At 37.6% G+C, this 72,089-nt stretch overlaps 1 protein-coding gene, 1 long non-coding RNA gene and 1 pseudogene across 2 annotated transcripts; 1 reads left to right on the top strand and 2 right to left on the bottom strand.

Moving 5' to 3' along the window:
- Nucleotides 1-6,036: 6,036 nt before the first annotated feature.
- LOC126627978 (uncharacterized) lies at nt 6,037-6,963 on the bottom strand. The gene is made up of 2 exons (XR_007625200.1): nt 6,239-6,963; nt 6,037-6,103 (listed from the first exon to the last, which is right to left on the bottom strand). It is a non-coding gene; the product is annotated as an uncharacterized LOC126627978 (long non-coding RNA).
- Nucleotides 6,964-16,564: 9,601 nt separating this feature from the next.
- On the top strand, nt 16,565-17,964 carry LOC126627973 (uncharacterized; annotated as a pseudogene).
- An 8,255-nt stretch (nt 17,965-26,219) lies between these two features.
- Nucleotides 26,220-27,763, bottom strand: LOC126627977 (desiccation protectant protein Lea14 homolog). The gene is made up of 2 exons (XM_050297558.1): nt 27,344-27,763; nt 26,220-26,566 (listed from the first exon to the last, which is right to left on the bottom strand). The coding sequence occupies exons 1-2, from the start codon at nt 27,553-27,555 to the stop codon at nt 26,326-26,328; spliced, it is 453 nt and encodes a 150-aa protein (XP_050153515.1). The 5' UTR covers nt 27,556-27,763; the 3' UTR covers nt 26,220-26,325.
- Nucleotides 27,764-72,089: the final 44,326 nt, after the last annotated feature.

Below are 72,089 nucleotides of genomic sequence, written 5' to 3' on the forward strand. Positions count from 1 at the left end.
AAAAACAAAAGGAAATCCAGTCCGTCCCTCCCCCCCCCCCCCCCCCCGTGGCCACCCACCTAGATCTTGTCACACCCCTCAAAAATATCATCACCACACTAACCCCCCACCCCCACCCCCACTCCCAAAACCCCGATCCTTCCCACACTTGCAACTCAATTCTGGACCTATAACTGAGTTTTTCCTTTCCTTAATTTCCATCTCTTACTCGAATCCCAAAGAGTGAATATTGATTGGAATGTGAGAGTTTGTGATTTTATTGCTAATTACAGTTGGAACAAGACCTTATTAATGAGTATGTTGGACATTGGTATTGTAAGAAAGATATATTTAGTATTCATCTTCCTTTGCATGAAAGGCAAGATGAGTTTATTTGGGGCCCTTCTACTAATGGTGAATTCACTGTTAAGTCCACAACTTGGTTGCAAGTTGAGCACCAAAGAGTACACCCTTCAGCTGTTTTGTTGAATAAAATGTGGAAATTGTTAATTCCTCAAAAGATAAAAATGTTTTGTTGGCTTCTCTTTCGTGGGAGACTCCAAACTCAAGTGAGATTGCATAGGTTCTTTCCTAATACTAATCTTGTTTGTCCTTTTTGTAATAATGATTAAGAAAATCAACAACATCTTTTTGTTAGATGTATCTATACTCAAGAAGTTTGTGAATTTTCTCTGGCCCTAACCCTGTTGGTGTCGAGTTGGATTTAATTGATTGGCTATCTCAATTGAGTGCTAATGATGAGGCATAATTGTCTGATCTTAGTAAGGCTCTCATTTGTTGGCAAATATGGAATGATAGAAACAATTTGATTTTTCATAATTGTAAGGTCCATCCTGCTAGAGTTCCAATAGTGGCTACTACAGTTGGTAGTGAGTACTACAACACTAATAAAAGCTCAATATCAATTCGTAATTTCGATGTTGTTCATGGATGTTCTTAGATTATTAAGTGGAAAGCCCATTGTGCGTCTTGGCTCAAAATTATTTTTGACGGTTCAGTGGTGGGATCTCAAGCGGCTGTATGTTTTGTCACCAGAGATCATAATGAGTTTCCTATTGTTGCTGGGACTCGCAATCTTGGAGAGAATACAATATCGGTTGCTGAAGCTCTTGCCTTACGTGATGCGTTGAAGTTTGTAAAAGTCAAAGGTTTTAAGGATATCTGTGTTGAAGGTGATTCCAAGCTTGTCATCGATTCTATTTTAAAAAAGTGCAGAATGCCTTGGTGATTGAAGACTATTATTGAGGACATCAGCTTGCTTGCACGATCATTTTCTTTTATATTTTGGGCTCATGTCTTCCGGGAGGCGAATTTTCTTGTTGATGCCATTACTAGCGTAGGGCACTCTATTCATGATACTTTTATTTGGGATAGGACTTTACCCACTATTGCTAAAAATGCTTTTCTCTTCGATTGTACTGGTAGCGGTTGTATTCGTGGTTTCTCTCTTTGAATATGTTGATGCACAAAATCAGTGAGGACTTTGGTACAACAGAAAGTGTTAAAGTTTGTGACATTCGCTAGATTGCTTCGGTCACTAGTGTGAATAAGTATGTATATGGATAAGGACAGGGAAGTAAACACAAGATGTACGTGGTTCACCCAGATTGGCTACGTCCACAGAGTAGAGGAGTTCTCATTAATTGTGAAAGGTTTACACAAGTACATAGGTTCAAGCTCTCCTTTAGCGAGTACTAGTGAATGATTTAGTACAAATGACATTAGGAAATATTGTGAGAGAATGATCTCTATTTACAGAAGAGAGTTTCTAGTTTCATTCTGACATTGACACGTGTCTTGTTGTGATTGGCTTATGATGTTGACATGTGTTGCGCTATGATTGGCTTCTGATGTCGACACGTGTCGCGCTGTGATTGGCCTCCTGGTTGGAGGGAAACTCTTCTGGGTCCTTGACGGTATAACGTTGACCGGTGCTCAGTAGTTTCGGGATTGGTCAAGTATGGTACAAACAGTGTTCCCTGAAGTTCCCGAGTAAGGGAAGCTCCTCAGTTGGGGACTTGCAAGATCCAAGCCATTGAGTAATCATGAAACTTCTAAGTACCGAAGTGTGGTATCATTTTCACTTGACTTATCTGTCTCATACGTAGATGTGGCATCTTATCTGGAAGTACTTTTCCTCCATCTAGGGGTGGTATCTTTAACCGATGAAGATGCACAAGGTAATGTATCAATTTCACTTGAAGCTTACTTGTAGTTTCGGGCTTAGTCAAGTGCGATACAAAACCTATAGTAGGAGTCCCCCAAGTCGCCGAGCTAGGAGATTTGCCGAATGAGGTAACAGACAAGGTAAGCAATCAGACTTCCAAGCAAGCAACCTGGATCGGAGGTTCGACTTCGGCTTCCGGTTGATTGTTCTTCTTCTTCTTGTGTCGTAAATAGCAACAAGGATAAGGAGAAGCAAATGGAGAAGAGATGATATGAGATACTTTTGCTTTTGAAGAAGTAACTTTCTACATGCTTATTCTTGAACTGGGCTGGAGGGTTTTCTGGTTTCCTCCAGAGTATAAGGCTGACTCAAGAATTTGAGGGTCAAAACAAGTCCATCAAATCAAGAGTGCGTTCGACCTTGATGATATGGGATACTTTTTCTGTAGACGAAGTAGTGGATGAATCGGCATGTGTTCTGTTGCACTTGTTTCCACATGCTTCCTTGTATCCTTCTCACTTGCCCTATCTGTTCCTCAGGCAGATGTGGTATCTTTTTTGGAAGCATAAGATGTTGAAGATGAGTACTCGAGAGCAATGCCAAGTAGTAGTCAGGCAAGGGATTCCAGGCAGTCAGTTCCTAACTGGAAGCTTAATTCCAAGTGCTGACTGATTGTTCTCTTTCTCTTTGTCTTACAGGTAAGAATAAGGGTAAAGGAAAAGATAGGGAAAAAACATGATATGGGATACTCTTGCTTTTGACCCTGATGATATGAGATACTCTTGCTCTAGTGTGGCTAGTTTGCATAGGTATTATTAGGGGGGAAGAAAACTGAGTATTTCGAGAGGCTTCGTTGGGAGTGCCCTCTCAGATATGAGGAAATGTTGAGCATTTTTGCAGGTTTGCTTGTCCGTGGAGGATGGAGGTCGACGTATATAGGACTCTCCCTAACAACAAGTAGTAATGATATTCCTTTACCCTTCTTGGTCGTAGCAATGTAGTGGGAGCTGTAAGCTTCACGTGTTTTAACTTTGTCAGAGTTTGAAAAAGTGGTATGCGGTATCTGGAAAGCTGATGTTGCGTGTGAAGATTGCAGACAAGCTTTATCCAAGGAAATCTGATTCTCGAAGTTCGGAGAGCGATGCCTCTTTGGTTTTCGAAGAAGCAATCCTGTCGAGGATTTGGCTCTCGAGATTCGGAGAACGATGCCTCTTCGATTTTTGAGAAAGCAATCCTGTTGGGAGTCTGGCTCTTGAGATTCGAAAAGCGATGCCTCTTCGATTTTTGAGAAAGTAATCTTGTTGGGAGTCTGGCTATTGAGATTCAGAGGGTGGTGCCTCTTCGATTTTTGAGCAAGTAATAATGCTATTCCTTTACCCTTCTTGGTCATAGCAATGTTGTGGGAGCTGTAAGCTTCACATGTTTTAACTTTGTTAGAGCGCTTTGAAAAAGTGGTATGCGGTATCTGGAAAGCTGATATTGCGTGTGAAGATTGCAGACAAGCTTTATCCAAGGAAATCTGATTCTCGAAGTTCGAATAGCGATGCCTATTTAGTTTTCAAAAAAGCAATCCTATCGGGGATCTGGCTCTCAAGATTCGGAGAACGGTGCCTCTTCGATTTTTGAGAAAGCAATCCTGTTGGGAGTTTGGCTCTTGAGATTCGAAGAGCGGTGCCTCTTCGATTTTTGAGAAAGTAATCCTGTTGGGAGTCTGGCTCTCGAGATTTGAAGAATGGTGCCTCTTCGATTTTTGAGCAAGTAATAATGCTGGGAGTGTTTTCTCGAATGTGAGTAAAGGTTGGGCATTTTTGCCAGTCTGCCTTGCCACGGAGCACGGAGGTTGCCACACATTGGGACTTTCTAGTTATCAAATAGTGGTGCTGTTCCTTTACCCTTGTGGGTAATAGTAGGGTAGCTGGACCTTCAAAATTTATGTGTCTAAACTTTGTCAGAGATCTTTGGCAAAGTTATTTGTGGTACGTGATGAGCTATTTTGCATGTGGAAAGTGGTGTCTCTTCGAAATCCGGAGAGTGGTGCCTGTTCGATTCTTGAACCAACGGCCCTGTTGCTCTTTCTTTTATAAGGGCACCAATTGTGTGCAAGAAGTACATTAAGAGAGTTATTGCTTGTAGGAATTTTCCCTTTACTTTAGAGATTTATTGCACCTCATTTCTCCTTCATCATTTTTTTAGAATGTCTGGCCCATCCGACCGTCGTTTTAACTTGAACTTTGGTGAAGAGGCAGTTATGCCTTCTTAAGACAACATATGGCACCCATCCTTCTTATCCCTGATGTGAAAAATAAGTTAACACACAAAATTAAACCCTCTTTTTGACAATTGTAGTATAGATGTAAGTAGGGTATCGTTCTAGGCCGGGGATTAGGAGGGATTGCTAATCTATTAAATTAACTTAAAAATATTAAATAAGACTCAAGGACACAAAACTAGGCTAAAAACTCTAATAACTCGAAACACACTTAAAATGACTCAAAATAATGAAAACAATTAAATTAAACACTAGGAACTGAAATGGACGGAAATTAAATTAAAAGACTAACAATAAAGAAAACTAAATAAATAATATAATTTAATAATGGATGGGTGTTTGGTTTTGATGAAAAGTAAATTAAACTTAATTAAATTACAGAATTGACAAAAACATGAAATTAAGGTGAAAGGATAAATGACGGACTAGCTAGAGGGTTCTTCTCCACACATGACACATATGCAACCTAAATTGATTTTCAGTTGTTCTTTCAATAAATTGTGAATCTCAATACTCCAGATTAACCGTGAACAGCACTTTTTTAATCTTCAAGTTTTCCTTAAGTTATTGAATTGGACGGAAAAACGCATACAACAATTCAAAACATTCTTCAAAAGTCCCCTACGTGAAAAGCACAATAGCGATACAATCAAAGATCATTAAACTTTGTGAAAACTATAAGCATTGACGAGACATTCGTAACTATGAAAAGCATGATACTCTTGCCAAGAATTTACTTAACGTGATTGTGACTAGCAACCTTTACTACTTGTGAAAATAAGTTCATAACGATTAGGTGAAATTCACTTATATTCTAGCATCAAATTCATGCATGTAAATTAAGCGTGCACTCTCAACCAACATACACAAATCAGTTTTTATACGAACGGATAAGTAAATTGAAATCACAACTTATGAAATCACAACCGAAGGTAATCAATTCATATTACAAATATATTTATGGTTTCGAATTAACCTCTAGCCAAAATAAAATTAATTACACATTATTAAAACAAAAATAAAATAGGAGTTTGGAAAGATTAAACCGAAAGAAAAACATAAGTTGGAAAGATTTAACCGAGAGGAGAGAACTGTCTGTTCGTCCGTGCGCTGCCATTTTCTGAGCTCCAGGCTGCAAGGGCAGCCTCTGGTTGTTCACGTTCTCCCCCCCCCCCCCCGTGCTGACCAGTCCTTTATTTTGAGTGCTGACCTGCCCAAAGGCAGCCTTCTCTCCAGCTACCCCTTTCTCTCTCTCTTATATTTCTGCGCTGCCAAGGGCAGCCTTGGGTTCTGGTCAGTCAAGGCTCAAACTGCCAAATGGCAGCCTCTGCTCTCCTCTTTCCGCTTCTGTCGTGTCTGCGAGCTGCCCAAAGGGCAGCCCCTCTGTCCACCCCGCTCCAAGACCCCCCAAGACCGCCCCTTATTTCTTTTTTTTTTCTATTTTCTGTCAGTGCCCTCTCCACGCTGTCTATCCTCTCCCCGCGTGCTGCTGTCTTTCTTTTTATTTTATTTCTTTCTTAGCTGTCTCCTGCTTTCTGCTGCAAAGACAGCTTCTCCAATTCCTCCAGCTGGACTCTCCCCTTTATTCTTCTTTCATCTATTTTTTTATTCCTTTTCTTTTTTTATTCCTTTATTTTCTTCTTCTCCATCCGTTCATTTCTTTTCTTCTACAAAACAAAACCATCATGATGATGTTTCAAACATCATCATGACTTATCATTATTATATATATTTTTTTTTAATTTGATTTAAAAGCTGATCTACAAAGACAGTTTTGACGAATTTATTACATAAAATTTCACTTGTTCTATTTTTATTTTCTTTGCATAACAAATCCTATAAACACAAAAATAACGTAAATAGCTCAAAAATATAAGGAACTAACTAAGAAAAGACGAGTGAATTTGAAGTAAAAATATATATAAATATGATCCGATCAAATACCCCCATACTTAGCTTTTGCTAGTCCTCGAGCAAAACAAAGAAAACATGAGAAAAAACTAACATGAAAAACATTAGTTTCCCCCTATGTGACCTTCATAGAATTTCATTCGAGAAAACAAATCATCAAGAACCATAGCTAACACCAACAAACTAATCCAAGTTCATCTTCCTTATTCAAATATTAGCAGTAATCTTTGAATCATCCTTGAAGTGTAGTGTGTGAGATAGCCATGCTAATGCAATTTCAAGTTTTTATTTTTAAAATCATCATATGCAAACTAGCGACCTTCTCACTGAATATTCACTCAATCACACATGTGTTTAGTTTTAATGTGTTTCGCTCAAAGAATCAAATGTGAAATTTCTACCATAAGCTTGCATAAAGATCTCATCTCCACAATCATAATTGCAAAACTTAAATCAAGAGGACTTTTATTGGATGTAATGAGGTTTAGGGATAGGGTTATTGAAACGAAAGAATAGGAAAACACAAGTTCCAATCTACATTGAAAGCGATTCTTTTCTTTAGATTTATAAGAACTCAAGCTCTCCAGCAATTCTTCTAGCACCTCCAATCACACCCTTAAACTGAAACTTTAAAAAATTTTTATTTTCTTTTTATAAAATCTTTCACTTTTCTTTTTATTTTCTTTTTTTTTTTTTTTTTTTTTTTTTTTTTTCACAAACATGAAATACCCCCACACTTATTCTTTTGCCAAACACCTTTAAAGTACTTCACAAACATTTCTCATAAGACAATCTCGCATTGCTCGCTTGGAAAGGGTAAGGAAAAATATTTCAGGTATAAGGGTAGACATATCTGGTGATAAGAAATAAAAGGCTCAACAAACACGGCTCAAATTGGCAATCTAATGATATCATTTTTCTGTTGGGAAACATGGTTATTTGGGCCATGGTGGTAAACCTAATGCCTCTATCATTTCCAAGTTCATGTAATCAATGACAAACATTTCGAAAGATCGTTACGCAAGTTCTAGAGATGCATCTCACATAAGTTCAGCACACATGAAAGAATAGGAGTGTATGAAAAATGCACACACTTTCAATAGGCTCAAAAACTCACATAGGATGTATATGGTCACTAAATTCACATATGAAGCTTTACGTTATGCTTTAGTTTCACATCAACAAGGCTATGTGCATTTGGTTTTTCAAAGATGATCAAACATGTACAAAACTAACAAAAGAATTAGGAATTTCACAAAACACATGTTAACTAAGTTCTTGATGATCATGGTTCAAATTTTATTCAATTATATCATTGGGTCGGGAAACTAACAAAAATCTAATTCAAAACAATAAGGAAAACAAGACAATATTTTTGGATTTTTAAATTTTCCGATTTTTTTTTTTTTTTTTTTTTTTTTTTTTTTTTTAAAGAAAACAAAAAGCAACAACACAGAAACACAACACAGAAACAAATGAAATTCTAGAGATTTCTACCCCCACACTTAAACTTGACATTGTCCCCAATGTCAGAAAACACTATAATGCAAATGAAAAAATAAAATAAAATAAATAAATAATAAGAAACAAAATAACGCAATTGGACTGAAAACTTCCCTAATTTGCAGTAAAATCAAGCGATGACCCCCAAGCTAAAATTCTGCAATCAACTTCAAGGGTGGAAATAACCAAAAGTTCCTGCAAAGAAAAGAAATAATTCAGTTAAGTAACGCAAGAAAATTAATTAAAAAAAAATTGCAAACGAAAAATTGAAAATTACGATAAAAGATAATGAATAAAACTAATAAGTAATCATTGGTCGTGCTTGTTGACTTTCCACAGCTTTCCTCTTGAACAGGGTGACACTTAGCTTTTCACTTGCAAGTGATGATTTTATGATATTGTACGGCGAAGCTTTGCTCTTTGGTTATGTTGCAGTTCCTTATTTGTTCTCCAAGCAGATGTGGCAGCTTCTCTAGTTCCTCAGTTCGGACTCCTTCCGCTGGGATGATTGTGCAAGCTGCATTCTTCTCTGCTTGTTTCTTCTGCACAACGGGCAGGCACGAGGGAAAGGTGTTGGTCCTTATTTCTTTCTTCAATCTTTCCAAGTGCCCACCTCTTGCTTTCTTTCTCCTTGTCCCTAGCTGAATTGTCTCCACATGCTTCGAGGTATCATTTTCACTTCCCTTACTGTCCCCCAGGCAGATGTGGTAGACGAAGAGAAAGCATAAAATGATGAAGATGAGTACTCGAGAGCAAGGCTAGGTAAGCAATCAGGAAGGGGTTCCAGGCAGTTGGCTCCAGATCGGAAGATTGATACCAAATGCTGGCTGATTGCTCTCTTTCTCCTTGTCGGAAAACAAAGACAAGGAGAAGGACATGGAGAAAGCATGATATGAGATACTCTTGCTTTCAACCTTTATGATATGAAATACTTTTGCTTTGAATGGGTTGTTCGCAGGAGTATCCCAAGGAATGAGGAACACAGAGTGACTCGAGAGGATTCTTTGGGAATGCATTTTCGGAGATGAAGAGGTGTTGAGAGGGTGTGCTGAGAGAGTGTGCTTTTGCTGTGGAAGGCGAAGGTAGAAACTTATAGGACTTGTCTTCACAACCGGAACTGTTCTCTCACTTAGTGTCGGCAGCCGGTGGATGGGTGAAGAATACAAATTACGCGCTTTCTGACAAAGCTGCCCGTAATTTCCGCAAAGCTGATTCCTCATTGATATCTGTAATCGGCGCTTCGAGCTCTGAGCATCGTCGATTGTAGAGGTAGCATGTGACACGTGCGGATAAATCTGGAAAAGAAGATTTTCCCGTGGGTTGAAGCCCAGCTTTTGAGAAAGCTAGCGTGTCTTTGACTGTTGAATTTCCCTCTTCGATTTCTGAATTGGTGCTTCGACAAATTGCCCGAGATTTCCGCAAAGCAATTTGCGTGTGACAAGTGACGACACGTCTGGACAAATTGATCTTTTGAAATCCGGGGTTCGGCTCGTGGTTTCTGAGCAAGCCCAGCCTTTAAGAAATGAAACGCCTCTTTTGAGAAAAGAATCCGGCTTTTGAGAAAGGAGCCCCGACTCTTCGATTTACGAGAGGACGCTTCTCTGAGGAGCGCCTCTTTGATTTCTTCTTTTTATAGAGGCGTTAATTTTGTTCCACAACACACTTGAGTACCCTCCTGTAAACACTCCCTTCTTGCACTTGTTTAATCTTGATCATTCCGACTCTCTTCTTTCTTTACCACCTCTGAAAAATGTCTGGCCCTTCTGATCGTCGTTTTGACTTGAACATTGGTGAAGAGGCAGCTCCGCCTTCACCAGACAACATATGGCGGCCATCCTTCATATCCCCTACCGGTCCCCTTACCGTGGGGGATTCGATGATGAAAAATGACATGACCGCTGCGGTGGTGGCCCGAAACCTTGTCACTCCCAGAGATAACAGACTGCTCGCAAGGCGGTCTGATGAATTGGCGGTCAAGGAGTCTCTGGCTCTCAGTGTGCAGTGTGCGGGTTCCGTATCCAACATGGCCCAACGCCTATATGCCCGAACCCGTCACGTTGAATCCTTGGTGGCTGAAATACAGAGTCTCAAGCAAGAGATTAAAGGGCTCAAGCATGAGAATAAGGAATTGCACAAGCTCGCACACAGCTATGCCACCAGCATGAAGAGGAAGATTGACCAGATGCAGGACACCGATGGTCAAATTTTACTTGATCATCGGAGGTTTGTGGGTTTGTTCCAACAACATCTGCCTTCGTCTTCTGGAGCGGCACCGCGTAGTGAAGCTCCAACTGATCAACCTCTGCTGCCTCCTACTTCTGTGGCCCCGCCGACTGCTAAAGCCCCGCCTACTACTGAAGCACCACCCGACCAATGAATACTATTAGTTTACATCATTGTAAAATTTTAATTTTAATTTTTTTTTTTTTTTTTAATTTTATGTTTTTTTTTTTTTTTGATTTTTTAATTGTTTTTTTTTTTTTTTATCATTAATTTTAAATTTTATCTTTTTTTTTATTATTTTTTTTTATTTTTTATAAATGTAAATTAATGTAAAGAGACTTTGGTTAACCTTCCCCCACACTTAAACTAAATAACACAAACTCATAGAAATCAACCAAATAACACAACTAACTAAACAAAACAAAATGAAAGCAATAAAGATAAGGGTGGAAGAATGCAAAGCTGATTGGGTTAGTGATTCCAAAGTCTCCCTTCGTTGAATGCTTGGGTTGCCTCCCAAGAAGCGCTTGATTTAACGTCTTTAGCCGGACGCATCTTTCCTTTAAATTTCCCTCGGCTCCATTTGAACCTAAAATCAAAGAAAGAAAAATAAATCAAATATCAAAAGTAAAATACACAAACACCAATATAAACATAAACAAAAACAAAAATAAAAGGATTAGCAAAGTTGCTAATCCCCGGCAACGGCGCCAAAATTTGATGTGAAAAATAAGTTAACACACAAAATTAAACCCTCTTTTTGACAATTGTAGTATAGATGTAAGTAGGGTATCGTTCTAGGCCGGGGATTAGGAGGGATTGCTAATCTATTAAATTAACTTAAAAATATTAAATAAGACTCAAGGACACAAAACTAGGCTAAAAACTCTAATAACTCGAAACACACTTAAAATGACTCAAAATAATGAAAACAATTAAATTAAACACTAGGAACTGAAATGGACGGAAATTAAATTAAAAGACTAACAATAAAGAAAACTAAATAAATAATATAATTTAATAATGGATGGGTGTTTGGTTTTGATGAAAAGTAAATTAAACTTAATTAAATTACAGAATTGACAAAAACATGAAATTAAGGTGAAAGGATAAATGACGGACTAGCTAGAGGGTTCTTCTCCACACATGACACATATGCAACCTAAATTGATTTTCAGTTGTTCTTTCAATAAATTGTGAATCTCAATACTCCAGATTAACCGTGAACAGCACTTTTTTAATCTTCAAGTTTTCCTTAAGTTATTGAATTGGACGGAAAAACGCATACAACAATTCAAAACATTCTTCAAAAGTCCCCTACGTGAAAAGCACAATAGCGATACAATCAAAGATCATTAAACTTTGTGAAAACTATAAGCATTGACGAGACATTCGTAACTATGAAAAGCATGATACTCTTGCCAAGAATTTACTTAACGTGATTGTGACTAGCAACCTTTACTACTTGTGAAAATAAGTTCATAACGATTAGGTGAAATTCACTTATATTCTAGCATCAAATTCATGCATGTAAATTAAGCGTGCACTCTCAACCAACATACACAAATCAGTTTTTATACGAACGGATAAGTAAATTGAAATCACAACTTATGAAATCACAACCGAAGGTAATCAATTCATATTACAAATATATTTATGGTTTCGAATTAACCTCTAGCCAAAATAAAATTAATTACACATTATTAAAACAAAAATAAAATAGGAGTTTGGAAAGATTAAACCGAAAGAAAAACATAAGTTGGAAAGATTTAACCGAGAGGAGAGAACTGTCTGTTCGTCCGTGCGCTGCCATTTTCTGAGCTCCAGGCTGCAAGGGCAGCCTCTGGTTGTTCACGTTCTCCCCCCCCCCCCCGTGCTGACCAGTCCTTTATTTTGAGTGCTGACCTGCCCAAAGGCAGCCTTCTCTCCAGCTACCCCTTTCTCTCTCTCTTATATTTCTGCGCTGCCAAGGGCAGCCTTGGGTTCTGGTCAGTCAAGGCTCAAACTGCCAAATGGCAGCCTCTGCTCTCCTCTTTCCGCTTCTGTCGTGTCTGCGAGCTGCCCAAAGGGCAGCCCCTCTGTCCACCCCGCTCCAAGACCCCCCAAGACCGCCCCTTATTTCTTTTTTTTTTCTATTTTCTGTCAGTGCCCTCTCCACGCTGTCTATCCTCTCCCCGCGTGCTACTGTCTTTCTTTTTATTTTATTTCTTTCTTAGCTGTCTCCTGCTTTCTGCTGCAAAGACAGCTTCTCCAATTCCTCCAGCTGGACTCTCCCCTTTATTCTTCTTTCATCTATTTTTTTATTCCTTTTCTTTTTTTATTCCTTTATTTTCTTCTTCTCCATCCGTTCATTTCTTTTCTTCTACAAAACAAAACCATCATGATGATGTTTCAAACATCATCATGACTTATCATTATTATATATATTTTTTTTTAATTTGATTTAAAAGCTGATCTACAAAGACAGTTTTGACGAATTTATTACATAAAATTTCACTTGTTCTATTTTTATTTTCTTTGCATAACAAATCCTATAAACACAAAAATAACGTAAATAGCTCAAAAATATAAGGAACTAACTAAGAAAAGACGAGTGAATTTGAAGTAAAAATATATATAAATATGATCCGATCAATCCCCTACTGGTCCTCTAACCATTGGGAACTCCGTGATGAAGAATGATATGACAGCTGCAGTGGTGGCTAGGAACATTCTCACTCCCAAAGATAACATACTACTTTCCAAATGGTCTGATGAGTTGGCTGTTAAGGATTCTCTGGCTCTCAATGTTCAGTATGCAGGTTCTGTGTCTAATATGGCCCAATGCCTATTTACTCGAACCTGCCAAGTGAATCATTGGCGGCTGAAGTGATAAGTCTCAAATAGGAGATCAGAGGGCTCAAGCATGAGAATAAACAGTTGCACAGGCTCGCACATGACTATGCTATAAACATGAAGAGGAAGCTTGACCAGTTGCAAGAATCTGATGGTCAGATTTTGCTTGATCGTCAGAGCTTTGTGAGTTTGTTCCAAAGGCATTTATTGCCTTCGTCTTCTGGGGCTGTACCGCGTAACAAAGCTCCAAATGATCAACCTTCGGTGCCTCCTTCTTCTGGGGTTCTGCCCAGTACTGAGGCTACAAATGATCACCCTCCGGTGCCTACTTTTTCTGGGACTCTGCCGACTGTTGAGACTGCTTATGAGCAACCTTTGTGAAGGCTCCCTCTTGTTTGTTTATTTTGATTCATGTATATGTACATATTTGTAACTTATCGAAGATATCAATAAACAAGCTTTACTTCATTTCAACGTATTGTGTTAAAAACACCAAGGCCTTCTTCACTAAGTTCTTTGAATTTTTTCTTTTGTTGAAGCTTGTATGTTGAAGCTTTGAGAGTGAATCATGTATGTTGAGGTAGTGATCCCTTAATTTCCCGAGTGAGGAAAACTTCTTGGTTGGAGACTTGAAAATCCAAGTCGTTGAATGGTCATGAGACTTCTGAGTATCAAGGTGCAGTAGCATATGGTAGGAGTCCCCCAAGTCTCTGGTCGAGGGAGTTGACGAATGAGGCATTTCCTTTCTAAGTGGTAGCCCAAAACTCCTCCTTCATATATATTTGTTATGACAGTTGTTAGGCCCAAAGAAGATGAGGCCTAGGCAATTTTTTTTTTTTGAATTTTTTTTTCTTTCGAATTTTCGAATTTTTATTTATTTATTTTTTCGAATTTTTGAATTTTTGAATTTTTGGATTTCCGAAAAAAAGAAGAATATATATATATTTTTTAAGCTTTGTAGGTGAAGCTTTGGTGTTGAAGCTTTGTAGGTGAAGCTTTAAGGTTGAAGCTTTGTTGGGCACCATGAATTGATTTTGCTTCACACTATCTTGATCAAGATAGTGTGAAGCTTTTGTAAGTGAAGCTTTTGTGTTGAAGCTTTGTAGGTTAAGCTTTTGTGGGTCAAGCTTTTGTGGGTCAAGCTTTTGTGGGTCAAGCTTTTGTGGGTCAAGCTTTTATAGGTCAAGCTTTTGTGGGTCAAGCTTTTGTGGGTTAAGCTTTTATGGGTGAAGCTTTTGTGTTGAAGCTTTTGTGGGTGAAGCTTTAGAGTTGAAGCTTTTGTAGGTGAAGCTTTGGAGTTGAAGCTTTGTAGGTGAAGCTTTGGAGTTGAAGCTTTTGTTGGGTACCATGAATTGATTTTGCTTCACACTATCTTGATCAAGATCGTGTGAAACTTTTGAGAATTTGTAGTTGTCCTCCATTGATGAAGCTTTTATGTTGAAGCTTTGTAGGTGAAGCTTTAAGGTTGAAGCTTTGTTGGGCACCATGAATTGATTTTGCTTCACACTATCTTGATCAAGAGTGTGTGAAGCTTTTGAGAGTTGTGTTTGTCTTCCATTGATGAAGCTCTTGTTGGCACCATAAATTGGTTTTGTTTCACACTGTCTTGATTAATAGTGTGTGAAACTTTTGAGAATTGTAGTTTCCTTTAATTGATGAAGCTTTTGTTGGCACCATAAATTGGTTTTGCTTCATATTGTCTTGATCAAGAGTGCGTGAAGCTTTTAAGAGTTGTGGTTGAACTCCTTTGATGAAGCTTTTGTTGGCACCATAAATTGGTTTTGCTTCACACTGTCTTGATCAAGAGTGTGTGAAGCTTTTGAGAATTGTGGTTGCCCTCCATTGATGAAGTTCTTGTTGGCACCATAAATTGGTTTTGCTTCACACTGTCTTGATCAAGAGTGTGTGAAGCTTTTTGAGAATTGTGGTTGCCCTCCATTGATGAAGCTCTTGTTGGCACCATAAATTGGTTTTGCTTCACACTGTCTTGATCAAGAGTGTGTGAAGCTTTTGAGAATTGTGGTTGAACTCATTTGATAAAGCTCTTGTTGGCACCATAAATTGATGAAGCTAATGTGTTCACCTCTTCCTTTTTTTTTTTTGAGGGGGAGAGGGGGTGCTGCAAGTTTGAAATTTGAAAACTCTCTAGCTTGTGTGGAAGTTTGAAGACCTTCCATGTGGGGTTTTCTCATGGTTTGAATTTTGAATTTTGAATTTCTTTGGCCATGTTGAACCCTATAAGAATGAGAAGTTTTCACTCTTTTCATTGTTTTCATTTGCTCATTTTGTAGTGATTTTTGGAGATAAAATGCTCTTATAGTTGAGAGGGATTCCGGCATTGCTTTGCACCATCTTCAGGTTGGTAATCTTCTCCACTAGATCACATGCTTTCATTCTTGTTGAATTGTTTGAATGTTCATGTATTTGGTTGAGAACATAATGAATTGATTGAGATTTTCTCCACGTCCTAGGAACTTCCTTATGTTTCGATCTTTCATGTGGTGATAGAGTTTGTTTATGTTTGTTGTAGATGTCAGAGTTTGGAAGTCCTAGTGATGGGGGCTCCCCTAACTCTAACTCTAGGTTTGAGCTTGCAATGTTGGAGTCTTCAGGGCATTTGTTGGAGTCTTGTACAAAAAATTCGAGATTTGGTGATCCTCGCAATTGCCAAGCCTTAGTCAATATTGGTTCTTCCTCCTTAATGTCAGTGGGTGAGAGGGTTGTTTGTGATGCCATACCCATATTTCGCTCTAAGTTCACAGTAGACCATTTAGTGCAAGACTTGTTAGATAGCCGAAAAGCAACTTGAGGCCCTAAGGCAGTCATGTAGTATCCCCCGTAGTGTAGGAATGCGTTTGGTGCATCATGAAGAATTGTCTTCTGAACCACCCAAGGGTCATGTTATGTTCTATACCCAGATATTATTGACTTTAGGGGTGAAGCTGCCTTTGCACCCGTGGTTGCAACGGATGCTGTCTTTCATTGGATATGCGCCTGGGTAACTCTACCCTGATTTTTGGGATACCTTGATCGGGTTTTATATTATTTGGATGGAATGTGGGTTAGGTGAGCCTTCCTTTCATCAATGGCACTACTGCTATAAGATGCGCTCGGTGAAAGCATCCATTGGGTATGCCGAGTGTGCATGTCGGAGTGAGAGAGAGCGTATTGGTTTTAGTAAGAAAAAGGCGTACTGCACTTGGAAAAACCGTTGGTGCTTTCTTTATAATGATTGGGAGTGTGCTAAAGGTGTCACGCCTGAGTGACGTGTTCCTACTCACTTCCAGACTATAGGTTGTAATGTATCCATTGTTTGCATTATTTGCTATTTGTTGTGATTTTCTCTTGCTTCTAACATTTTTTCTTCGTGCAGTGACGCGAGGGACCATCAAGCTGTTTGGACGGGAGCTGGTTGACATAGAGAAGGTGTTGAGGTGCCCAAAGAGGATAGACATTTGGGCAAGCTACCACCGTTATTTTGAAAGTAAGGTTTCCAGCCCCTAGTGTCAAAATGCCAGAGACGAGCAAGTAAGTTATGTCATTCATTTCGCCCTCTCTTTCTTTTACAAAGTTGCATTCCTTACTTTGATTTTTCTTGTTCAGTGGAGAAAGTGGGCAAGAAAGAAGAGACTAACGCCAAGAAAGGGAAAGCACCCATGTTAGTTCCCGTAGACGACATTTTGTTTCACAAGGTAGTCGTAAGCACCGGGTGAGGCCAACCCCTAAACCTAAGTCGCAAGAGGAAGTCCCCAAGGTTGCTGCCTCAAAGAAGGCTGAAGCTGAGGCCATTGGGTGTGCTGCTACCATAGTTGCAAAGGAGGAGAGACGACTGTTGCCTCCTCTTCCTACCATCAATCCCATATTTCCTCCAACCATGGAGTCTATTGACCAAGAAGGTGGCCCTAGCTGTAGCCGTAAGAGAAAGTACAATGAAGAGGTTGGCAGCATTCATTGGAAGGACTTGAAGGTTACCATGCAACCAAGTAGTTTTAGGTATGTCAATAATTGCCTGGCAGGACGTCGATCCACTGTTGATAAGCTTGGCAAGCCGCTAGATGAGAACGAATCAGATCGTGACCGGATGATGAGGCTATCTTCTTATGTAAGTGTTACTTTGTCATTTCTTTGCTTTCTCCCTTCTTTTTCCTGGTAGTGACGATTATCCTGTCATGTAGGTCATGATCGAGTACGATGACATATTACGAGAAGTCGAGCTGTACAAGGTAAAGTTTAAAGAGAATAAGCAGCTTGTGAATGACGCCAGAAAAATGAGCAAATTTTTTGCTGATGCCATCCGCCTTAAGGATGAAAACTTTGAGAGTTTGAACAGGCGGAATGGTGAGAACGTGAGGCTCAAGAAACAATTGGAAGCGACTAAGGAACAGTTGGAGACAACCATCCTTGAGGTTTCCAAGGTTAAAAAGGAGTTGGATAGTGCCTTGGTTGAGGTTTCTAGGCTGAAGATGAGTATCTTAACTGAGAGGGATGCTGCTGTGCAGGAGTTCTTAGGTTCCCAGGCCTTTCACTATGCTTTTAGACCTCATTGCATCCGAGCGGCTAATTTTGAGAAAAGAAAATGGATGGTCGTCCTTAAATGTTACGACAATGGAAGCATTATCTGAAAGTACCATGATGAGATGGATGAGTATCGACAAAAGGGTGAAGCCTTCGTCCTCGCAGTTGATCCTAATAGTGATGATGACTCTGATAATGAGGCTAGTATCAGTGAGGAGTCTCAGGAAAGTGAGGATGGTCCTGGAGATGCTAAAGAATGTGGTGATGACGATGGGGTTGAAACACAAAGTGATATTGTCAGTGGTTCGGCCTCAGATGAGGATGACTCGTAGTGCCCTCTTTTTCTGCATGTACTCTGGATGTACGAGCTTGTTGTTTGTGTAGCATGTGCCATGTACTCTGGATGTACTAGTTTGTTGTTTGTGTGGCATGTGCCATGTGCTCTGGATGTACTAGTTTGTTGTTTGTGTGACATGTGCCATGTACTCTGGATGTACTAGTTTGTTGTTAATTACCAAGTATTTGCACTATCATTGATGAATGCCTGGCTATGTTTGAGCAAATCCTTTGTTTAAATATAAGCCATAACTTGGATGTACTAGTTTTGTCCAGTACTGTTTGTTTATTTGTATAATCTTGTTGACATATACTTAGACTTGATTTCTTGTTGGAAGCATTCATGTTGAACCTTTGAACTCGAGTGTTTCATTGCTAGGAATGTAAGAGGATTAGGACCGAGTTGTCTAAATCACCTCTTTATTGAATTCATGCCAAATAGTCTTCGTTACATAGGATGTCGAACGGCTGAAGCTTAACACTTGTACAATGTGAATTTACTTGTAATAGTACTTCAAGTGATCAGCGTTCCATGTATGGCTAAGGGTTTTGCCATTAGAGCTTCTAAGCTTGTAGGAGTCAAGGCGACTGATGCCAACAACTTCAAACGGTCCATCCCAGTTTGGACTAAGTGTTCCTTCACTCGGGACTCTGTCGTAGAGTAATCTTTTCTTCAATACCCAGTCCCCCACTTTGAAAGAACGAGGTTTGACCCTGGAGTCATAGTAGTTGAAGATGCGCTGCTTGTAGGTGACGTTCCTCAAGTGAGCCTGGTTTCTGTGTTCCTCGACTAGATTTAAGTTGAGGGTAAGTTGTTTGTCATTTTCACTTTGCACGTAGTTCTGGACTCGAAACGTTGCTTGCTCAAGCTCAACTGGGACAACTGCCTTTGTACTAAAGGCAAGTGAGAATGGGGTTTCTCTTGTTGATGTCCGATACGAAGTGCAGTATGACCAAAGAACTTGGGTTACAAATTCTGGCCAACAACCTTTAGCCTTGTCCAAGCTGGTTTTCAAAGTTCGCTTGATTATTTTGTTGATGGCTTCAACTTGTCCATTAGACTGAGGATGAGCTGGGGAGGCAAAACATAAGTTAATGTTGAACTTAGAGCAGAACATCTTGAACTTATTGTTGTCGAATTGTCGCTCGTTGTTAGTGACTATCACATTATGAATGCCGAATCTACAAAGGATGTTATTCCATACGAAGTCTTTGATTTTTGCCTCAGTAATGGTTGCCAAGGGTTCTACTTCGGCCCACTTTGTGAAGTAGTCAACTGCAACGATTGTATAGCGGACCTTGCCTTTCCTTGCAGGCATTAGGCCGATCAAATCAAGTCCCCATTGGGCGAAGAGCCAAAGGCTGATCATGGGAGTGAGCAGCTTGGGGGGGAGTAAGGAATAGTTGCGTAGCGTTGACACTTATCACATGAGCGAGATATTCTGATGGCATCTTGATAGAGTGTTGGCCAGTAATATCCTTGGCGAAAAGCCTTGTGTGCTAGGGATCGAGATCCAGCATGATCTCCGCAAACTCCTTCATGTATTTCCCGAAGAACAGTTTCCGCCTCTGCGGGCATAAGGCATCTTAGGTATGGTAGGTTAAAACCCCGTTTGTAGAGTTGGTCATTAATGATCAAGTAACGGGTAACCTTGTATCGAATCTACTTGGCTTAGACTTTGTCATTTGGAAGGGTGCCATGAGCAAGGAATCTATAAATCGGGGTAATCCAACTATCCCTTTGTTGTAAGTTGCACACTTCCACAGCCATGGTGCTTGGTGCTGCCAACAATTCGACTTGAATTTTTCTCCCAATCTTGTCTTCCACCGTTGAGGCGAGGCGACCCAAAGCATCTGCATGACTGTTTGTCGCTCGAGGAATTTGGGTGATCTGGTAGTGGAAGTGCTGGAGCAAAAATTGTGTTTGTGCCAGATATGCTGCCATAGAGCTATCCTTAGCATCAAAGTTGTTGGTGACCTGGTTAACCACCAATTGGGAATCACTGAAGATATCAATTCGTTTAACCCCAAGGTGTTTGGCCAAACGTAAGCCTGGGGATTCATATTCGGCCTCATTGTTCGACGCCTTGAATTTGAAACGAATAGCATACTCTATCACCACTTCGTCAGGGGTCGTAAAGATTAGTCCTGCTCCACAATCCTGTTGGTTGGACGAGCCATCAACCTATAGACTCCATGCTGGGGTTGTTGGTTCTATTTTCTAAGCTTCAGAGGGTAATGAAACCACTTCTTTAGGTGTAGAAACAATGTCAACAGGATATGTGAAGTCGGCGATGAAGTCTGTCACTGCTTGGCCCTTCTTAGCTGGCTTTGGTTGGTAAGAGATGTCAAACTCACCTAATGTTATCGCCCATTTGATCATTCGCCCGGAAGTGTTAGGACTTTGGAGCATCTGTCGAAGAAGATATTGGTCAGTACGATGATGGAGTGTGCTTGGAAGTAAGGGCGAAGTTTTCGAGCAGACATAAGCAATGCTAGAGCCAATTTCTCAATGTTGGAGTATCGTGTCTCTGCATCTTGTAAGGCCTTGCTAGCGTAGTAGACAGGCCGTTCGACATTACCATCATTTCGAATGAGAACGGAACTTACTGCTGAAGCCGATACCAACAGATAGATAATGAGAGTGTCACCAACCTCAGGTTTGGAGAGTAAAGGGGCTTTACTCATGTAGTTTTTGACGTTCTTGAATGCCTTAGCATATTCATCAGTCCATCTAATGTACTTCTTACTTCCCTTAAGTGCTTTGAAGAAATGAGCACATCTGTCTGTGGCCTTAGAGATGAACCTAGTTAAGGCTGCCACCTTGCCAGTAAGGCTCTGGATGTCTTTTGAAGTTACCGGTTCCTTCATGTCGATGATTGCTTTGATCTTCTCGGGATTAGCCTCAATGCCTCGTTGGCTTATCATGAAACTTAAGGATTTGCCAGAGCCTATGCCGAAGGCACATTTGTTGGGGTTCAACCTCATTCGATACCTCTTCAGAATGGTGAAAGTTTCAGATAGGTTGGTGATGTGTTGGTCAGCATGTTTACTCTTGACTAGCATATCATCAACGTAAACTTCCATGCTCTTCTCAATCTGTTCGGCGAACATTGAATTGACCAGTCTCTGATAAGTCGCTCCTGCATTCTTTAGGCCAAAAGGCATGACTTTATAGCAATATAGTCATTTATCAGTAGTGAAGGCTGTGTGTTCTTGGTCCGGAGGGTTCATAAGGATTTGGTTGTATCTTGAGTAAGCATCCATGAAGCTCACAAGTTCACACCATGCTGTAGAGTCTATAAGTCTGTCTATGAGAGGAAGAGGAAAACTATCATTCGGGCATCTTTTGTTTAGGTCGATGTAATCGACACACATTCTCCACAAGACCTTTTGGAGCAGGAGACTTTCCTTGGTCGGATTCTTCTTTACAAAGACAACAATTGCTACTAGGGGTGGGTTCAAAAAATCGAAAACCGAAAAAAACCGAAAACCAAACCGAACCAAACCGAAAAAACCAAACCGAACGAAAAAACCGAACCAAATTGAAAAAACCGAACCAAACCAAATTCTTTTGGTTCGGTTCGGTTTTAGTGATCTAGAAACCGAACCAAACCGAACCGAACCGAATTAATTAAATTAATTTTTTTATTTAATTATTTGTTTTGGGTATTATTTTCTAAACCCAATTTGTAAGTTAAAATGTGCTAAACCCAATGTGTTGCCAAACTTTAAGCTCAAAATATTTAAAAAAGGCCTATAAAAACTCTAAACCCTAACCTATTATTTATCCCCCATATAAGGTTCCGGAACCAAACCTCCTCCAGAAGTACCTACATCCATCTCCATAGCACTGCCTACTTCTGCCCTAGCTTTTTTTTCCAAATCTACTCTCATATAACATGTAACAGAATCCATAAACATTTATTTCGGGTAGATTACTTGGGCAATTTGTGATGGAAAAAAATCTAACACACACTAAATAAATCCACCCACGCATTACTTTTACTAATCAAGTTGTCAACATGCAGTTACAAGCAAACAACCTTGATCTTTGAACAACATCATACAATTTAACTTTTCTAAGTCATTTGTACGATTTTTGTGTTGTGAGGTTGTTAGTTTGGACTTTGGAATACTTGATTGATGATTTTAGTTCAATTTTAAATGTTTATTTTCATTGTCTTTGATTCTAATTAGAATGCTTATGTTATGATTGTGTTGGATATGTTAAAATTTAAAATTTCAATGTTTTTCATTTTTTGAAAAAAAAACAAAAACAAAAAACCGAAACCGAATCGGAAAAAACCGAACCGAAAAAAAACCGAACCGAAAAAAACCGAAAAAAAAAGAACCGAACCGAACCAAACCGAAATTTCCGTTTGGTTTCGGTTTTGGCAAAAAACCGAACCGATTTAAACCGAACCCACCCCTATTTGCTACCCACGTTGGATAATTGACTTCGCAAACGAAGCCTATGCCTTTGAGTTTTTCAACTTCTGCCTTCATTGCCTCGTATTGTTCAGCGTCATAAGATATTCGCTTCTGTCTCACTAGCTTGGCTTTGGGGTCAATACTTAAGCGATGACAGATGATATCAGGAGAGATGCCTGGCATGTCCTCGTATGACCAGGTCGAGGCACCGCTGCCTTTTGGAAGGTTGAGGTCTTCTCATTTGGTTGGATCTAGCTTCCACTCTCTACTTGCTGATAAGGGGTGGCTGTGGGGGGTTTCCCTTGATATGTCTGTGCCTCGGCGGAGGCATGGTTGTAAGCCTGTGCCATCACCTCAGAGTAAGTTTTCCAAGTGTTGGCATTGATCATGTACTTGAAGAAACAATCATGTAGGCCTGTCGTGAAGGCCTTGAGGGTGGTCTTGTCATCTGCCTTAGCGCAGCGAGAATACTCATGGTTGAAACGACCAGCATACTCTTGTAATGATTCGTCTGGCTTTTGGCGAATAGTGTACAAGTCATCTGCAGAATGCAAGCGATCGGTTTGGAATATGTGTTAAGAGACAAACAGTTTCCTCAATTCCTCAAATGAGTCTACTGTCTCAGGTGGAAGACGGCAATACCAGTTTAGAGCTCCACCAGAGAGGGTAGAGGGGAAGAGAAGACATCGCTCTTCATCGGTGTGCATCCGATATGCCATGGTAGACTCAAAGAGGTTAAGGTGTTCAATTGGGTCTTCCCTTCCAATATAGAGTTGTAAACCAAGCTTTTGTTTTGTCTTTGCTTGAAGGGGGTGTCGAGGATCCCTCTTGTGAGAGGGCCAGGCCTGGGTTGGTTCCAGTCAGGTATCTCGGCTTGACGTTTGGCTTTCAACTTGTTTACTTCCTCAATGAGCCGTAGGACAAGAGGGTCCTGAGTGGAGTCATGTACCACTGTGATTTTCTTTTGTAAGTCTCCATTGCCTCTTGGAAGTAGGAAAGTTTGAGGAAGGGCTGTGATTTTTCCTTGGACTCGTCGTACTGACTTCTAGGGCGAGTCTATCGGAATACCTCAGAGTCCCATGTACCTTCATGTTCCTCCGGGACCTGTCGTACCTTCCCTAGATTGGCAACTGGCATGGGTCATAGGAGGGGACCGAGTCTTTTAGAAACCCTTGGGTCATTGATCTTCGAGCATATGTGGAGGGGATTCTCTCAATGTTGCTTTAGGAAGTCTCAGCAATCACGATAAACGGCTTTTGATCCTTCCAACCCTTCTACAAGGAGGTGTCTTCCTCCACTTCTTCTGCTTCGGGTCAAAGCAGCTGGGTTGAGAGAAGTCTCACGTTGATCAATGTTTTAATGATTAGCTCGCTCCTCATCAGGGATACCCATGTCGAAGGAAGGTGACCCTCCGTGTTGGGGGGCGCCCAGATGATGGTTGATATCCATAGGGGCAACAAGCTCGCATGTTTGAGTACGCCTAGTTTCGTGAAATGTCTCAAAGAGCTTATCATACTGCTCCTGGAGGATTTCATTCTTCATTGCTATCTTGTTGTTCTGAGCTTCTAGCTCATCGACTTTAGCTTGAAGAGCAACCCTTTTTCCTTCCTTCTTTCGTTGCTTCGCACTAGGTGCAAGAGGGGTGTCATTCTGTGTGCTGTGGCTTGCTTCGCTCCCCATGTTGGAGACGGATGCCTGGTCAAAAGAGAGTGTACGAATGGTGGAAACCAGCTTGGCAAAGCTGAAGAGAGTGGGAATAAGTGTCGTTTCCACAGATGACACCAAATGTTGATGCATAAAATCAGTGAGGACTTTGGTACAATAGAAAGTGTTAAAGTTTGTGACATTCGCTAGATTGCTTCGGTCACTAGTATGAATAAGTATGTAAATGGATAGGGACAGGGAAGCAAACACAAGATGTACGTGGTTCACCCAGAGTGGCTACGTCCACGGAGTAGAGGAGTTCTCATTAATTGTGAAAGGTTTACACAAGTACATAGGTTCAAGCTCTCCTTTAGTGAGTACTAGTGAATGATTTAGTACAAATAACATTAGGAAATATTGTGAGAGAATGATCACTATTTATAGAAGAGAGTTTCTAGTTTCATTCTGACATTGACACGTGTCGTGTTGTGATTGGCTTCTGATGTTGACACGTGTCGCGCTAAGATTGGTTTCTGATGTCGACACGTGTCGAGCTGTGATTGGCCTCCTAGTTGGAGAGAAACTCTTCTGGGTCCTTGACGGTATCACGTTGACCGGTGCTCAGTAGTTTCGGGATTGGTCAAATATGGTACAAACAGAATAAATTTATTTTTCCATAAAAAAAACAAAAATGTAGTTTAACACACATCGATTTCACAACAGTTTAGAATGAAACTGCTTCCAATAAAAAAATCTGAAACTGATCTTACAAAATATAAACTAAGAACATAAAATTTGATACTAATCTTACATAAATTGATTTTCCATATGGATAGTCTAACATAAACTGTTTCTACAGATTTTTGGTTAAATTATAATAAAAATCAATTTTTCACACACCTACAAAGATTTTTATGAAAGTATCTCACACAAACTGCTTCTACGTATTTTAAAATCTGAAACTGATCTTACATAAATGCAATAATAAGATTTACGGATTTTACATATCAATAGACTAACACAGACTACATCTCAAGGGATAAATTGATTTTGAAGAAATATAAGTTATAAAATAACAAGTTTTTGGTGGGGGTTTACATTTTTTGAAAGGGAGGAACTGATCTGCAAAAATAACCGCATAAGATTTTTGCGCATTCAGATTTGTAAAATAACAAGTTTTGGGTGGGGGTTTACATTTTTTAAAAGAGAGAAACTTATCATGCAGAAAAAACCAGTGGACTTTGGCGAAATGAAAGTGTTCGGGCATAAATGAATGAGTTTAGTTTCTTTTGAAATAGTGGGGTTTTTTTTTTTTTTTTAGTTTCAAAACTCTTTTTTTTTTTTTTCCAAATTGATATTGTGAAAAAATGGTTGTGTTTTGTACAGTGGATCTAAGTTTTTTTAAGGACCAGTTGGATTTATAAAAACAAGTTATGAGTTGTGGATTACAGTTTTCCAAATGGGAGAACTGATCATGCAGAAATGTCCCTCGAGTTCATTTTAGAAAATGGTCGACTTTATCGTCGGCAATTTGCAAAAACTTCTTCAGTCAATCTGTAGAAACTTCGTCGGTTAGTAGTTTGGAGAAATGTAGAAATCTCAAAATTTTTGTAGTGGATCTAGGTCTTTGAAAAGAGTGGCTTCGAGTGAGAGATTCGGAAAATGGAGGATAAAGAATATGACGTCAGTTTAGAGGTTTTGGTAAAGGCGTAATGCCAATTCAATTATTTTAGGGGTGTGATATTCACACACTCATTTTTACTTCTCTCACACCTTTTTAATTTTCGGCCGTCGGATTGGATGAATTAAAGAAGATCAAATGACAAAAATTAATAAGGAGTGTGGGAGAAGTAAAAAAGGGTGTGTGGATAGCACATCCCATTATTTTATCGATTCTGTGTTTAATATTGGGCCGTTTAGTAATGGACCTGTTAAGTGGTATGTGCTGTATTTTGATAAAGTTTGTTCCCGCTTTTGGACTGGTTTTAGGTTGTTTTGCGCTTTTGTCCTCTTTAAAATGTTTGAAAACTAATGGAATTGTGTGAAATGTATTTTGTATTTTTATCTGCACACGTATAGCTCCCTAAAAAATAATGAAATATTAAAATTATTGAGAGTAAAAGGTGATTTTTTATTAAAGCAAAGAGTGTTGTTGAAGATGTTAAATTAAACGCACTAAAATAAATTTGCAACACCTTTTACTAGCTAATTTAGCAAAAATTTAAGATATTTCGGAAGATGCTCAAACTACAATGTGACAAGAAAATGAAACGAACATTTGCTTAAAGAAGTAAACTAGAGTGCAATTTGGCCAAAGAAAAATGTGAGTTGTGGTTGTTATGAAGGTTACTTTATTCTCCCTCAATTGGATGAAAACATGACTAGCACCACGCAAATCCTCATCCATTCCATGATTAAAGAACAACAAACGTAAGATAACATAACATAAAATAGTAGCAAAATAATTGAATCCCAAGAGACATGATGATTAAAAGAGGGAGGGAAGCTTGAACTCTCCCTTCTTGTTGAGTGGTATGGTAAAGTTGCCGATGACGGGTAGGTCAATGATGAGGCCTATGTCCAATTCATAGTCGAAGTCCCAGTCTGCACCCAGATCCTTTACCAATGTCAACAATATGCTGTGTGGAACCTTCAATAGCACCTCCAGCACAGTTACATCACTTGCCCTTATGGATCCAGGGTCCGGTATAGTCCCGGATGCAATCTCCCTGCAAATCCACATGCATACACAAAATCAAACCACAAATTAAGGAAAAAAGAAATGCGCAAAACGCGTTTTTAGCCATCTAATTTTCCCAAAGTTTTCACTATTATCCATGTATTTTCAATTAAATCCACAAGTTTTTTTTTTTTTTCTAATCAAAACGGTGTTCTACATTTGTTTAAATTAAAACTAAATGGAAACGGTTTGAACTAAGACGCAATGGGTTGAAGGTAGTAGTTCTAAACACAAAGTCAACCCACCACTTTTAATTTTATTTTATTTTTATAAAACGACATTGAATGGAGATTAAACTCTTGCTTTGATGATGGGGAGATCTATAGATCTGGATAAAGTCTCGTCCTGAGATAGAGGAAGAGTACGCATGCTAGCGCACTACAGCTTGTTTTATTCAATCGAACCTAAAACTTCCTACTTACCTCCAACAGACTGCAGTACAAACGACTTTTCAATTGCATCTTTAATTGCATCAAATTTGATTCACCTAGTTTGTAAACTGTTCTAATCCGAGGACATTTGTCCACTTCTGTTGGTTTCTTGTGACGAAATGGTCAAAAGTAAATGCTAGGGTAAACTTGACGGATTTAGCGAAGAAATCAACAGGTGCTAAATATGTGTCCTCGGATCGAAACAAATGGAAAATTACAAATATCAGATTCGACACAGCTAGAAATATATGCACGAAAGCGGAACTTCGTAAAGATTGTTGCAGCCAGAAATCAAAGAACCCAATTGAGCAGTGTTAAAAAGTGAGAAATGGAACCTGTTAACGCTTTTGAGGGTGTATTTGATATCACAGATGGGGATGGAGTGGCTGTAGGGATTGGTCACGGATACCTTGGCAAGGTACTCCACAGAGCTCAAGCTAACCTTCTTGAAATCAACATCTGTGACTTCTGCTTCTGGCTTCGCCATGTTTCCTATCTTTTCTGCAACGAAGTTCTTGGCCTTATCCATGAAACTTTCTTCGGCCATTTTTCAAACCCAAGCCAACAAAAAACAAGATTTTTGATCGAATCCAAGAGAGACTTCAAAGGCTTGCAGGCTTGTTGATCAGGGGAGGATTTTCAGAGATATTTATAGGGAGGTGGTGGCGTGTTTACTGGGTTTGTGACGCGTGTCAAGGAGGTTGGCATGAGAAGTTGAGGACGCCTGACGATGTACGTGTCCGCTCGTGTCTGTTCCATTTTACAGATCTGGGATCGGATTTTTTACTCTAAGATCCATATTATCTTATATTAAAAAAGTAGAAGAGTAAGTTAAGTTTCATAATAAATTAAGGCATTTAACTTATAAATGATTAAAATATCATTAAATTATTGTACCAAGTGGTTTGTAGTCGGATTGAAGACATTGCATAATTGCTTGACCTTTTACTTTATTTGGGTAATGGGTTAGCTCCCACTAATCCTGGCATTCGTATTGTGTTTTTCGTGTTCGTGTCGTTTTCGTGTCATACCTAATATCTTAACGGGTCGTGTCGTGTAACATCCGTTATTTACACTAGTGGATACCAAAAAAACTTATTTTAGACTTAATAGAAGTATAATATTAACTCTAAGTGTTTGTTTCATCTACTGTTTTGACGCAATATGCATTCTATAAAACTTTTTTCAACGATCCAACCGTCAAACTTATTTGTACACATTCCGAGATCGCATACTTAAAAATCGTAAAAAAATACATTCAGAGATTACGTAATAGAACAAAAGTTTTCGACGGTTATAAACGAAAAATCACAATTTAACAGTTATTTTATCTCTGATTTTAATGATTTTTTTACAGATAGACTCCTCGACCTATAAGAATGTAATGAATAAATTTGATCTTCAATTTAAAGTATTTACACTAGTGGATACCACAAAAACTTATTTTATACTTAATACAAGTATAATATTAACTCTAAGTGTTTGTTTAATCTACTGTTTTGACGTAATATGCATTCTACAAAACTTTTTTCAACGATCCAACCGTCAAACTTATTTGTACACATTCCGAGATCGCATACGTAAAAAATCATAAAAAGCAAATATTCAGAGATAACGTAACAGAACAAAAGTTTTCGACGGTTATAAACAAAAAATCACAATTTAACGGTTATTTGAGCTCCGATTTTGATGATTTTTTACAAATACACTCCTCGACCCTATAAGAATGTAATGAATAAATTTGATCTTTAATTTAAAGTATTTACACTAGTGGATACCACAAAAACTTATTTTATATTTAATAGAAGTATAATATTAACTCTTAAGTGTTTGTTTAATCTACCGTTTTGACGCAATATGCATTCTACGAAACTTTTTTCAACGATCCAACTGTCAAACTTATTTGTACACATTCCGAGATCGCATAGGTAAAAAATCGTAAAAAACAAACATTCAAAGATTACGTAATGAAACAAAAGTTTTCGACGGTTATAAACGAAAAATCACAATTTAACGGTTATTTTATCTCAAATTTTGATGATTTTTTACGGATACACTCCTCGACCCTATAAGAATGTAATGAATAAATTTGATCTTTAATTTAAAGTATTTACACTAGTGGATACCACAAAAACTTATTTTATACTTAATACAAGTATAATATTAACTCTACATGTTTGTTTAATCTACTGTTTTGACGCAATATGCATTCTACAAAACGTTTTTCAACGATCCAACCGTCAAACTTATTTGTACACATTCCGAGATCGCATACGTAAAAAATCATAAAAAACAAACATTCAGAGATTACGTAACGGAACAAAAGTTTTCGACGGTTATAAACAAAAAATCACAATTTAACGGTTATTTTAGCTCCGATTTTGATGATTTTTTACAAATATACTCCTCGACCCTATAAGAACGTAATGAATAAATTTGATCTTTAATTTAAGGTATTTACACTAGTGGATACCACAAAAACTTATTTTATACTTAATAGAAGTATAATATTAACTCTAAGTGTTTGTTTAATCTACCGTTTTGACGCAATATGCATTGTACGAAACTTTTTTCAACGATCCAACCGTCAAACTTATTTGTACACATTCCGAGATCGCATACGTAAAAAATCGTAAAAAAAACCATTCAGAGATTACGTAATGAAACAAAAGTTTTCGACGGTTATAAACAAAAAATCACAATTTAACGGTTATTTTATCTCTGATTTTGATGATTTTTTACAGATACACTCCTCGACCCTATAAGAATGTAATGAATAAATTTGATTTTTAATTTATAGTATTTACACTAGTGGATACCACAAAAACTTATTTTATATTTAATAGAAGTATAATATTAACTCTTAAGTGTTTGTTTAATCTACCGTTTTGACGCAATATGCATTCTACGAAACTTTTTTCAACGATCCAACTGCCAAACTTATTTGTACACATTCCGAGATCACATACGTAAAAAATCGTAAAAAACAAACATTCAAAGGTTACGTAATGAAACAAAAGTTTTCGACGGTTATAAATGAAAAATCACAATTTAACGGTTATTTTATCTCCGATTTTGATGATTTTTTACGGATACACTCCTCGACCCTATAAGAATGTAATGAATAAATTTGATCTTTAATTTAAAGTATTTACACTAGTGGATACCACAAAACTTTTTTTTATACTTAATTGAAGTATAATATTAACTTTAAGTGTTTGTTTAATCAACTATTTTGACACAATATGCATTCTACGAAACTTTTTTTAACGATCCAACCATCAAACTTATTTGTACACATTTCGAGATTGCATACGTAAAAAATCGTAAAAAATAAACATTCAGAGATTACGTAACGGAAAAAAAAATTTCGACGGTTATAAACAAAAAATCACAATTTAACGGTTATTTTAACTTCGATTTTGATGATTTTTTTACAGATACACTCCTCGACCATATAAGAATGTAATGAATAAATTTGATCTTTAATTTAAAGTATTTACACTAGTGGATACCACAAAAACTTATTTTATACTTAATAAAAGTATAATATTAACTCCAAGTGTTTGTTTAATCCATTGTTTTGACGCAATATGCATTCTACAAAACTTTTTTCAACGATCAAACCGTGAAACGTATTTGTACACATTCCAAGATCGCATACGTAAAAAATCGTAAAAAACAAACATTCAGAGATTAGGTAATGGAACAAAAGTTTTTGACGATTATAAACGAAAAATCACAATTTAACGGTTATTTTAGCTCTGATTTGGATGATTTTTTACAGATACACTCCTCGACCCTATAAGAATGTAATGAATAAATTTGATCTTTAATTTAAAGTATTTACACTAGTGGATACCACAAAAACTTATTTTATACTTAATAGTAGTATAATATTAACTCTAAGTGTTTGTTTAATATGCCGTTTTGACGCAATATGCATTCTACGAAACTTTTTTCAACGATTCAACTGTCAAACTTATTCGTACACATTCCGAGATTGCAAACTTAAAAAATCGTAAAAAACAAACATTCAGAGATTACGTAACGGAACAAAAGTTTTCGAAGGTTATAAACGAAAAATCACAATTTAACGGTTATTTTAGCTTCGATTTTGATGATTTTGTACATATATACTCCTCGACCCTATAAGAATGTAATGAATAAATTTGATCTTTAATTTAAAGCATTTACATTTTTTAATATATGAGTGATTGTATATATATATTTTTACATTTTTTTACACTTCTACAATAATTAATATTAATTTTATTAATTTTTCCCTCAAATAAAAAACATTATTCATGAGGGTTTGAAGGATTTTAAAAATCTAAACGATAATATAAGTGTAACAATTATCTATTCGTAGGGGAATAATAATAAATCACGAGTGTTTATATATTCTTTCACATTTTTCGTACTTGTATGTATGTCTTCTTAGTTCTTGCATATACAAATACTATACTAGTATATTTTAATTTTGGACAAGAATATGTTATGTAAAATTTATCCTAGTAATGATAATAAGGAACTCTCATAATAAAAATAAATAATGACTAAAACTTTTATTTTTATTTTTTTATAATTGATATAGAACAATAATACAAAACTATATATTTAATATAGAATATATTGTATATATTTATATGACTATTGTATTTTATAATAAATCTTTTAGTAATTAAACTTTAAAATTATTAAAATAATTTTTTTCTTAACAGGTCGAAACGGGTTACTCACGTGTTACCCACGTGTATACTTGTTAAGAACCCGTTACTAACGGGTTCTTAACGGGTCACCCGATAGTGACCCGATAAGTTATCGTTGTAGACATCGAAATTTCGGTAAATAAATGTTGACCGATAAATCAAAGTTTCAACGCTCATGTATTACATAAATTTTACATGTAGCGTGTGTCTAAACAAAAAAAATCAAAATAAGTTGGAAAAGTCATCAAACAGGACACGTGTCAACACCTGACATAAACGACTTATTTCATCTGGAATATTATATTCAAAATTAGGCCTTGGAAATTTCTATAAATAGAAGGTTAATTCATTCATTTAGGGGAACGAATTCATATTACACCTTAAAGCTCTTAAGCTCTGAAACTCCGAAGCTCTCAAGCATCCAGGTTCCCGAAGAATCAAGAAAGCATTCTTCGTTCTTCGTTCATCGTTCTTCCAAGATCAAGCCCCGACGGCCCTTGGATTAACAATCACCAATTCAAGATCAAGCCCCGAAGGCCCTTGAAGAAAGTGTTCTTCGTTCTTCGTTCATCGTTCTTCGTTCATCGTTCTTCCAAGATCAAGCCCCAACGGCCTTTTGGATCAACAATCATCCACCAATTCAAGATCAAGCCCTGATGGCCCTTGGATCAACCATCCACCAATTCAAAATCAAGCCCCGACCCCCCTTGAAGAAAGCACCATCGTTCATCATCCGTTCATCCAAGATCAAACCCCAACGGCCCTTTGGATCAACAACGTCGACAAATCCACACATCCAACCGTTCTTCAAGATCAAGCCCAAAAGCCCTTGAAGATCCGTTCATCACCGTTCTTCAAGATCAAGCCCAAAAGCCCTTGAAGATCCGCTCATCACCGTTATTCAAGATTAAGCCTCAACGGCCCTTGAAGAAACACTCATCCTCAAGATCAAGCCCTAACGGCTCCTTGAAGATTTGCTCAAATCCACCTTCAAAGATCAAGCCCACGGCCCTTGAAGAAACTTCCAACAGTTCATCCAAAATCAAGCCTCGACGGCCCTTGGATCAACGAAACATCCACAAATCAACACCTTACGGAGATCGAATCAGAGGATCAAAATAGAGAGAGATTGTAACCCAAAATCATCAAATACAAATATAATTTTGTGCACGTTGTTCTTGTCTCTTTCGTTTCAGGAAAATTTCGTGTTTACAAATTTGGCACGCCCAGTGGGACAATCTCTACCTCTCATCTCTTTCTCCGTTCAAGGAATCCAAACACACCTCAAAGTCAATAGCATCAAGCAAGGGACAAGTCGTTCTCGCAACCACTGAGGGAAGGATCCTAAGCACTTCTGCCGTAAACGGGCAATCCATTGGCACCACAACCGCTCTTCAACATGCCACTTCAAAGTTGGAGCCGCTAAAAGAGCAAGGGGAACATTAAAGGTGTGAGTCTGTCATCAACCTGACCTCGTTGGGGGCACCGAAGCATGCTGCTGAGGCACACAAGATGACATCCCAAAACAGCCAACGACGTTCTTCGTCAGCATCTTGGATGTCTAAAGGAAAGTCACGTCTATTGGTTGCACAAGTCATGACCATCGGCGTTACCTCCATCGAAGAACAACTGGCTCAAATGAATGAAGAAATCGCAAGGCTAACCCGAACTGTGGAAGAAAAAGACTTGCAAATTGCAGCACTAGTCAACCGATTGGAGGCACAGGACGACAAGAAACCCGACCCAGAAGATGAGCCTACGGTGGAGAGAATCGATGCGAAGCCGGAGTCAGACCAAGCAACGGCACTCATGGGATCTCTTTCTATCCAACAGCTGCAAGAGATGATCACCAACACCATCAAGGCACAGTACGAAGAGAGCTCAAATACCTCCGGGTTGTACTCAAAGCCTTATTCAAAGAAGATTGATGCCCTAAAGATGCCGAGGGGATATCAACCACCAAAGTTCATGCAGTTTGATGGAAAAGGAAACCCAAAGCAGCACGTTGCACATTTCGTCGAAACTTGCAACAATGCGGGGACAGAGGGAGACTACCTCGCCAAGCAGTTTATGCGCTTGCTGAAAGGAAATGCCTTTGAGTGGTACACGGACCTAGAGCCTGAGTCCATCAACAGCTGGGAGCAATTGGAGCGGGAATTCCTCAACCGCTTATACAGCACCCGCCGCACTGTGAACATGCTAGAACTGATGAGCACAAAGCAGTGGAAGGACGAGCCAGTCATTAACTACATCAACAGATGGCGCACTTTAAGCCTCGACTGTAATGACAGGCTCTCGGAAACCTCTTCAATCGAGATGTGCATCCAAGGCATGCAATGGGGTTTGCAATACATCCTTCAAGGCATTAAACCACGGACCTTCGAGGAATTGGCCACTCGCGCCCATGACATGGAGTTAAGCATCGCCCATCATGGGAAGAAGGAACCGATCGCTGACTACAAGATTGACAAAGTTCTTAAGACAAAGGTGGAGAAGGCTGCGTGGAAATCCACCAAGGAAGCAATGACGGTCAACACAACTCCCGTTAAAATCCCTACACAAGGCAAGGCGATTCAAACCGAAGCTTTTCGTGATCAAGAGATGCATACACGCACTTTGAAGGAGCTTGAGGAGAAGACTTATCCATTCCCCGACTCTGATGTGGTTGCCATGTTGGATGACCTGTTGGACAAAAAGGTGATCGGTTTGCCTGAGTGCAGACTACCGGAAGAGATGAATCACACCGACAGTCCTAGGTACTGTAAATTCCACCGTTTCATCAGTCATCCGACAGAAAAATGCTTCGTGCTGAAAGATCTCATCATGAAGTTGGCTCAGAAAGGAATCATCGAGTTAGATCTTGACGATGTGGTGAAGTCAAACTATACCACCATTACTTTTGGCTCTTCCAACTCAAGGTTTTTACCTCAACCTCCGAGGGCATCCTCCAAGACAAGCAAAGTTGAAAGATGGACTCAAGTCACTCCTAAGAAATTGCACAAGAAGCATACGTCTTCTCCACAAGTCCGCCAATCGGAAAGGGGGCAAAACAGCTCTTGTCAACCTTTAAAGCAACGTGAACGTGTTGAAGATGATGAAACTTCGACACGAAGATCGTCTGTCCCCATCACAATGCGCGATTTCTTGCCCGAAGACTTCTTCAATCACTCGGTCAAGGCTCCTTGCTATGAAGATTGTGAGGAACGCCTCTCCAAAATTGCTTGACAAATTCATCAATGCTCCTTGTTTGCACGAGCCTAAACTGCACGAAGCAATTCTCCTCGCCCGCACGAGTCTAAACTGCATGGCACAAAGCTCCTTGTGCACAAGAGCCTAAACTGTAGGACATCAACGCTCCTGGTCTGCACGAGCATAAAAAGCAACACCAAACGCTCCTGGTCTGCACGAGCATAAAAGGCGACACCAACACTCCTTGCCTGCATGAGTTAAAACTGCAAACGGCACAAAAAGAAAATACCAAAAAAAATATATATGTATTTGAACTACGTTTTGACTTGATCTCTTTCTTTGGAAGGGTACGTAGGCAGCTTGAATATTCAATTTCAAGTTCAGTCACATCAAAATAAAAAAAAATTTATTAAATAGAATCAATTTTATTACAAAAAGAAAAAAAAATGAATACATATGTTATTATGTTTTTACAAATGCAAAAAAAAAAAAAAGGATACATGTTTTATGTATTTACAAAAAAATAAAATAAAATAAAATAAAATACATATGTTTTATGTATTAAAAAAAAAGAAAAAAAGAAAAAAAGGAACATATTCCTTATACATATATATATATATATATATATATATGTATGTCCTCTATCTAGCAGCAATAAGCCCATCAAAAGGAGGTTGTCCAAGCCCAAGTCTATTATCCAAATCCAGGCCACAGCCCACGCTAGGCCATGTCCCTCCAAAGACACAGGCTTCAATCTTTCTGCTAGGTCTAGTCGGATCTCCCATCAGAACCACCGTCAGAGACCCTGACAACCACAAGAAGGTCTCCCACCTCACAGCACTACAAGAGTTGGGTCTCCCGCATCTCCTCATTGCTGTTGAAGTAGACCAAGTCACCATCTCCGCCGCTTAAGCCGTTCGCAATGATCAGCCTGCTGTCAACTCCCTCCTCACCGAGTTCAGACCACCAGCCCGTCATGCTCCTCCAGCCTCGACTATGCACGCCAAGTGTTCGATCAAATTCCACCTGCAATTCCAAGAGTCGCGACCTGTGAAATCACTTCCTCTCCATCTCAGACTTGTTTAGGCACTCTGTGTGAATCATTCTCAGGTGTAGATTTGCATGGTTGATGTGAAACAAGTTCTGGAAAGCGATGCACCAAGACTCCTCCCTTGCAGCATGCAAAGCCCTCATTCCTCCACAACAGTGAGCAAAAGGGCAGCCATTGTCACAGCAGCTAGTCATGAGCAGGACTTTTCATCACCACTTGGCTTTCCCATTCCTTTTGCCCAGCGAGGATGCTCCGCTCCAAGACCTAGTTTGGGAGTGAGGTGCTTAAAAAAAACACCTATGAAAAAAAGCTGTTAGGGTTTTAGGTGTTTGGTAAACTGAAAAAAAAAAGCTTATTTTGGAAGCTGCTGTGAGAATAAGCTGAAATCAAAGGAAAAAGCTGAAGCTGCTATTTGCAGCTTTGGAAAACTGGCTTTTTTTCAAAGCACACGGGGCTACAGTGCTCCTTTAATGAAAAGACCCACTATCAGACTGCTTTTTTTTTCAAGAGCAATTTTACAAAAAAGTTTACCAAACGCTCTGCTGATTTATTTCACAGCCGCTTATTCTCACAGCACAGCCGCTTATTCTCACAGCAGTTTTTTTTCAAAGCACATCAATACCAAACCAGCCCCAAGTCAGCCCACTGCATATTTTCCACCAGCTCTGCATCTTCCTCTGCAAGCCTTCTCCTTCTGCCCATCAGCTTCAGCAGCAAGTGCAGCCCCTCCTCCTTCGTTTTTCCTCGGACTCGGCCTGGGTTTTCACCCACGAACCCAGCTTGTAGAGAGCACCATATAAAGAAAAAAATAACAATATAAAAAGAAAGGAAGGTGTTGGCCGACAAAAAAAAAAAATATATATATATATATATAATATAATATAAAGTGTTTTGGGTGCTGGATCAACAACATTCTGAAAAAAATATGTATATAATAAAAAATGTTTAAACTTTGGTGCGTCTGGCACCATGATTAAAGGCAAAAATATATATATAATAAAAAAATGTATGATCTTTGGTGTGTCTGACACCATGATTAAAGGCCAAAAAAAAAAAAAAAAGTTTGATCTTTGGTGCGTCTGGCACCATGTGAAAAAGTGGGGTGCACCATGATTAAAGGCATATATATATATATATATAATTTAAAAAATTAAAAAAAAATTTTAAAATTAAAAATTAAAAAATGTTTTATCTCTGGTGCGTCTGGCACCATGATTAAAGAAAAAAAACAGGGGAAAAGAAAGGAAAATATAAAAAAATGGATGGTGCATCTGACACCATGTGCAAAAAAAAAAAAAAAGCATTAAGAGAAATAAAAGTCCATTTTATTTATTTTTTTTGGAAATTTTACATAAATTTACATTATACATACCTATGGAAAAAAAAAAGTCAAATCAAATTTACAGGAGGGGATCTTCAAGGATGATCAGGTGGCGCCTTATCACTCGGCGGAACTCCAGGAAGAAGAGGAGCCGGAGGTTGATCATCTGGAGCTTCCTTACGCGGTACAGCCCTAGAAGACGAAGGCAAATGCTGTTGGAACAAACCCACAAACCTCTGATGATCAAGTAAAATCTGACCATCAGATTCTTGCATCTGGTTAATCTTCCTCTTCATGTTTGTAGCATAGTTATGTGCGAGCCTGTGCAACTGTTTATTCTCATGCTTGAGCCCTCTAATCTCCTGTTTGAGACTCATCACTTCAGCCGCCAAAGATTCAACTTGACGGGTTCGAGCAAATAGGCGTTGGGCCATATTAGACACAAAACTTGCACACTGCACACTGAGAGCCAGAGAATCCTTAACAGCCAACTCATCAGACCGTTTGGAAAGCAGTCTGTTATCTTTGGGAGTGACAAGGTTCCGGGCCACCACCGCAGCGGTCATATCATTCTTCATCACCGAGTCCCCGACGGTAAGAGGACCAGTAGGGGATATGAAGGATGGGCGCCATATGTTGTCTGAAGAAGGCGGGACTGCCTCTTCACCAAGATTCAAGTCAAGACGACGGTCGGAGGGGCCAGACATTTTCAAAAGTGTTGAAAGAAAGAAGAGATCGGACAAATCAAGATCTTAGAAGTGCAAAAAGGGAGTTTCTACAAGCGAAAATTCAAGTGTGCTTTGAAACGAACTGCGTGCCTCTATAAAAAATCAGCACTCGACGGGATTTCAGAGATCGAAGAGGCGAGCTCAGAATTCGAAGAGGCCAATTCAAAAATTGAAGAGGTGCTAGCTTTCTCAAAAGCTGGGCTCGCTCGGAAACCACGAGCCAATCTTCCTTTCCAGACTTGTCCGCACTTGTCCGCACTTGTCACATGCAACTTCTGCACTCGACGGAGCTCAGAAATCGAAGAGGCCAATTCAAAAATCGAAGAGGCAAGCTCATAAATCGGAGAGGCATCTTGCTTTTCCAGACGCGTCAACACCCGTCACACGCAAACTCAGCTTTGCGGAAATCACTGGCAATTTGTCGAAGCGTCGATCCCAGATATCGAAGAAGCGCCAGTCTTTTTCAGCCGCGTCAACACCTGTCATATGCACACTCAACTTTGCGCAAATCACGGGCAATTTGTCAAAGATTTTCGGTGAAGGAGAAAGCACGTGAAGTTTACTGTTCAATCATCTAACGGTTACCGACAAGAGTGAAAGAACAATACCGGTTATTAATCCATATAAATGTCCACCTTCACCCTTCCATAGCAAGGCAAACATACAGAACATTTCTTCATCTCCGAGAATGCCTTCCCAACGAAGCATCTCGAGTCACCCAGTGTTCCTTATTCCTTGGGGTACCTTAGCAAACAAATGACACCAAAGCAAAAGTATCTCATATCACCAGGGTAGAAAGCAAGAGTATCTCATATCATGCTTTTTCCCTGTCCTTTCCTTTGTCCTTGTTCTTACCTACAAAGACAAGGATAAAGAAAACAATATGCCGGAACCTCCACTCAAACTCTGGGTAAGGAACCGACTGCTTGGAACCCTTCCCTGATTGCCTACCTAGCACTGCTCTCGAGTACTCGTCTCCCACTGCTGCTGTACTTTCAAAGAAGCTGCCACATCTACCTGAAGAACAGATAAGGCAAGTGAAAATGATACCTTGCAGCATGTGGAGACAACGTGCAAAAGAAACAAGCAGAGAAGAATGCAGCCTGCACAGTCAACTCAGCAGAAGGAGTCTGAGATGAGGAACTCGAGAAGATGCCACATCTGCCTGAGGAACAGATAAAGGAAATGAAAATGATACCTTGAAGCATGTGGAGACAAGTGCAACAAAGCACGTGCTCATTCATCCGCTACTTCTTCAAAATCAAAAGTATCTCATATCAACAGGGTTGCAATCATGTTGAACGGTGAACTCGTTTTGACCCTTAAATTCTTGGGTCGACTTACTAGGCGTTGTGGGCTACACGTGCCGATTCACCACCCTTGAATCAAATCCTTAAAGATCAAGTCACCAACTGGAAGAAGAGCCCATCAATCTTGAAGATCGTACCGCTGACCAAACTGCTCAGGTGTGAATTAGAAAGATTGAACAAAGCAACAAGTCGTCACCTTCACCTCGTGCCTGCTTGCCATATGTTCGAGTCAACCTTCAAGAATCAAGCCTCAACGGCCCTTGAAGAAGCTTCCAGCCAAATTCAAAATCAAGCCTCGACGACCCTTGAAGAAATCATAAGTCCGATTCAAGATCAAGTGTCTACCACTCTTGAATCAAAACCTAGTTCAAGAATAAGCTGTGGAAAATCAACAATTGGAGGAATCCATAAAATCCTCCAACCCAGTTCAAGATCAAAGCTGTGGAAAGTCAACAAAACGCAAAAAACAAATACGTGCCGATTCATCCACTACCCAAGCCAAAGATCATCTACCACATGAAGCTCCTTATGGTCCAATTTCAACCTTCAAGATCAAGCCTCGACGACCCTTGAAGAAATTCCAAACAAATTCAAGATCAAGCCTTGACGGCCCTTGAAGAAATCTTCAGCCCAATTCAAGATCAAGCCTCGACGGCCCTTGGATCGACATCTACATTAAGGGACTTCAAAACGCATCTCCTACACGCGACAATCACATGTATACAACGCGTCTTGAAGTGGGGGCATTTGTAGACATCGAAATTTCGGTAAATAAATGTTGACCGATAAATCAAAGTTTCAACGCTCATGTATTACATAAATTTTACACGTAGCGTGTGTCTAAACAAAAAAATCAAAATAAGTTGGAAAAGTCATCAAACATGACACGTGTCAACACCTGACAGAAACGACTTATTTCATCTGGAATATTATATTCAAAATTAGGCCTTGGAAATTTCTATAAATAGAAGGTTAATTCATTCATTTAGGGGAACGAATTCATATTACACCTTGAAGCTCTGAAGCTCTGAAACTCCGAAGCTCTCAAGCATCCAGGTTCCCGAAGAATCAAGAAAGCATTCTTCGTTCTTCGTTCATCGTTCTTCCAAGATCAAGCCCCGACGGCCCTTGGATTAACAATCACCAATTCAAGATCAAGCCCTGACGGCCCTTGAAGAAAGTGTTCTTCGTTCTTCGTTCATCGTTCTTCCAAGATCAAGCTCTAACGGCCTTTTGGATCAACAATCATCCACCAATTCAAGATCAAGCCCCGACGGCCCTTGGATCAACCATCCACCAATTCAAAATCAAGCCCCGACGCCCCTTGAAGAAAGCACCATCGTTCATCATCCGTTCATCCAAGATCAAGCCCCAACGGCCCTTTGGATCAACAACGTCGACAAATCCACACATCCAACCGTTCTTCAAGATCAAGCCCAAAAGCCCTTGAAGATCCGTTCATCACCGTTCTTCAAGATCAAGCCCAAAAGCCCTTGAAGATCCGCTTATCACCGTTATTCAAGATTAAGCCTCAACGACCCTTGAAGAAACACTCATCCTCAAGATCAAGCCCTAACGGCTCCTTGAAGATTCGCTCAAATCCACCTTCAAAGATCAAGCCCACGGCCCTTGAAGAAACTTCCAACAGTTCATCCAAAATCAAGCCTCGACGGCCCTTGGATCAACGAAACATCCACAAATCAACACCTTACGGAGATCGAATCAGAGGATCAAAATAGAGAGAGATTGTAACCCAAAATCATCAAATACAAATATAATTTTGTGCACGTTGTTCTTGTCTCTTTCGTTTCAGGAAAATTTCGTGTTTACAATCGTGTTGACCCGAAACCTGTTATTTTCGTGTCGTTTTCGTGTCGTGTCAAAAAACTGTCAGGTCTAGCTCCCACAACAAAAGGACGAGACTATAAATATTTTTTGGTCGACCAAAAAAGCAAAAAACAAATAAAAAGTTTATGCTTTACATTAAAAGGTAGGGTTTAGATTATATGGGGTCTCTTTTTTCCACATCTCAACGGTGAAGAGTGGTGGTCGATTTGAGTGGCCATATGGTAGGGTCCAAGAGGCAATAGTCATGATTCTTGAATGGAACACACACAAAGGCCGTAGTTGTAATTTTATCACCCATTTTTCCAATAGGCAATAGTCATGCTTAGGGTAAATTATACTTTACCACCTCATATTTGAGATCTATTACAATCTTATACAACATCTTTAAAAAAATTCACTTTCATACCTTACGTACTATTTTATTTCAATATAATACATCTGTTACATTTTTTATTCATTGATCCGTTAAGAGTTGACGTTGCTGCCAAATTTGTGCCACGTAACAAAAAAATAATTTTTTTATGCATTAAAAATATTATAATATTGATCCTATTAAAAAAAAAAAGCAAAACTTAAACCCAAAAACCATTCCCCCCGACCCACCTCCCTCTCCTCCACTCTCTTCACCCCCCCGAGGACCCTGACCCACCTCCCTTTCCTTCATTCTTTTCAGTTTTGCCTTTTTTTTTCTTTTTTTTATTATTTAAATGGGGTCAATATTATAATATTTTTAATGAATAAAAAATTATTATTTTGCCACATTCCACAAATTTGTCAGCCACGTGACACAAATGTGGCAGCCACGTCATCTTTTAAGGGATCAATGGATGAAAAATGTAATGGATGTTTTATATTGAAATAAAATAGTATGTGAGGTATGAAAGTAATTTTTTTTGAAGATGTTGTATGAGGTTGCAATAGACCTTAAACATGAGGTGGTAAAATGTAATTTACCCTTCTTGAATGGTACAGAGACAAATGCCCTAAATTGTAATTTTATTTTAAAATTAGCGTGCACGTAATCAAATTAGTCTCTTGATATAAATATATATTGTTGTAGAGCTACTTAGTAATACGATCTAGTGATATTCCTCTTCACTTGTAAGTGAGAAGTCTTAGGTTTAATTCTCGCCAAAGATGAATTTGAATCACATTATTGTTAGCACATTGTGAGGCTTAGTCCAGTTCTCCACCCCCTAGTATAGCTTTACATGATAAAAATAGAAATTCGTCGGGTGAAACAGAGTTTGTCCGTCGAATAAAGTTGTCGCACAACAATGCGGTGACCATTTTGACTAGTCGAAATTATCCTGCCTAACCGAGAGATTTCGTTACCTCGCACTAAATAAATAATATTAAAATTTTGGCCCAACGAAAATGTCACCAGGTAACTGTTTAAAACCAAAATAAAAATATAGTACAAAGTCTGCTTTACGAAATTATTTGTCGGGCTAACCTTTTCCATTTCTTTTAAAAAAGGGGTGTGCTATCCACACACCCCTTTTTACTTCTCACACACCCCTTGTTAATTTTTGTTTGTTGATCATCTTTAATTCATCTGATCCGACGGCTGAAAACTAAAAAGGTGTGAGAGAAGTAAAAAGGGATGTGTGGATATTACATCCCTTAAAATATTTGTTTTTAAAACAATATTTATAGTAAATAATTTATTTAATTCTAATTATATTATTTTAAAATGCTAAAGCTAATGACAACTTTAAAAAGTTAATTAATTGGGTAAATTACACTTTACCACCTCAGGTTTGAGGTTTATTGCAACCTCATACATTATCTTAAAAAAAATTTCACTTTCATACCTCACATACTATTTTATTTCAATATAATACCTCCGTTACATTTTCATTCATTGGTCCATTAAGAAATGATGTTGCAGTAGTGGACCCCATTACACGTCAGCCTACTCCCTCCAAAACTTGGACACATAGATATCCATCTGCCACGTCAAATGGGTTTAAAGAGTTGCAGAAGGTTTTGTAAAGGGATAATGGCAGCATTTGGGATCTCGACATGTCGACGTTGAGGATCCTCGACAGACTTGTTAGATCTGTTCCTAGCGACCCACTTCTGCTGCCCCTCACCCGTGGCGGCAGGCTCTCCAAGCTTAAGAAAATTGTCTTCCTGTAGCGCGCCTCCCTTTTCGTCCATTCCGTTGGGCAGATCTAGGATTCCAAAATTTTGAGTTTTTGGGTTGGAATTAAAATACCAGATGGGTGTGAAGGAGTTTCTACACTGAAGTAAGAGTGAAGGGCGGAGTAGCAACTGCAAAGGTGGTGAATCAACTCCGAGGTTGTCGCCGGTGAGGAACTCTCGGATGACGCTGACCAATCTCACCCAGCCATTCCCAATGAACTGGGGTCTGATTGAGATTCCTACGTCCATCAATGAACTTTCCGGATCGGCGATGAACACCACATCCGTCAGATTTGTAAATCGTGTTGAGCACCTTGAAGGCCTAATCCTTGCTGAAAGGCTTGATCTGTGTGGTTTGCAAAAGGCGGGGATTGGCTGGGATTATGCCAATATGGGGTGATGTTGGAATCAGGCGAAGTAGAATTTGGGTGAATGCGGTTGAGGATGGGGAAGACATGGGTTTTAGGGGATCCCGAACCAAACCCGCTCCTAGGCCGTAGAATTCCTTGCCTTTTCGTCGCCCAACCCTATCCATCAACAACTGTAGAGACACCTCTAGATCAAGTTTCAGCTCCTCAATAGGCACACTTGTTGCTACTGGGAGAGGTTGGCGAGGTACTTGTCCTTTTTCTGGGTCATAGAGGTTTACAAAAAGAAAAAAAAAAGAAGGTAATTAAGATTATTGATAATAATTTAAACATTTTTTTATTGTTATGAAATTTAATTGAAAATATAGAACAAAATACTTACCAAAATGTCGTACGCCACCTAGTTGCCATAATTAGCATGCGTCTCCCCCAAAACCTCCTCGACTCGGTAAGATACAGGTTGGGAACTTGATGATGAAGGTATTGCTTGTTCTCCCAGTTACTTGGTTGCCATATTTACTGCTGATTCACGTTGTAATTTACAAAATATTAATTTAACCGAACTAAAAGAAAACAGAAAAATTGAACTAAAATTATCATATAAATAAAACTTACCAAAACTTTTTCGTTATGATTAAGAACTGTATCAAGAGACTCACAAGTCTTGCAGTAATAGTGTAGCTCGTATTTCCACTTCTTATATCGTTCCCTCCATATTGAGTCTATGTAGTCGCCAGTCCCCTTGTCATCCATGTTGATCTTAAAGTTGGCGTGAAATACAAAAAATAAATAAATTTATTAGTTTAAAACTAGATTAAATAAGTCTATATAAAAAATTAATAAATTAAAAAAGTTTGAGAATTGTTATTAGCATTTCAAAAATCTCATTCTACACTCCTTACAAGTGTATTTTTCTTTCTAATAATAAAAAGTTTGGAGTGACAAATGAGATTTTTAGAGTGCTAATAACAATTTCCAAAAGTTTTATACTTACCTAAATCTTTCTCATCGTCTTGGCACTTACCTTGGGCGGGTGTGTCTTCCACGAATCGGCGACCATTAGGCACTTGGTGTAGACGATAGCACCCATTAGACACAATTGTAATCTATTTTTTTGTAAGAAATGAAAATTAATTTCACAACATGGTATCCAGAGCCTTCTGTCTAATGACTTCACCCTAATTCATGCGCCCTCTTTTTTTTTTTTTGCTGAGCTTTCTTCCTCCTTAAGCATTATTCTTCCTCTCCAAGCTTCCTTGCTAAGCTTTCTTCTTCCTCTCCAAGCTTTCTCGCTAAGCTTTCTTATTTCGTCTTCCATGGCAACCTCGGCTTCTCCCTCATCTGAGATGGCCACACCGATCAATCCTCAGAATCCAGATCATATCTCAGGATCAAGCTCTACGCCTTCAATTACCATTCAGAATATCAGATCTATGGTGCCAATCAAGCTGACTATTACTAACTACCTCACTTGGAGTGCGGTCTTTGCTCCGATCTTCCGTTGCTATAATCTCACCGGAATTCTTGATGGATCGGTGCCTCTTCCATCACAATTCATCTCTGATGCTGCTGGAAATCAGGTTCTCAATCCGGCATATGTTTCTTGGTTCGAAAATGATCAGAACATCCTCATCTGGATAAATTCCACACTTTCTGAATTGATCATTCCCTACACTGTTGGCGTTACGAACTCCAGAGAACTTTGGCCAAGTTGGAATCAAGACTCACTGCAGCATCTCAATCGCATATTCATGAGCTTTGATCACGCCTTCGTTGCATTTCGAAAGGTGATTCCACAGCTGCTCAGTACCTTCAACAAATTGAAGCGATCGCTGATGCACTTGCTAGTGCCAGAGCTCCGGTTGAAGATTCTGAGCTCATTTCTATTACACTTAATGGATTACCACCAGATTATGACTCAATCGTTGATGCGATCCAGTTCCGGCTTGGCTCCACCATACTTGATGAATTGCATGGTCTTCTTTTCCGCAAGGAGATTCAGTTAGCAAATCGAAAGAAACCTACTTCAAATGTGCAAATTCAGGCCTACAATTCCGCTGCCGGTATTCTTCCTACTCCAAATTCTCAAGCCTTTGTTGCTCAAGGTCGTGGTAGTGATCGCAACTTCTCTCAAGGCTAAAACTTCTCAACCTTAAAATATGTTCAAGGCCGAGGTAACTTCTGATCTAATAATTTTCATCCCAATTATTCTCGTAACAACTATCAGCGTTACAATCGTGGTGGTAGAAGCAATTTTAACTTTTCTGGAAGAAAGAATCCATGTCAAACTGTCAATAATTTGAGCATGATGCTCTAGACTGCCTTCAGCACATGAATCCACATTACTCCAGTGCTTCCTTTTATTCTACTATGGTTGCAAGTACACAGTCTCCTCAACCTACTTGGATTGTTGATTCTGGTGCCAGTACTCATATGACAAATTCCTACACTAATCTTCAAAATCCTGAGCCCTACTCTGGCCTTGAGCAGGTCTACATTGGAGATGGCAAAGGTTTGCCTATTCTTCACTCTGGTTCTTCTACATTACTTACTCTTAATCATAATTTTTAGCTTCGAAATGTGTTGCATGTACCTGATTTGAAACAACATCTATTTTCTGCAAATCAGTTTCTTGTTGACAATTGGTGTTCTATTCATCTTTATCATTTTCACTTCATTGTGAAGGATATTTCTTCGGGGAAGATGCTCTTTAAAGGTCCTGTAAAAGATGGCTTTTATTAATTGCAATCACAGCCTTCAAGTTCAGCACTCAAACCTCACAATGCTCTTGCTGCATCAACTCATGCTTCTCGAAATATATGGCATCATAGGCCTGTTCATCATTCACTAAAGACACTAAATAAGTTGGCTGCCAAATCTTGTATTTCTATATCTAGTGGTTCAACTAATTCCTTTTGTAATGGTTGTGCTTTAAGCAAGAACTCTAGATTGCCATTTACTTCTGTACCGTGCCACACAAGTAAGCCTCCAGAGCTACTTCATACAGATGTTTGGGGGCCAGCACCTACCACATCTTTCAATCAATTCAGATATTATGTCATAGTTGTCGATGATTTTACTAAATATTGTTGGCTCTATCCCTTGCAATACAAATCAGATGTGTTTTCTATCTTTGTCAAGTTCAAAACTCTTATCGAGACCTTGCTGCACACTAAAATTGTTGCTCTCAGATCAGATTCTGGTGAGGAATACCTTAGCACTTCATTCTCCAATTTTCTAGTTGCAAATGGTATTCATCATCAACTCAATTGCCCTCACATTCCCCAACAAAATGGTTGTGCTGAACGCAAACACAAACATATAGTTGAGACTGCTCGAACATTATTAACTGTTTCAAAGGTACCTCATGGTTATTGGGATCATGAATTTTCCACTGCTGTGTATCTCATAGACAGGCTGCTACCTGCATCTAGACCATCTCCATGGAAACGTTTGTTTCGAAGATCACCCACTTATACTACATTAAAGGTTTTTGGGTGCAGCTGCTTTCCATGGTTGCAACCTTATTCTTCTTCTAAGATGGATCCCAAAAGCAAGCATTGTTTGGCTACAGTCTCAATCATAAAGGTTACAAATGTCTCTATCTTACCACAAACAAGTTGTATATCTCCAGAAGTGTTATCTTTGATGAGGATAGCTTCCCTTTCCACAACATTGCTGTCTCCTAGTGCTTTCCCCTTTCAACATCTTTCCCATCCCCCAACACCATACCTAATCACTTTACATTCACTCAACCAATCATCAGTCCTTCAATTACACAACCACGACCACCTTCACCACCATCTAACTCATCTCCACCAATTCCTGTCTCTTCTCCTTCGTCTTCATTTCAACATCCATCATGCTCAGTCCCAACTAATATTCATCCCATGCAGACAAGGTCCAAATCTGGTATTCATAAGCCAAGAGCATTCTCTGCAACAAAACACCCTCTCCCTTATCATATTTCTCTTGATTTTGTCCCTACCACCTATCTTCAAGCTTTCAAATATCCTCATTGGGTTCAAGCAATGAAGGAAAAGTTTACTGCTTTACAACAAACTGGCACTTGGTCCCTAATTCCCAAAACTGGTCAACAAAACATTGTGGGGGTGTATGTGGGTTTTCCGAATTCAATGAAAACTTGATGGTACCATATACAGGTACAAAGGTCAGTTAGTCGCTAAAGGTTTTCATCAACAGGAATGACTCGACTATACTGAGACCTTTAGTCCAGCAGCAAAGCTTGTGACTATTAGATTCTTACTTTCTCTTGCTACCCAGTTCAACTGGCATCTCAATCAACTTGATGTAAGCAATGTATTCCTCCATGGAACCTTATCTGAATCTGTGTATATGCAACAACCTCCCGGCTTTGACGACATTACTCAACCTAATCATGTGTGTCAATTGCACAAGTCCTTATACGGCCTTAAACAGGCTCATCGAGCTTGGTATGAGAAACTCCATGCTGCTCTAAGAACTCTTGGTTTTGTTGGCTCACAATCAGACCACTTTTTGTTTGTAAAAAAGGATCCCATGGTGTTTGTGTTAGTCTATGTTGATGATATTATCGTCATAGGGCCATCCATTTCAGAATGCAAACATGTCATATCTCAGCTCAGTTCTTTATTTCCAATTAAAGATCTTGGTGCACTTCACTACTTTCTGGGCATTGAGGTTCATTAATCCTCTAAAGGCATTTTCATTCCACAAACAAAATATATTCTTGATCTCCTCAAGAAGGCTAACCTGGATGGCTCCAAACCCTGTGTCACTCCTCTCAGTACTGCAAAGCTGGACCATTCCTCTTCACTACTAGAAAACCATGCAGAATATCAATCAATAGTAGGAGCTTTCCAATACCTCACCTGGACTCGACCTGACTTATCGTTTGCAGTCAACCTTGTTTGTCAGTTCATGCACAGTCCCCACCAATCTCACTTTCAAGCTGTCAAACGGATTCTGCGATATCTGAAGGGTACCATTTATATTGGTCTCTGGTTCTCCAAATCATCTTATGTACCTTGTCTGAAAGCCTTCTCTGATGCGGACTAGGCTGGTTGTACGATTGATAGTAAATCAACGGGTGTCTACTGTATATTTATGGGATCATCCATCATTAGTTGGAGTGCTAAGAAGCAATCAACTGTTGCTCGATCCTCAACGAAGGCAGAATATCGATCTCTAACCAACACTGCGACTGAGATTACATGGATTTGTCAGCTGCTTACTGATATCGGCTTTGCTCTTCCTTCCACTCCTCAACTTTGGTGTGATAATCAATCAGCCATCTTTCTTGCTAAAAATCCATTGTTCCATACACGCACAAAACATGTTGAAATCGACTATCATTACATTCAAGAAAAGGTATTATCGAGAGCTATTACAGTTCATTTTGTCCGAACTCAAGATCAACTAGCCGATTTTTGCTCCAAATCTCTCTCCAAAGATAGGTTTCTGGTTTTACGATCCAAACTGTCCCTTCATACTCCTCAGTTTAGTTTGAGGGGGGATGTTAAGGAATATAGTGTAGAAGATTCAGTTTATAATAAACCCTAGAAATAGTTAATGTGTGTTTTGCATGGCTGTATTAAAGTTGTTTAATTAGTTGAGAGTGTTGTGACATGTGGCAAGTTAGTTATAAGGATAGAGTTATGTGTGAGTGGAAAAGGATGTCTATAAGCAACACAATTGTAATCTATTTTTTGTAAGAAATGAAAATTCATTTCACAACACAGTGGCCGCCTGGGTCCTGCTGGCCACTTAAACCCCATATATGTACCTAAAGCCACCACCCACAACCGTGTCCACCCTCTAAACAACCACACATCTCCCTCCCCCCGATTCCAGCTCGTGCCCCTTCCCCACCTAAACTAACCTAATTTCACAACCAATTTCACGAATTTAACATCTAATTTCACAAGAAATTTCACAAATCCTAATAAAATCACAGTTCCACAATCAATTTCATAAATCCTAACAAATGTTAAATTAAATTAAAAAGTAGAGAGAGGTAAATCACCTACAGTAAGAGATTTGAGAGAGAGAGCACGAAGTGGTGGTGGTTGCGGCTCACAAGTGGTTGTGGTGGCTCACAGGGTTAGAGTGAGGTTTGAGATAGAGATAGGTTAGAGAGAGACAGAAGGGTTAGAGAGAAATTGAGTTTTGAGAGGGAGAGAGACAGGTTTGAGCGAGAGAGAGAGATTGCAAAATTCTAGTGAGAAGGAAGGAAGAAGAAGGGCCATGGGGGTTATAACATATCAGACATTTCCTCGACCGAAGGTTTGTCGAGCAAAGATTTTTAAAAATCTAACACATGTCTAAAACTCTAAATATTCGTCTGGCAAACCTTAACAATTTTTTGGGCAAAGGTTGCATAAAATATTTTATTCTAACGAAAAAATAGGTGGGAAATAAAGTTTGCCCAGCAAACTTTTGGAATAATTTGTTGGGCAACTTTTCTTTATGGGGGGAAATTTTTCTTTTTGGGAAACATTTGGGCGGAAAAATTTAGGCTTTGCCAACGAAGTTAGTGCTATTACCCGACGAATCTTAGTAAGGTGATCCAACAAATCCGCTTAATCCGTCGAGCAAAGGAAAATTATTTTCTTCCTAAATTTTTTAAATTGAATTCAAACGGTTAAAAGATCGTCGAATTTGACGTTCATGTCAATTCAGTGTGTGGTTTTACTTTCAATTTTAGGCCTCTAACAAAATCATCAAAATCAGACTTAAAATGGCCGTTAAATTGTGATTTTTCGTGTCCAATCATTGAATGATTTCGTCCCGTTACCTAATCTCCGAATGTTTGTTTTTGGTATTTTTGCTGTATTAGATCTCGAAGTATATAAAAACAAGTTTGACGGTTAGATCGTGGAAACTAGTTTCGTAGAATGCGAAATTCATCAGAGGAAATTAATATGCCAACCATGTCTTTCACTTAGCCCGATGAATATATCCATTTAATTATTTGACAAATCAAAACCCTAAACCCTAATTAAGGCTTTCAGCAACAAAACTTTTATGAGTCATCGGGCAAGCGTTTGCTCAATACGAGCCATTTTTTCCCTTTGATGCCAATGTTTGCCTGACGAATTCATTCTTGCCCTCCAAAATTATTTTGTAGCTCAAAGCCTTTGGACAAACCCTTTATTTCCTATTATAACCAAAAATAATTGTAGAAAGCGAATTTGATACCCATTTATTCTCCAACAATTCTTTTATACAGCTAAAAGCAATTGTGAATGACGAATCTAATACCAATTTATTTTTCCATTCGTAATGTAAAGATGTCATTGTACAAAAAAAAAAAACCAAAAAACTATGATTATAGTTTTCTATTATACAAGATAAATCTTGCAGGCATGAATAACCTTGTCCACCCGTGGAAGTTATTTGTTGAGACTAGGGAGATTTGGAAAAATAACCAAATTTTAGATCCATATAGAAGTATAGACACCATTTTAATTTTTTGATAATTATAAACAAAACTTGATGTAAAAGTACTAATATACCCTTAATATTAGAGTTTCTCACGACAACCAAAACACAACCTTTAATCTACCTTAAAATGAGAAATTAATCTCTATCACTGTTTTGTTTTCATTATTCTCTGCAACTTTGGAACTACTTTGCAACCTTCCGAATTTCTCAACTTACACCAGAAAAAAAATGAAAGCATCCTTCGATTTTGCATTACTCAATATAGTGAACTTGGGGTTATTGATAGGAGCATATTTATGTGACTTTGTTATTTTATTTCTTTGCATTTACTTAGTTAATTTCCATTTAATATAGTAATTTAAGTTATTTTCGTTTTATTGTAGGTCCAGTTGGTAAAGTTGACAATTAGAGATCAAATGGAGCAATTTGGAGCAGTTTTGGGCTTGGATTGGATAGCATATGGGTTGGACGTTTTTGGTGTTTAAAAGGTGTTAAACATGTGCTAAAATATGGAGAAATTAAAGTTGTGGCTTGAAAGACAAGGAATTAAACAAGAAAGAGGAATCCTACTTAGAGTGAAACATTATCTTATTCTATCTTATCTTATCTTATCTCCAACTACAAGCTAGAATCCTAATCACATTCGAACACTCTTCAACTGTTTCTTAAAGTCCTAAAATATTATCTTATATATATATATGCAGTGTCCTGCAACGTTAGAGAAGTGTGTAGCGCCTACCATTCATCCATTGAAGCTGCTGGAATTTTCACAGTTCTTTCTATCTTTGTTTTAAGTTTCAATGTTTATTTTAGATTGCTTTTTCAGTTATGATGAACATATGTTTTATATAAATTGATTACATCCTGTCATTGTTTCATAAAACATGAATGCGATTTACTTATCTGCTTTATAGAAAACTTATTCTTGTATGTTTATTATGGGTGCACATTTAGTTTGCATGCATGGATTTGATACTAGAATATAAGGGAATTTCACCTAATCATTATGAACTTATATTTGTAAGTAGTAAAAGTCACTAGTCATGATTGAGTTAAGTAAATTCTTGGCAGGAGTATCATGCTTTTCATAGTTACACATGCTTCGTCAATGCTTATGATTTTCACAAAACTTAATGATCTTCAAGATGTATCTCTATCATGTTTTTCATAGTTAAGGAACTTGAGAAGAATAATTTTGTTGCGTCAATGCATCCAATTCAATGAACTTAGGAAAATCTGAGAGTTAATTAGTGTTGTTCACAGCTAATTTGAGGCATTGTCATTCATGGTTTATGGGAAGAATAACTGGAAATCGATTTGTATGCATATGATTCATGTGTGGAGAAGAATCCTTTAGCTATCATTTCATCCATATTTCATTCACAAGTTAGTTTACTTGCTGCCATTTACTTTTGCTTAATTAAATTGTCCAAAATCCCGCCAATCATTGTTTTGTTGTTAGTTTAACTTAGTTTTTAGTTTTATAAGTTTAATTTGTGTACATTAGCATCCCTTCTAATCCCTGGAATAGAATGATCCCTACTTACTTGTTGTACGATTGCATAATTTACAGGGTTTAATTTGTGTGTTAGTCTCTACCACATCAAATTTTGGCGCCGTTGCCGGTGATTAGTAAAATTGCTAATCACTCTGTTTTTTTATTTATTTTTCTTTTGATATTTGTTTTAGTTTTATTTCTTTGATTTCAGGTATTAGAGAAGCAAGACATGGCAATTGCTAATCTTCAAGCTCAAATGGCGAATCTTACTTCTATTATGTCGCAATATATCGAAAGGTCCACAATGCAAAGTGTGGCTACATTTAGTGTGTCTTATAGGCAAGGATATCAAACTAATCTACATCCTCAATTAATTGAGAATGGAGGTTAGGATAGTGTCAATGCTTGGGGTTATCAAGGACATAATCAATCAAGGAACGACTTATTTTCCAACACTTACAATCCAAGTGGGAGAGATCATTCAAATTTTATATGGAGGGAACCTTAACAAGTTCAACAAGAAGGATATTGGTGGCAACCTCAAGAGTTTTATTCAAGACCTATCCAGCCACCACAATTTCCCCTACAACAATTCCAACCAAATTCAAGTACATATCCATGAATCATGTTAAAATTCTTCAAACATTAAATACTTCTTGTGCTTCTTTGACTTCGGGTTTACAAAACCAAGCTAAAGAGATGGGTGACATGAAGAATCAAATTGGACAGATAGCAGAATTCATGGGACAATTTAGAGAACAAGGCAAACTTCATAGTTTAACCATTGTCAATCCAAATGGAGGTTTTGAAACCGCTAAAGCTATCACTTTGAGAAGTGGTAAGGAGGTTGAAACTGAACCCAAAAACATCCATACAAATCTAAAAAGAGGAAGAACAACTGCTGCCTGAAGAAAAGAAGGAAGACAAGGCACGACCAGGAATGAACAAACCTTACCGCAACCTCCTAAAGCCCCTATGCCATCCAATTGAGGTAAGGTTGTTCCAAATTCAATTTTTTCTAACCATATTCCACCAAATGTACCATTTCCTCACATGTTTATGCAATCCAAGAAAGAAGAGAGTGAAAAAGACGTCTTAGAAACCTTTAGGAAAGTACAAGTTAATATCTCACTTCTTGATGCAATAAAGCAAGTTTCGAAGTACGCTAAGTTTTTGAAGAAGCTTTGTACAACAAGGAAACGGATTCCAGAGAAGGAGGTGGTATATTTAAGTGAAAATGTCACTACAATTTTGCAAATAAAGCTGCCACCTAATGCAAAGATCCAGATAGTTTCATTATCCCTTGTGTTATTGGTAATACAAGGTTTGAACATGCGATGCTAGATTTAGATGCTTCCATTAATATCATGCCATATTCCATTTATTCATTTATGTATCTAAGAGAGCTTAAAAATGATGGTGTCATTATTCAATTGGCTGATCGATCTAATGTATATCCAAAAGGAGTTTTGGAAGATGTTTTGGTGCAGGTAGACCATTTGATTTTTCCGGCAAATTTTTATGTGCTTGAGATAGAGGATTCAGCCCACTCTACACCATTACCAATCTTACTTAGATGACCTTTCATGAAAATAGCCCAAACTAAGATTGATGTGTCCAAGGGAGTGTTAACTATAGAGTTTGATGGTGATGTGATTAATTTTAATGTTTATGAATCTGTTAAGTATCCTAATGATGTTCGTTCTTGTTTTGCCATTAATGTGATTGAAAATATAAGGCAGGAAAATTCAACACCTATCAAGAATGATGTATTTAAAACCACCATTAAAAAAGGAATTGAAGTGGATCACACAGGACAAGCCACTGCCCTCAAAGCACCTAAGGCCGAGAGCACCACCTCTGAAATTTTTGATAGGGATGCTACTTTTGAGTCTTCATCACAGTACATCGGTGAGCCACCTATTCCAATTCCAATTTCATTTCAACTAATAGGTTGTTACCTTCTTTAGTTCAGGTGCCCAATCGAATCCAAGCTGGTGGTAGAGTTTACATTTACTTTAGGAAGCTCAATGCCACAATTAGGAAGGGTCACTAATCCTTTCCATTCTTACATCCAATGCATTGAAGTTTTTGTTGGAAATGTGCCCTAAAACCAATCATATGATGATACTTTACGGACATTTCACATGTTAAACTAATCTAGTTTAATATCAAGGGTATAGATTATTGTTTTAAGCCGTCTCATATAAATGTTATATGCTTAAACGATAGGTCCAAGGAATATGTAATTAGGAGAATGTAATTTAAACAAGTTAGATTCATAAGACCATTCTCTTTCATATACATATCCTAAACGTTCCTGATCATAGGATTGCCAATTGGGCATTGACAGTTCGTTAAGATCAGTACATGCTATGTCTTCTCTTAGTGAGAGTGACTAGTCTCGAGTCATTGGTGTGATTGACACCAAGACAAGCATGTAGGTGCTCAATAACGAATGAGTCCACTGAACACGATCAACGAGGAGTTCTCATACTCATGTCACATGAGAACTCATGGTTGGGATAATGCAAAGTAGTCCTTTGACCTGAGGCATCATAGTTGTCTTGTGGTTAGGTCCTTGATCTTTGATTATGTCAAAGTCACCCCATCCGCAGGTGTCCACGGCATCGTCGGGGTTAAGCCACTTAGCCATGGAGGCAAGTGAATGCGCAACAAGGGATCTCTAACCTTCAAACCGTTTGGGAAGAATACTCTATGATATGATTAAGAATCTCTGGCCAGAGTATGAATGAGATTTAGGAAGTCGTTCCAAATCACATTCAAGGTAATCATATAAGTACACGAATCACATTGGATAGTAGACATGAATAAACTATCAAACCAAACAATGTGGTCAAGAGTATTGTATTAGAGAAAGACCGTATTGCATTTGTAATCCTAAACTGAATAGGTTCTCCACCTCTTCTGATTAGCTTGGGTAACTATGATATGCTGCTAGGTGTCACTCATGGTTTGTGGAAGCCCTAAACGTGTATAATCACTAAAGGGAGAATTGAAAGTAAGTTTCAATTCACAATCGATTTGAAATGGTTTTAATCGCCCACTGCCTCGCTAAAAGGAACCTAATGGATCGTACACCGTGTAAGGTGGAGATTGAAGAAACAATGGAGATGAGTAAGAATAATTAAATGGTTTAATTATTTATGGCAAGGATTAATTAATATGTTAATTAATCAAACGAATAAGTTCGTTAAAGACCTCGGGATAGTTTTGGGCCTCAAGGCCCAATGGGCTTCGAACGTCAAGCCCATTGACTTAAGTTGTATGACAACTTAATGACAAATAATTCACAAAGGCCTTTAAAGCCCAATGAAACCCTATGGCCGACCATTTTATTAAAGGAGTGGGTTGTGGACTTAATTACAAGTTTGCCACTCCAATGAATAAAGGTATAAATATGACTTTATAGCCAAAATTCATTAAGGGTTTTCTTTTTGGGAAAGGATGAGAACATAAGCTCTCCTTTCTCTCTAAAGTGGCCGGCCTCCTTGGAGGGTTTAGCTAGCAATTCTACTACTCCAAGGTCACTCATTTCTTCTCCAATCTAACCTTGGTGAAGAGACTTAGAGGTTCTCAATTTTGGGAAGTTGGAAAACCATTTCATCCATCCAAATCCATAGATCTAAGATGCAAGGAATGAAGGCCCTCTCTTTGGGTGATTAGCCTTTGCTTATGCAAAGAGGAATCTACAAAGGTATAATTTCTCAACTAACAAATGTTGTTTTAAGTTGAGTCAAGGTTCACCAATCTACTAGGCTTTGAATTTCATGGTTAATGTTTTGTTTTTAAGTGCATACAAGCATGATTCCGCCTTTTAATTGTTAATTGCATGCTATAGATGTTGCTTAAATGAACATGTTTTTCACAAAATTTCCTTCAATTGGTATCAGAGCATAGGTCTAGTAGTTGATGAATCCTTTTGGGTTTTGTAGTTCATAGTTTTGATTTAAATGTTGTAATATGTTACAAGCTTTATTCTTGTTTCTTTGAATGTAAATTTTGTTGGAAAATTTGCCATCTCAAATGTTGTAGATGTAGTTCATATGAGCATGAATATTGGAGCTAAAATTTGGTGCCATGTTTTTGGGGATTTTCGGCCAAATCCGAAGGGTGGATTTTTGGGTTCTTGTTTGACTTGTTAAAAGTGTTTTCAAGTAACTTTTGGAACCCCTATGTACCCTAGTTTGGTTATATGTTATTTCCCTTAAGTTTGAATGGTTTTGGGATGTTTTTGGGTGAAAAATGTTCATGGAATTATTTTGAGTTTTTCATGAGTGTTCTTCATTGTTCTTGACATTTTTGCCAAGAACAAAAAGTTTGGTGTTTTGATTCAAAGTTTTGATTTATTTCATAAAGTTTATGTTTTATGTTTTTCATATGTTTAAATGTATTAGATATTTGTTTAGAAAGGTGTAAGAAATATTGGTGGGTGTGTAAGGATTAATTCCCTTTCACACACACCACTTGCATGACATTTATGTCATGCACCACTTGCATGACTTTATGTCTAAAACTACAGATCAACACACACATCACTCCCTTCTCTCCAAAACCGGCCACCCTACAAGTGGGGTGTTTTTTGAGCTTTTATGCAATTACATAAAGTTTTGATACTTTTGTGTAATTTGTAGTTTGACCCAAAAGTTTACGTTTTTACGTAAAGGCCCAAAATCATTAAAGGACAAATTGTTTTGTTCCTTTAATGAAGTTTTTGAATTTGTTGAAATTTTTGGGTTCTAGTTGTAATTACATGAAGTAGTGGACTTTTGTGTTTTTACAAAGTGGCCCCAAAAGTTTATGTTTTTGCAACATAGCCCAAAAAGTTGAGGTTATTGCATTTTGGCCCAAATTAGGTTGAGAACAAAATGGTTTTGTCTCTTTAAATGAGAATTGGATTTTCATTTCATTTAGCTCCATTTAAATCAATTTTATGGATACAAAAACCAAATGAAAATGTTGCATTTAATTTAATTAGTTAAAGTGTTAATTAATTAAAGGGTGATTATGAACCTAAGCCTACGATAATTGAGCTATGTGAAAGGCCGTTTCAAATTTGTTTGAACCATGGGAATGAGTAGATTAGATTTTGGTTGTAATTTGATTTGATCAAATGTTGTAAAAGAGCATAAGCTCTTCTTTATTTTAAAGTAATTTTTTTATTCAAATGTTGTAAAGAGCATAAGCTCATCTTTACTTTGAAGTACTCCTTTCTTGTATTATTTGATATGCATGAAAATGGAGTAGAGGGTCCAACGCCCCTAAGACAACACGCCTTAATGTGATTTAACTCAAATCAATCACCATCCCTAGACCGAGATTCAACACTAGGCTCGTGTTGAATCTAAACAAAGGTTCATAGTCATCCTAAGGCCCTAAGGCAACTATATAGTCCATCAAATGAATGCAAAGTTTATGTTAGTAGTATCATATACTCTTGCTTTAAAAACCGTTTTATAAGCATAGTGGGAGTATTATATACAACTAAATTCAATCAAATGGACCAATAGTTGTAATAGGACCAAAATTGTTTTAATAAAGATTAAAATGAATATTTATATGTGATGAGACCTAAAACCCTCAACCAAACCATTATTAAGTTGATAAGCGAGAGATGCTTTGAACATCTCTTCGTAGGCCTTCCACCATGGTGGGCTTCAATCGTTTGTGACTCATACACCGTATTCGTCCAGTTCTGGGGTATGCAAAGTATGTGCTTACATTCAGGAGAAGCCTATAAACATATGATGAAGTGAAGGTAGGCAACGAGTATGGTCAATATGATATTCTTCTGAGGCCATTCTTGAACCCCTACTTGAACTAGCATGGTGGGAATGACTTAACTAAGTGCAATGGTGCCAATATGATATTCTTCTGAGGCATCATTCTCTAGAGGCCAAACTAGATGGGTAATTACAAAAGTTGTAAATGGCTAAAGCGTTATCCTCTCATCATTATTGTTGCTAGCCAATATGATATTCTTCTGAGGTGGGCTTGGTAATGGTGAGTCTCTCATACCCTGCTAAGAGTTCAACATAACTCTCGAATTCCATTGAGGGATATGGAATTTGCCAAAAATAGTGGGTGGTGCTATTTGATTTAAAGACCCGAATAAAATGGCTTAAAATCAATCAATTTATATTCGTTATGTATTTGTTTACCAATATATTTGCAAACGCTATCCAAAACTTGACTAAGAAAAGCCGAATGCTTTAGTTTCCGGACTTGGTACCACAATCCCAAAGATTGTCTTAAATGGATTGTATATGTACCTAAGTAGTCTAATCCTCTCAATCTTCCTATTGATAATGTATCATTGGAAGAACATGTTAGATAAGTCTATCATAAAGAGGACAACACTTTTAATGTCATAGTTCTTCACTTACAAATCATTGTATGAAGAAATAAGAGTTGCTTTGAACAACCCTTAGCTAATGCAAACACTAGTGCTTGTTTCTTTGTTAAATTAACAAAGAACTTGAGAAGAAAGCACAAGGGCATGAACACTTTATGTGCCATGATTCTTCACTTACAAATTGTTGTATGAAGAAATGAGAGTTGCCTTGAACAACTCTTGAAAGTTTGTAATTATGTTTAGAACATAATGGTTGGTTGACAAAAATAGTCCATCAACATGGACTTATGATGATTTTGAATCGTTGAGTGTTGAAGTGTTAAACCACTTCTAGAAACGGAAACTAGGTAAGGACTTCACCTTTGTGTCCCCATCCAAATGGTTCACTAAGTTTATTGTAAACTATATAGTGAACAATAACCACACACTCTCCAATTCGTTTGATGTGTATAACACAATTGAAATAAGTTTCAAGAGAGATAGTGGGAGTTTAGGGACCATGACTATTGTAGTAAAAGGAGAAGTCAAATGAAGAAAGCGAAATAAACTCCAAGGGAACAAACTTTCTTTATGAAAGGATGGACATTGGAAGGGGTATTTGCAAGAAATGTCTTGCAAGTGTCAAGAACACACCTTTCGAAGGTGTTGTAAATTGTTCTTGAAAAGTTCATAACAGTTGGTTCTTCTACTTGAATGCTTGATTCCGTATTAGTAACTATGTTTTACAATCGTTGTAAAAGTGTGACTAATAAGAAGTAGAAGATATATGAGAGAAGAAAAAGGTGCTTCACATTCGGAACGTGAATCAAATGTAGATCTCTGCGAAAGCAGATGGTACTTACTTCCTTATATGAACTACCAAAGAAATTGGAAAACCCAAAGATTGTCTTTACATTCCAATTTTAAGGAACTTAATTCCATCACTATAAGGGATGGATGAATGTTTTGTTTGACAAAACATTGTTCTTTATTAATGAATGATTAGATTATTGTAATCTAATTGATTGTCTCTATAATAGCGATGATATGGTAGTGTTAACTGTTTAGAATATAACGATGCTTAAAACCCAAAAGGTTGCAAGGTAGTGACTAATCCCAACTGAGTTGTGATACCTCTAAAACATAAATTACGAGTTGGTTATAGATGGGTGCTTTGGATCGTTAGATCCGGATCCAATACCTTCTTATTAAAATTGTATAGAGGCGAAATGTTCGAATCTTTATTCTTTTGGAAAGAAGAAAGAATCACAAAGTTGTTGAGGTTAATTCACTTAGATGTTAGTGGCACTTGTCCACAACATAATACTACTCATGTTGTATGACATTCACTGAAGATCACTCTCGGTTGGACTATAGTTTATTTTGAATAAACACAAGTCCGAATACTTTGCAAAAGGTTTCAAAGAATTCAAGAAATGTAAGTTGATGAGTAAGACGTCTAAAGTATTTGCCTCCTTAGATTTGATCCAAGGAAGGATAACACTTTAGAACAGTTTCCTTGAAAAATATCAAGGAAAGAAGCATCAAAAGATAATGGATTTCTTCATTAGAAGAAGAACGAACTTGAATAAGATTTAGTTCATTGGATGTTATCAATTACCCATATATAGGATATATGCTTCTAAGACAATATGATTGTCAATTAGAAGATCTTCCAAAATTTTCATGACTCCATAAGATGTAGTTGGAACGAAAGACAAATCTTAATCATGTTAAGATTTGGGGTTGTGTGCTAATAAGCAATATTTGTTTGAGAATTATCTTGTGGATATCCTTAAATTAACATTTGGATATCATTTCTATAAACCAACTAACAAATGTTGTTTGTTGGGTAGTTCATTGTAATCCTATACTAGGATTTGCCCAAGATAGAGCAAATGAACGAGGGATAGAACTCAAAGAATGGTTCTTTAAGAAACAAGATAGTGATCAACAAATATAACAACCTAGTTCCTATACCACAAGCTCCAAGGTAGTCGAGAAGGATTTATAAACTGTCTCAGTTGAATGGTTTGAACTTTATGACTATGTCATAGAGTTACACCTCTTAATTCGAAAGAAATAAGAATGAAAATCCTTATGACTACATTGAGTGTATATGCGACATATACTCAAGGAAATGGTAAAGTACCATTTGACCCGAAATAATGAAATCTTTATAGCTAATTGGTAGCTTAAGGTGACTACAATCAAAGAGATTGGTTGACTTGGAAGAAACCATCTTTAACGTAGTCTTGATTTCAATTAATTCGAAGATTGCTAGCTACAACTAAATGGTGATTCAATGTTTGGACATAATATGGGTTTCCGAAACCATTATTAAGATAGTCTTGATAATATATATGTCTAAAACTATGAATCACAAGACATGTAAGTTGTAGAGATCCATCCATCATGAATCTTAGCAAGCTAGTGGGAGCTATAAGCATCTTCTGAGAGAAAGATCAAGTCGTTTGATTTCTCACAAAAGATGTAAAAGAATCTTTTGTTTTCTAGGTTTACAAAAGATTAGTGGGAGTTAATCATATTCCTAAATTTAAATATATATATATATATATATACACACATATATGATATATTAATTTTGGAAATGAAAAGAATACTTCTTTGTTAAAGTTATGACTTTAAACATTCTGTAACGATAGAATGTATATGGGAGACATAGTCTATAAACATGGGAAGTAAATCTATAATGATAGATTTCAAGATATAATTTGATTATATCAATCCCTAATAATGAACTATAGATGCTAGGAAGTTTCTCATATGATGATAAACTTCAATTAGAAGGACGACTCTAGTGAGACTAGCAAGTTGCCATTCTCAAAGGGAACGTACCCTTTGACTCCCAAAGAAATAATGCGTAAATAGAATCCTTTATGCATACGCAGAAAGGTCATTTATGTATTTCATATTGTATGAAAAACATTGATATGAGTTGTACCTAGAAAGGTACAAGACAATATCAATGCATGCCCAGGATCAGAACCATGGCAACTGTCAAGTGAATCCTTAAGTATTTAAGAAATACTAAAGGATAGATTCCTCAAAAATGAGGAAGAATTAGAGTAACGTAAAGGAAGCGTAAATGTATTAGATTATGAATCTAATCCATCATTGGATGTTTCTTCATTATGAATGAAGAGATAATCAGATATCTCTTTATTATGACTAAAGAGATATTTGGATGGAAACATTAAAAGTAATGACTTTAGTATGTTCCATAATGAATGCAAAATATATTGCCATATAGAAGCTTACAACATTGTTGTTTGGATGGGAAAGTTCATTTATGAACTCTCTATTCGGTTCCAACCAGAAAGTGTCTCTAGTGTACCGACACTACGACAGTAATGGGGCGATAGCTTGATAGGAGCATATTTATGCGACTTAGTTGGCTTGTTCTTGTGCATTTATGTCGTGTTTCCTTAGTTATTTTAATGTTTAAAGTCATTTTCGTGTGTTTTCAGATTTTATGGACAAAGTAGGCAAGAAGATGCATTTTGGAGCATTTTGGAGCAAAATGGAGCTTGGAATGCATGTCACATATTTGGGCCAAAGTGGATGGACGAATTTGAGAACTAAAGAGGCCAAGAATATGAAGAATTATGGTCCAAAAGATGAAGAAAACAGCCCAAAAATCTGTCACCCCAACTTGCATTCCTTGCCATGCAAACCACATAGAATTCCCTTTGGATTCCATGCCATGCTTGATCACTCTTGTCCCCTACATAATTTCTAATTTCATGCTTCAATTCATTTAATTATTACACTCAATTGCTTGATACCTCTTGTTCCCTTCACTCATTAGATTTTAGACAACATTTACATCCATTACATGCACCAATTGATGCTCCATCATTCACATTTGGAATCCAATGCCATGTGCAACATATGTTGTTGCACCTTTGACCCATTTGTTGACACATTTCACCTCCCTTTCCATCTCTATGCAATGTACACAATCATTCATGCTCCCTAGCTACAACACCACTCCATTTTACCCTTCACACTTTGCATCATTACTTCATTTTCACCCTTGGACCATTGCACACCACACACACAAATTGCCATGCATTTCATCCTTAACCTAACCTGATTTTCTAAGGTTTTTTGGGCCTATAAATACATGTTTACACCCCTTGGCCAAAGGACAATCCCCCATATTCATCATTTTATCACAAAAATTCGTCCATACACACCCTAGGAAGCAAAACACCCCAAAAACACCATTCTAGTGCCTAGAAAACATAACAGCCACTCCACCTTCTTCCACTCTCTTTGCCTAGTTCTCCACCACCCTCCAACCATCAAACACTCCTCCACACTCACCCTAAACCCTTCCATACCATTCCCCATCCATTCTACATCATAAAACTACCCAAAATCTGTCCATAACCCAATCTGCCGCAAGCAAGGGAAAGGAGGAATCTTGGATGCACTTGCTACCAAGTTGGAGCATTTTAGGTGTTTTCTTTCCTTTGATTTTAATGTTTAATTTTATGTATCTTTGCTTTGTGAGTATGAGGAACTAAACCCCTCTTAGTTAGGGGGTGATTCGAAACTATGTTCATACTTGCAATATGATTTTATTACATCCAGTTGTGATTCATAAGTTGTGAATTCAATTTACTTATCCGTTCATATAAAAACTAATTTGTGTATGTTGGTTAAGAGTGCACGCTTAATTTTCATGCATGAATTTGACGCTAGAATATAAGGGAGTTTCACCTAATCGTTATAAACTTATATTCACAAGTAGTGAAGGTTGCTAGTCACAATCACGTTAAGTAAACTCTTGGCATAAGTTTCATGCAAATCATAGTAACGAGTGCCTCATCAATGCTTATGTTTTTCATAGAACTTAATGATTCTTGCTTGTATCTCTATTATGCAATTCATGTAGGGAACTTGTAGGGAATGTTTTGGGTTGTCGTATGCAATCATCCAACCTAATAACTTGTGGAAAAAACTGAGGGTTAATTAGTGCAATTCACAGTTAATTTGGGGCGTTGAGTATTCATAGCTTATCGAAAAGCAACTGGAAATCGTTTTGTATGCAAGTGTGACATATGTGGAGAAGAACCTCCTAGCTAATCTTCCATCCATAAGTTTCATTCAAATTCACTTACAATCTGTTTTGTTTTACAAAGTTTGTTTTGTTTTCAAATTCATTAAAACCAAAATCCCCCTTTTACTTTATTGTTTCAAAGTGTTTAATTTCTGTTTTGGTTGTGTGTTAGAGTGTTTTGATTCACCCAAATTTGTCTAAGAATTTGTTTACTTTGTTCTTGTCTTAATTTAATTATTTTCGTCAAAAATCAACCCCATCTTATTTCTTTGAGTCATATTAATTAGAACTTGTCTTAGATTATGTTTTTAAGTGTTTTAGTTCATTAGAAAACCAAAATTTGTCCAAGTTTGTGTGAGATTCCCAAAATTGCCCAGATTGTGTTTTTAAGGTAGTTTTGAGTGTTTAGGGGCTGTTTTGAGTCTTTTGGTTTGTTTTAGTGTTTTAAAGTATAGTTTTGCATTCTTTGAGTCTAGTTAGTGTTTTAAACTTTGTTTTTACGTTTTCAAGTCAGTTTCCAAGTGATTTAGCAATCCCTCCTAATCCCCGGCCTAGAACGATCCCTACTTACATACTTTACTACAATTGATAAAAAGATGGTTTAATTTGTGTGTTTAGTTATTTTACGCATCATAGCTCAAGCCAAGGAATCAAGGTCTCATCAAGATCCGAACTCAAATGAGAGACTGAACCACATGATTGAGAATCATGTATAATGGTGACGTCGTTATTCTCAAGGTTGCTTCTATGGATAACATATAGATATCCATTGTCTAGGCCTACTACTCAACCATTTTTGAAATGACTACAGAAGAGGTATCATCACTGATGACCAAGCTGATTGGCTCTAGTGCAAGTGGGAGATTGTTGGAAATGTGCCCTAAAACCAATCATATGATGATACTTTATGGACATTTCACATGTTAAACTAATCTAGTTTAATATCAAGGGCATAGATTATTGTTTTAAACCGTCTCATATAAATGTTATATGCTTAAACGATAGGTCCAAGGAATATGTAATTAGGAAAATGTAATTTAAACAAGTTAGATTCATGAGACCATTCTCTTTCATATACATATCCTAAATGTTCCTGATCATAGGATTGCCAATTGGGCATTGACAGTCCGTTAAGATCAGTACATGCTATGTCTTCTCTTAGTGAGAGTGACTAGTCTCGAGTCATTGATGTGATTGACACCAAGACAAGCATGTAGGTGCTCAATAACGAATGAGTCCACTGAACACGATCAACGAGGAGTTCTCATACTCATGTCACATGAGAACTCATGGTTGGGATAATACAAAGTAGTCCTTTGACCTGAGGCATCATAGTTGTCTTGTGGTTAGGTCCTTGATCTTTGATTATGTCAAAGTCACCCCATCCGCAGGTGTCCACGGCATCGTCGAGGTTAAGCCACTTAGCCATGGAGGCAAGTGAATGCGCAACAAGGGATCTCTAACCTTCAAACCGTTTGGGGAGAATACTCTATGATATGATTAAGAATCTCTGGCCAGAGTATGAATGACATTTAGGAAGTCATTCCAAATCACATTCAAGGTAATCATATAAGCACACGAATCACATTGGATAGTAGACATGAATAAACTATCAAACCAAACAATGTGGTCAAGAGTATTGTATTAGAGAAATACCGTATTGCATTTGTAATCCTAAACTGAATAGGTTCTCCACCTCTTCTGATTAGCTTGGGTAACCATGATATGCTGCTAGGTGTCACTTATGGTTTGTGGAAGCCCTAAACGTGTATATTCACTAAAGGGAGAATTGAAAGTAAGTTTCAATTCACAATCGATTTGAAATGGTTTTAATCGCCCACTGCCTCGCTAAAAGGAACCTAATGGATCGTACACCGTGTAAGGTGGAGATTGAAGAAACAATGGAGATGAGTAAGAATAATTAAATGGTTTAATTATTTATGGCAAGGATTAATTAATATGTTAATTAATCAAACGAATAAGTTCGTTAAAGACCTCGGGATAGTTTTGGGCCTCAAGGCCCAATGGGCTTCGAACGTCAAGCCCATTGACTTAAGTTGTATGACAACTTAATGACAAATAATTCACAAAGGCCTTTAAAGCCCAATGAAACCCTATGGCCGACCATTTTATTAAAGGAGTGGGTTTTGAACTTAATTACAAGTTTGCCACTCCAATGAATAAAGGTATAAATATGACTTTATAGCCAAAATTCATTAAGGGTTTTCTTTTGGGGAAAGGATGAGAACATAAGCTCTCCTTTCTCTCTAAAGTGGTCGGCCTCCTTGGAGGGTTTAGCTAGCAATCCTACTACTCCAAGGTCACTCATTTCTTCTCCAATCTAACCTTGGTGAAGAGACTTAGAGGTTCTCAATTTTGGGAACTTGGAGAACCATTTCATCCATCCAAATCCATAGATCTAAGATGCAAGGAATGAAGGCCCTCTCTTTGGGTGATTAGCCTTTGCTTATGCAAAGAGGAATCTACAAAGGTATAATTTCTCAACTAACAAATGTTGTTTTAAGTTGAGTCAAGGTTCACCAATCTACTAGGCTTTGAATTTCATGGTTAATGTTTTGTTTTTAAGTGCATACAAGCATGATTCCGCCTTTTAATTGTTAATTGCATGCTATAGATGTTGCTTAAATGAACATGTTTTTCACAAAATTTCCTTCAGTTTTTAAGGAGGATTTCGTAGAGGATGTACCCCTCCATGCCGCATGCCATAGTGAAGCTTAAATGGAGGTATCGTCCGGCTAGAAGACGTTAAAGCAAGCTCTTTTTGGGAGGCAACCCATGTGTTCAAATAAAGAAACATTGGAATTTCTGGCCTCTACAACCAGATTTACTCTTCTTTACCCTTCTCTTTATTATTTTTACTTTGCCATGATTGTCTTGTTGACTAGTTATCTTTTGTTGCTTTCTTGTTTAAGTTTATTTTTGAAACATTGAGGACAATGTTTGGTTTAAGTGTGTGTTCGTGTGTTGGGGGGGGGGGAAGGTAAACATAATGCTTTTCATGACTTCTCTTCAAATTTCACCACCTATCAGTACTAATGTTGTTATTCATTGTTTTAAAGTGTTTTATTATGTGTCATAAAAACAAAATTTGAAGAAAAACAAAAAACAAAAAAGTTTGAGAAAAAGCCAAAAAGAGTCATTTTGTTACTTGTTTGTGTCTTAAGGTACCTTCCAACATAATGATGAAGATTGGGGTTTTAATTGCATGACTGTTAAAGAAAGTTACAAACATGGGTGGATGTTTGATATGCTCATTGGTTAATACTTAATTTTAGTTGTCATTAACGAATTCACATGTAATCACAATGGAAAAAAAATCAGTTTTTGTAACATGCTTGAAGGAAGAAACTTAAACTTACGCTACAACCCTATGAGACTTGAGCCTATGCTTTATTTGGAGAGTTATTAATCTATGATATTCTTATCTTCTAAAGTCGTTGCATGATCTCATTATTTCTTTGCTTGGTTGCTACTTAGAAGCTTTTTCATCATTTTAGTTTCAAATACTAGAACTTATGCCCGTTTCGTTCAAAGCATAAAATTGATTGCATAACAAATAACAAGATGAAGGTGTCTAGTTACCACCAAAGCCAAAAAGACTTATCCCTTGTATATGTATTGTAGGTTTAACTCATTTGAGCCTTATTTAGCCTATTTTCTTTGTTAGCCTGCAATATCCCTACCTAGCCTAGCATAGGAATATCAATACCCTTGTTCTTAAATAATAGTGATGCATGACTTATTGGGAATTCCTTTTAGTCTACGATTTGCAGAAAAACAATTTTGGGGGAATAATTTTTTCTTTTGAATCCAGTGAAGTAGTGTTTATGTTTTATGTTTCAAAGAAAGAAGAAGAAAAATGTTGAGAAAAAAAAACAAGAAAAAAAAAAGTTGAAAAGAAGAGAATGAATTCAAAAGTGTTGGTTATTGAAGAAGGGTCCAAAAATGTGAATCTGACCCTAAAGTTTGTACAAATCTCCTTTTTATGTTTATAGTTGGGTGTTACATTCGAAAGTTGAATTCTAAGTATTGATTTCATTACGTTGCTTACTATCACTTTAAGAACCTTTGCTTATTCTTAACCTTTCTTTGTTAGCCAATACCATAGCCCCATTATAGCCCTTAGACTTTTATCTTTATTGTTATGTGTTTCAATGTGTGGATTCTGAAATTAGTATGAGCATATGGAATCTCTGGTTCTCGCTTCTAAGTAGTGGCATTCCATTCATGAGATCATATACATGTTTGTATTAATAATTCCAGAAAGTGTCTTCTTTATTATAACATTTGTGAGTGCTAGGCTACATGTTTACATCAATCTTCTCACATATACTTAGTATAAGGAGTGAAGTAAAAAACTCTATGTGAAAATAAAGAGTATATTCAGTGAGGAATTGAGTGAAATCTCTAAGAAAATAAAGAGTATATTCAGTGAGGAATTGAGTGAAATTTCTAAGGCATGTTATTACTTTCAAATGTTGTTTTAATTGATTAAATGCAAGCTAGTGAGTGGTTACTGCGGTTAAGTATAAGCTCAAGAGTAAGGATGGCTAAAATTTATGCAAATAGTGATTTTTAACATGTCATGTTTCATTGGAAATCCCTGAGGCAATTGTTGGAAGGTTTAGGTCTTTGTTTTGTTTTCTTTGTTTTGCTTGGGCGACTAGCAAAAGTTAAGTGTGGGGGAATTTGATGGGAGCATATGTATGTGAATTTGTTATCTTATTTCTTTGCATTTACTTAGTTAATTTCCATTTATTATAGTAATTTAAGTTATTTTCGTTTTATTGTAGGTCCAGTTGGTAAAGTTGACAATTAGAGATCAAATGGAGCAATTTGGAGCAGTTTTGGACTTGGATTGGATAACATGCGTGGATAGAATATGGGCTGGACATTTTTAGTGTTTAAAAGGTGCTAAACATGTGCTAAAATCTGGAGAAATTAAAGTTGAGGCTTGGAAGACAAAGAATTAAACAAGAAAGAGGAATCTTACTTGGAGTGAAACATTATCTTATCTTATCTTATCTTATCTTATCTTATCTTATCTGCAGCTGCAAGGAAGAATCGTAATCACATTCCAACACTCTTCAACTGTTTCTTAGAGTCCTAAAATAATTCAAAACGTCTTAATCTCTTTCCTCCTTGGATTCAGCCCATGCATATATAAATATATATATATATATATATGTATGTATAAAATAACGATGAGGGCAATTGATCCAAGGGTAATGATGATTATGGTTGAATGAACTATTAATTGAATTATTGGTAATTTGATATGGGGGATAACCAGGATTAAATATGCCATGAAACCAGCTGTTATAAATGAATAAGAAGAATCAAACAAATGATTGATCGGTGTTTACCTTGAACTTGAGGTATTCGATGAATTGACTGTGAGTAAGAATTTTATGCCATTCAAAATTAGTTGTTATGAAAATATTCAGAATGAAAATAATAATGCTGATATAATTTGAAAATAAGTTTTATTGCAAAACTTACACTGGAACTTACAATTGATTTACTGACGATTGAGTCAGCAAATAAGAAACTAACTGATGAAAATGATATTGGTGAACGCAGGCATCCTTGACATTTGAAAATTAAAAGTGTTTACAATTTTTTATTTCTTTGGGTATAATGTGAACTCAAAGAAAGCTTTTACTGAGAAATTGTGGAAATTCCAAACTTGAAACTTTCTCCTCCGTAGTCCACTTCTTATAGACTTGGAAAAAAGACTTAGATGATGACTTGCTTTTACTATTGATGAATGATGACTTGCTTTCACTATTGATGAACAGTGAAATTTGTTGGAATAATTGCTACTTTCATTGTAGATACTTTTACTGTAGAACATGAATGATTGAATGACTCCAAGCTTTGTCAGAATCATTGGTGCGAATATTTTCTGAATGCTTCACATGGTGACTTGGAAGGAAGGTTGAATTTTCCCATGGCAAATGATTGTATGCACATGGTGATTTGACATGATGACTGAAGTTTTCACATGGCTTTAAGCAAATGGGTCTCGGGAATCTTGGTAGTCGACCCACTTGGCTGACTATGACTTTTGGCTTACTGAGTTGGTTGGTTGCTGTGAGGATGCGTCTGAAGATTCGGAGTCTGCAACTTCTTCTTCTTCAGTATGAAGTGATAGGATTAAAAAGTACCACCACAAAGTAGCACACAAATGTCCTATTGATTTTCCTTATTAACACTAAGATTTGTCAATTGTACCATATGAAAATAAGGGTCTTTCCCCCAGAAGATTATTTTATCTAACTACTTAAAATGTCACAAAAACTGGATTGCTGTCCATACTGACCAGCCACCGAAAAATAATTATTAAACCAACTTACACTTATCTAAAGTCTACTAAATTTTATATAAAGACACTAGACACACAGAGCTACACTCACACCAATTTTTGGGATTTTTGGAGTTGATTTGGTATTTAAATTAAATCGAACAAAAACAGGACAGAAACAGATTTTAAGTAGTTCACAAATTAAGAAAAACGAGTTAGGGGAATTGCTATCCACCACCAAATAATCATGCAAACTTGTTATGTTTGATTCAAATTTCTTTTATTTCCGGATGAAGATGCTCAAGTTGGCTCAATGTTAGAACTCAACCTATTACTCTTTCTTATGTAGTATGTTAGAGAATGGCGTTTTCAACTTAACTTAGTCCCTAGCATGCAATCTAGAATGACATGTTCACAGATTTAACAAGTAGAAATCATTAAGAATGAAAAGAGTTTAAGTCATCACAAGGCATCGTAAGTACTAGCGTTGTCTTACTTATCTTAGAAATTGGTTAACATGTTAATCACAATTAACAAGTACTACACTAGAACATATGTAGGTCCTCATTCGACAAGGGCAGGCACACATATATTCATAGCATTAGAATCCTAAATATGCTTACTAAGTATGTATCCATAGAAAACACATAAAAAAAATTCATCAATGAGACAAGTAGTGAACCAATTTTCATCCATTCATAAAAGTAATTCAACGAAATGTCATAACAAACTTGCAATCATATTCGCGTCTTCAAAACAACCCATAACTACTAACAATTAGTTACACATATTTCTCAAATAAAATCAAAAGAAAGACATGAGTTTGAGAAGATAAAATCGAAAGAAGAGAATGCCAAGATTTCCTCCTTCCTCTATTGCTTCCCTCTTCATTGTCCAACTTTTTGCTGCCTTGCTTTCTTCCTTCCCATTTTCGTCAGCTGCACCTTTCCAATTTTTTCTATTTTTTTTCCTTTTCTTTGCCGCTGCAACCTGCAGCCTTTTTGTTCTTGCTTGCTGCCCCAGTTTCTTCTCCATAACTCACCCTACTAACATCTATTTAGTGATGACAATAAGTGAGAGGAAATGGTAAAACAATTGTAACTCTTTAGGTAGCATTTATGCCCATTACTCCCACTTAATTCTCATCTTTATTTCCATTTCCTTTGATATTTGAACTTGTTCTTGATTGCATCAGTTTGGCTGCTAGATTTATTGGATTTTATTGCTTTCTTGTCAGTTACAAACTGCTCAGTCTCTTGGGAACCTTTCAGTGTTAAAATGGCCATAACTTCTTCTAGAAAAATGATATTAACAATCCGTCAAATGCTCCAGAAAATAGACATCCGTAGCTTTCCAAGAATATAAGGCGCATTCTCTAATTCATTTTGAGCTATTCGTAACTTGCTTCCAAAGTCAGCTGATCTGCACAGGCAGTTTTGACGAATTTGTTACTTAAAATCTCACTTGTGCTAATTTTCTTTTCTTTGCTTGACAAATCCCACGAAACACAAAAACAAAGTAAATTGCTAAAAAATTTAAGGAACTAACTAAGAAAAGACAAGTGAATTTGATGTAAAATATATGTAAATATGAGCTTATCATGGAGCATCGCTACTTCTGCAAGTAATTGTTGTGCTAAATCTTTGAGCTGAGTGGCTTTATTTTTCTTTGAGCCTGACGATTT

This window comes from Malus sylvestris, chromosome 7, assembly GCF_916048215.2.
Source record: "Malus sylvestris chromosome 7, drMalSylv7.2, whole genome shotgun sequence".
Taxonomy (NCBI): domain Eukaryota; kingdom Viridiplantae; phylum Streptophyta; class Magnoliopsida; order Rosales; family Rosaceae; genus Malus; species Malus sylvestris.

Bases quoted from the DNA above. Each gene is read 5' to 3' on its own strand.
- LOC126627977 (XM_050297558.1), bottom strand. From the start codon at position 27,555: ATGGCCGAAGAAAGTTTCATGGATAAGGCCAAGAACTTCGTTGCAGAA. The intron at 26,567-27,343 runs GTTCCATTTCTC...GTGGATTTGCAG, and splicing joins ACCCTCAAAAGCGTTAACAG to GGAGATTGCATCCGGGACTA.